The sequence below is a fragment of the Anastrepha ludens genome, chromosome 5, assembly GCF_028408465.1.
Source record: "Anastrepha ludens isolate Willacy chromosome 5, idAnaLude1.1, whole genome shotgun sequence".
In the NCBI taxonomy this organism is placed as follows: domain Eukaryota; kingdom Metazoa; phylum Arthropoda; class Insecta; order Diptera; family Tephritidae; genus Anastrepha; species Anastrepha ludens.
In genome coordinates, this window is record NC_071501.1 from 70,179,395 (window position 1) to 70,251,483 (window position 72,089).

The window sequence follows — 72,089 nt, forward strand, 5'->3', positions numbered from 1 at the left end:
AACTTTATAAAGCCAAATATGTACTATTTTGGTCGACCACCTTTTGCCATTTTTCTTCTAGAGACATTATTTCATCAGTGTAAAACTTTTGTGGTTTCTCGGCGAAAAACTGCGACAAGTAATTTTCACAGGCTTCTCTTGAAGCCAACTTTACTCCATTAAGGGAGTTCTGTATTGACCTAGCGTTGTCCTGATGGAAGACGACGCCCTTTCTGCTGATCAGTTCTGGTCGTTTTTTTTTTTCGATTGCTAGCTTCAATCTCATCAGTTGTTGACAGTAAAGTGTAGAATCAATCGTTCAAGCAGGCTGGATCAGCTCATAGTGGATTATTCCTTTCCAATCCCACCAAACACACAGCATAACCTTTCGAGGCGTCAATCCTGGCTTTGCGACCATTTGTTGAGCTTCACCACCCTTGCACCATGATCTTTTTCGCACATTATTGTCGTATTTGATCCACTTTTCCTCTCCTGTTACCATTCGCTTCAGAAAAGGTTCAATTTCATTTCGTTTCAGCAAAGAATCGCAGATGTTAATTCGGTCCATTAAATTTTTCACAGACAATTCATGTAGTACCCAAACATCGAGCTTCTTTTTGTAACCAGCCTTCTTTAAATGGTTCAAAACCGTTTGATGATGAATGTTTAGTGCCTTGGCGATGTCATGGCAGCTTATGTGACGGTCCTGGTGAATCTTTTCCATAATTTCATCGACTTTTTCAACGATAGGCCGACCGGAGCGAGGTGCATCTTTCACATCGAAACTTCCAGAACGGAAGCGAGCGAACCATTGTAGTGCTACACGAACTGATACAGCATCGTCTCCGTAAACTTCACAAATTTCATTGGTGCCTTGCGTGGCATTCTTCTCTTTTTTATACAAAAATTTCAAAATATAGCGAATTTCTTCATTATTTTCACTCATTTTTGAACAGCTATAACTTTTTTTTAACTTCTCCGAATTTAATTTTTTTTTTAGTTAAATGAAGCTTAAAATGTCACCTTTCTAGCGCCATATGATATGACACAATGTGATTGGTAGCACTGGAGATAGACGACTCCAACGACATCCATTGACAAAATACGAAAAGACTTTTTCGACTGCCCAATATTTAAATTTAATGGGCTATAAAACTGCATACCCAAAATTTTCTTATTTTTTATTAAAAAGTTTGAAAACTGCTTAGACCAATGTTCCGTTAGATCTTTTTGTTCAGAATTACGAATAAATAGTGTACTGGAGATGCCAAGGCAAAGTCATTTATTTTTTTATAACAAATTGATTCACCCTAATGTTCACATATTGGCTTCGCTGACATTGCATTAGTTTGAATATTTTGTTGCAGAAGTTTCCGTGCGAAGTTATTTAAATTGTTGCTTTTGTTGCTTAATGATTTGTAAAACACAATAATTGCATTATGTAATGCGTTGATATATAACCACTTACGTGACATCAAATTTCATCTCATTTTGCAATATATCATTTCCTGGCATTTCAAAATCTTTGACTTACTCCTGTCTGCCGTCATTGTTCATATTTAGTTGCATCTGCCTGCCTTTGTGTTAATTCGAGTATTTGTGGTTTCTTGTTTCAAATTCATCTTTGTCTTGTCTTATTAATTTACTTTCGAATCATTAAACTTCATTTACAAAACTGTCTTGATCTGCAATCACACATACCGAACACATGTGCAAATTCGGGCATGCCAGCCATGGTTTTCATATTCGTCATTTACTGGAATTGTGGTTTTATTTGCTGACCTATGGCATTGTGGCGAAAGCCAACAAAAACGTGCTATGTTGTAATTTGGGAAATTACTAAAATAATCTGATATTTAAACATGTCAGTGGTCAGTGAGTGAATCAATTGTTATAATCTCAGATGCTCGACATGCTGTCATAAAATAATAAGAAGAAAATATTTTGTTTATTCTGCAGGTATGTTTACAACATAACTCAAGTTCCTGAATGAAACATTTAAGCAATTTGCAAATCACAAGCGAAATGTATTAATTTTTATAGAAATTGGGCATAGGTGTGGTAAGTCGCCTATTTCGGGGTCATTTTGTATACTTGTAGAGTTTCGATAGAGATATCAACTTTTGGCGTGATAAATGACTTTTTAGTACGTTTTTAAATTGAGAAATGTTTTTATTTGTTAAAAAAACATTAAGACATATAAAAAGTAATATATGTATATATAATAAGAATATGTATAAGATATAATAATAATAATATATAATAAAGTAATATATAATTAATATAAAAAGTCAAAGAAAAATTAGGTACACACATTTTTTATATACAATTTTTTCGTTTCATTTAAAGTTTTGCATAAATCTTAAATTATAAACAATAATAGAAAAAAAAATTAAATTTCGAAAGGATGAGCATAAAGTATACTTTGATGCCAGTTAACTTATTCTTATTTATGAAAACAACAAAATATTCACTTCCAAAAAGGTAACGTACTTAGAAATACAAAACTTTTAACTCAATAAATCTAACACTTCTCTTGACATCATTGATTTCTTTTTACATGGTAATTTTCGTAGACTAGATATAAATGGATCGAAATTACGAAGAAGCCTGTGCAAAAGATCCGTGTTAGTTACAGTTCTTGAGTGCTTTCTGGTATTATCACGTCTGAATTGTTTCACTAATTTATTACATGATTCAGCTGCCTCATCTGATAATTCTCCAATTGATAATAAACAATGATCGATCATCTCCGACCCATGAATGGGCACTTTATGAACTGATGCAGGTAAATTATACCATGAATATTTACTAACTAGAATTTTAGCAGTGTCTAGTGCGTATATTTTGAATTTATTCGAATTAATTTTAAAACCAGATGAAAGACATTGTAGGAGATAACTACATCTGTCTATAACGTGTTTGTCTATTCCTGTGATTTCGGATGATATGGTTGAATGAAGGAAAAATTTTCGTGCTGTATTTCCATCATTAGAGGTGCCACTTCCTCCACTTCGCGGTTTGTCAACTATCAAGCCTAATTGTTCTCTAAACTCCCTCTGAACAAATTCCTTTCTCTTAGCTAAAAGTGCTTTTTCCTCAGATGAACGTGCTTGCCACCTTTTATATTCGATTCTATAAGAAACATGAATAAAGTACTCAAAAAATCTAATCCAAGAATGCAGGGGTGATAAACCAAATTCAAATCTACTGGAGTTTACTTGTTTCTTTCTACACTTTTCTAAGTCATTCATATCTTTAGGTGGCGCACCACAAATATAACATTTACTCGTAGATGAATCACTAAGAGCACAACACACTTACCATCAACCATAGTTAATTGTAAAGAATGACTGACTTTATAACTATGGTTATCGATTTTAACAACAGTCGGATTCAAGTCACTAATAGCTTTTTTAAAATGCTCTTCTTCTTGAACACAAAGAGCTTTAGTTTCTTTAGCAAATTGAAAACGTATAGACCGACAAAACCTTGTGGAGGAGGGGCGAGGGTTTTTCCAAATTATCTTATCTGGAACAGTGGTAATCCATTTAATTAATTTCAAGGGTACAGAAGATGTAACAATTAAACTTCCATCTTCCGTTTTCGGATCAGAAAAACTTTGCTTGTATTCGCTCTGTCCAGTGCTGCCATCGAAACCTCATTTACCTACTAATTCATACTCAGTGTAACTTGATTCAGATATATTTACCAATACTGGTTTTTGAGATTCGAGAATTCGAGAACAGTGTGGTCCAACAAACATTGTAAATTAATTTCGGCAGATGATTCTGTAACGCCAATTCCTGTTGGGTAACACCGTTTTTTTGCATCAAGAACTTTTTTATAAGATGGTAAAGCGTTAGACAATTTTGAATGAATAAAGCCTCTTAATAACAAATACTGGTGTTTGGTGAGTTTTGCCTCATTAAATAGAGACAAAACTTCGTCCGTATTGAATTCTAAAGAATTTGAACTTTGAGTTACTTAGTATTGCATGAATAGCGGAACTATCAACATTAGCTAGATCGGATAACCTGCGACGTTTTGTCCTCTTGCTGCAATCCTCAAAATCTTTTCTGTGTCTCTGCCTGTGTTCGCTCGGAGTAGGATTCGTAGAGTTTGTCACCTCGACCGACTCTCGCCTTCTCAACACACATAATTCGGTTACAGTTAACCAATTACTGTACTTGGCAATCAGCCTTGTTTTTGATCTTTGCACTTTTTTCCAGTATCAAGAAATTCGTGAACAGATCCAAGAAACACGATTTTCAACGTCTTCTAAGGTTAAATTCTCAGAGTTTGGTAAAGCTTGAATTATGTTCTTCAGTACGTGGCGACATCTATCAACATCATTTTTAATGCTATTGTAACATAACCACGTGTCCAGAATATGCATGCGCGTAAATGAACACTTCAAATGTACACCTAAAACAAAGAAAAAATCTTTATTAGCAATCTTGGTAGAATCACATTTTTCAAAACCCTACACATAGGTAAGATTAGACCCTATATCAAGCGCAATCACAGGTCATCGCAGCTGGAAATTACATATGTTTCCTTAAAGAGGACATACGTAAGAATATTTTAATGTATGTTTCATTTGTGCAGATTCGTGCGAACTTAGTTAAAACTTTACAAACTTCTTATAAAAAAAATAAACGGCAAATTTTAAAGTATGTATTTCGTACGGTCTGAAAACCTATTAAATAATATTGTAATTAAAAAATATAACAAAACGTTTAACAACAGGTCAGTAACACAGTAATGCTTAGAAAAATAACACTTCCCGGAACTGCGTAAGTACGGAGCGGAGACCACGCTAACTATCACTTTTCAAATTCTCTTACTTTGGAGGCACAATTATAAGTGAATTGTTTGTGCAGTTGAAATTTCTTTTGTACTCTAAGTTACTATGACTAATGAACTAACATTTAGCTAAATATTGTTGCATAATTTTAACATGACTATTTTCACCCAATGTCCTATGGCGGAACCACTGTGCATTGGCGTCAATATTATGCAAACATTTTTTAAATGTCTTTCAAAACTAGCCTGGAGACTTATTACGCAAAAAAACTTTGCCCGCAGAATCTAATTACTGCATTAATGCAAATGTGAATTAGCAAATTTACCATATTTGGAGCGCGAATAATTCTTAAAAGAAGAAAATCTCATACATAAGTTTTTGCAATAGGTGCTCTCGAACTTCAAATTCGGCGAAAATACTCATTTATATTTAATCATAATATTCAGCCATAGAATATCTACTACGTGCAAACGATTCAGCAGTGCGTGAAAATTCTTATTATTTGAACCACATTTTAACGGCACTTACTTTTACAGCGGAAAGGAATATAGATTGACCAGATAAATTCGATAAGCCTGGCAAAAATAGAAACTCTAGGAATAAATAATATCAATAAATAAATAAATTCATACAAAAAGCGTTGAAGAATATCTGAGAGAGCTTCTCAGCTCAAAATAATTGCGTTCAATGCGCTAAAGATTCATCTTGTATGGTTGAGTTCGCTTACTTACCGCTATTTACTTCTTGTTTCTTATCAGCACAACTCAAAATCTAGAGCACATAATAATTCTTCGCAACACCCACCCACATACCATGATAAGACCTAACAAAAGCCGAAACATTGCCGAAAGTAGAAGAGAGAGTAAATTAAAGAGTACTTTATGTGATTTCGTGCTGCTCATGAATGGCACAAAAGAAGGATCGCACTTAAAGGCTGTTAGTACAATACATGCGACCAAGCAGCAGCGGAGAGGTGAGTACTACAAATGATTACGGAATAGTCGGGGTGAATTGAGTAAAGTGCTTAAAAATTTATAAATGCAAAGAGCTTATGAACATTTACCAAATAGGGGAGATAGGCCGTTTGAATATTGAGGTAAGCGCTGATTGGAATTAGTTAGAAAATGAGCGAGGCGGAGTGCAAGGGGCTGGATATGCGCGCCTTTACTTTGGCATACTCTCCCGTGAGAATTGAACATGCTTGAGCGGGTATTGACTGTGAAAACGGGAATATTGTAGGCATTGGTGAATGTATGTGAAAGACATGTACACCTATACATACATATTCCTAGAGCAGCGTAGGCAATCGTTTATTAATCTTTAATTGCTGATTGCGAAATGTTGTCATGCCAGAAGTTAAAATGGAGTGAGTTTAAAAGGAAAGTTAAATTTCCAGCCATTTTGTAAAGTTTTTCAAAATGTGAATTTCATTTACACAGAAATAGATTCTTAGTAAAAGAATTAGGGAGAGTTTGTTTGAGATTAAGAGTCCAGTTGGCCTGGAGGTGATTTATCTGAACTTGCTGCCTTAAATTGACTGCGATTACCCAATACAACATATTTTTTGCTTTTCAGTTATTTAGCACATCATAAATTTGTTTGGGAAAATGTTTTTAAGTCCCTTATTTTTTTTTAAGCATAAAACAACAGATTGACGTTTTAAAATTTTTCCATGGCTGACAAATTTGTCTTTGAGTATAAATTCTGCCGTGGACGTATGCGCTTATGTGTGATTTCCATTCGGTAATTTTTCGGTTCGGAACCTGTTGTGGCATAAAACACGAAAACATCAAAATTAGTGAAAATACTTCTTTTTTTTTAAACGACGTGGTCCGTTGGCTGGCAATGGCAAACCTCCGAGTGCACCTCTGTCATGAAAAAGCTCCTCATAAAAAACCATCTGCCGTTCAGTAGATCTCTTTATTTGTGGAAAAACATTCAGAAGCTTACTACCAATTGGAGAAGGAGCTCGGCCAAGCACACCAATTACACATTAAAAAGTCCATGGCATCGTACACGAATCATATTTAACGTGAATAGGGTATTGAGTAGTGGGAATGGAGAGAAATATCACAGGGCTGCGAGAGGTGGATATGGAGATTGCAGAATTGTAAAATTTTTGTCAAATACTCACGTAGAAGATGAAATATGTATGCTCTCATAATACTCCTCATTTTCTGTTTAGCTTATTAACTTCTCAGCTTTACCAGGTTCGATCTTTAACTATGGTGAAAGAGAAAGTTGTGAGGGGAATTTCAGCTACGACGTTAATTGGGGATTCGGCAGACGAGTTCTTCACGATCATTTCACACACTCGTCCAATCAGTTGTTGTTCAGATAGCAACGATGTTTCATCGGTTGATTTTTTTCGTATAGCACCAACACAATCTCAGTGTTTTTGTAAACACATCAAGAATGATAAAGAAATAGATTATGCCTCCCGAAGTTGCCGTGGGGAAATAACAAACAAAAGGAGGGGGAATTCCTATTTGGTGAAGAGGATGAGTAGGCGAGGTCAATAGAAACAACCAAACATATGAAATTATACGCACACACACATATTTTCTTGCCATGGCGTCTTCCGCAAAAAAACGAAAAAGAAACTGCATTTGGAGGTCTTACATTAATTTGTGCTTTTGCAATTTAACACACGACACTTCGTTTCATTAATTTGATTAGTTTAAATCTCACAAATCAAAAGCTATTCACTGAATTTTCATAAAATGTAATTTCTTCTACTTTTGTTTGTTTTGTTCGTTTGTTTTGTATTGCGAAGGGAGCTAGCATCAGACTTGTCAAAATCGCGAAAAATAAAGTAAATGGTTTTTAATGGCGCCACCTAAGGTACTCAATTCCCCTTGTAAGCACATTCGAAGTGACGCCAGCCCATCAGCTGATTATGTCAAGTTCGCTCAGTGCCATTAAGGAGCAGACTTCTAAAAATCTTTTCACCGTGAGCTTACATATATAGGGAGGACTTTAGAGTGAATCGCACAACAACGATCAAAGAGAAAGTCTAAAAAGGTCATTTGAGGGCAACATATTAATAGAACCATGCCTCGTTACCAGTAATAGTCCATTCGATATGAGAGATAAAATAATAGATAATAGATAAATAAAATTTGGTGAGTTTTAAGATATACGCAGCAAAAATATTTTCGGCAAAAATAGCAAAATACGAGAAGCATTCCGCGAAATTGCTCAATTCAAATTGATGAAATAAAATATTTCCGAAATTAGGACTGCCTTGTCGAATTGTCTTTAGATTTCCCTAACTCTAGAGTTATCAAAATGAATTGTCTTCAAATTGGTTGAAAATCGAACCATTGGCAAAAAGAGTGCGCAAGGCGTGCCCACAAATCCACCACTCGATAGCGCCTAGAATTGTGAATGCTATAACATAAAATGATGATCGAAAACGCACCCAACTCAATTGATTCCATCGGAGTCCACTCAACTTTGTACTGTTGGTACCCTTCATATTTTGCGTTCAAGGTCAACCAACATTAGCTAATTTATTCTAAGGGCAGAGCGTATTGTCTTGCGAAGCATAAATTTGGTGCGGCCTCAAATTTTTCATAGCTGCATGTACCAGGTGTATACCTATGAAATGAGAATTTTTACTTTCGATTTCAAACGTTTATTAACAAAAAATGGTTACAGATTTAATCTTCAAAATAATAGCCATCGCTAGCGATACATTTTTCCCATCTCTCAGGCAATTTGTAGATGCCGCGCCAAAAAAATTGGCCGCAAACCAATCATCGAGCCATTTTTTGGCTTCTTCGTGAGAATTGAAGCGCTGCTCGGAAAGTGCGTTGCCCATCGATGCAAACAAATGATAGTCGGAAGGCACCAAGGCTGGTGAGTAAGCCGCATGCACCAGCGGTTCCCAATCGTACGTCTTCACCAATTCCCGGGTCGCTCTTGTTCGATGTAGCAGTGCATTGTCATCAAGAAAAATTACTTTGTGACGCCGATCGGTATATTCTAGGCGTTTTCAGTGTATAGCGCTGTTCAAATCGGCCAATTGTCGTTTGTAGCATGCACCGTCAACTGTTTCACCTGATTTTAATAGCTCGTCCCAAATCATACCACGCTGATCCCAGAAAACACCCGTTGTTTTTGACTTGTGGCCGACCGGACCATACGATCGTTTACGCTTAAGATTGGAGAAATGCACCCATTTTTCATCACCCATAAAGATTCGATGCAAAAAAGACTTCCTTTTGAACCGGGAGAAGCGTTTTTCTTCAATTGATAACAGAAAATCAACGATGTCGGCACGATTGAAGGCACGAAATTCGACATTTTTAAGAGCGACAAAAATACACTGTTTAATGAAACGTAACAAACAATGAACTTAATATTGTTGACAGACGACAGACGAAAAAAACAAGACATTTGGGAAGGTTTAAAAATACACCTAGCGACAACTATGGACTAATAGCTGAAAGTCTCACTTCATAGGTATATACCTGGTAAATGCTGCTGTTCAACTTTTCCATCCATCGGCTCATCATCGATTTCGATTTCAATGTCTTTCAAATCAGCAACATCTTCCGTGGTTGTTGTTGTTGTAGCAGCCTAAACATTTCCCATATACATATGAATAATGCTGCTGGATTAACAGTCCATGCCCGGATATAAATCCGGGTCGTTCCGGCAACGTACATAGGACTGACCGTCGTGGGATCTATCTCTTGTGGTATTTCTTTCTGCTGGGAAGTCGCCCTTTTCTTTATCTGAAGCAGATCCTTTAGGTAGATACTCACCATCGATATCTTCGAAGTCATCATTATTTTCCTACTGATTCCGTTCCTGCACTTTGGCTCTCCTCCACATTTCCTTATCACTTATATGCATAAGCCATCACTAATTCTAGAAGAATATATTTGGCATCTCTGTAGATTCATTTTACATTATTTGTTTACTATTCATTATACGTGCTATTTTCATTATTTTGTCCCGATATGAACTCATTTTATGTGAATTTAAACGCAGTCGTTAGAGTGGTCTCAATAAAGTTGGTTATCCAGATCTGTCAGTGGTGACGCATATCCCTTCGCAGGTCATCCAATTTTCATACATTTTGCACACAGTCTTCAGTGTGACTAGTACTTTAACGACCGGTTTAAAACACTCACTAAACGGGGGGTTATTAAACTCGTTATAACATGTGAATGCCTGTATCCTCAACATTGTGTTTGTCATATATGAGAACAATCTACACGGTTACTTCGTCTGATCAACGACTGCTTGAACGAGTGTATGAATACGTGTGAAATCAGCAGTCAGAATAGTACTGCCGGGTCTCCGATAACGTGGCAGCCGAAGTTACTCACACAATTTTGCCTTGGATGGCCAAATCTTGGAATCTGTTATCCTTCTGAGATGACATTTAACCAATTCTGAGAGACTATTTACTCAACTAAAATCTGCATTGCAAAAATCGTAGAATACAGTAAGTAATGATTTGTTTACAAAGCTAAATATACACCATCCAACGTAGAAAAAATATTTTCGACAACATATATCTCTTTTGAATAGAAGTTGAAAGAAATAGGAAGTTGAAGAGAGGCAAGTATTATTTTAACCTAATTCTACTAATTCATGAACTCAGCAGGCGAAAATTTCGGATACTATTTGAACAGAATTTAGGTGTTAAACACAACTTCGAAACTTTTTTCAGCAGGCGAAAATCAGATCACTATTAGCCTGGTTCGTGTAACTAAGAATAGTTCTGGAAAATTATCTTAGCATTTTCCCTTTCCTGTAGCTTTTTCACCTTCCAATTCAAGACTCAGTCAGACTCTTAGTCAAGACTCAGTGATCATGATTTAATTGAAAATAATTCCACTGTTAGTGCTGTGAAAGAAAAATCCCATGAATTCAGCGTTTATAGCGATTTAATCAACAAAAAAGAATATAAACCAAACGCAATATGAAGCGCTCACACATACGGGTACGTACTTGTGCACACATACTCGTACAATAACTAAATATCAGCAATGTAAACAATTATTAGATTGTTCACTCATCCTTAACTAAATCTGAGCTACCTGCGCGCTGTCAATCAATCAAGTAAGGAGTAATAGTCCGAAGCTCATCCCGCCAGAGAGGTGTTAGAAGTGTGAGTGTGTGCTGGTATGCGTGCAGCGAAGGCGTTGACAGGTGAGCATATGTACATCCCCTACACTCACTCACACACACTCAATTAGTGCTAATCAAATTATTTATGATGTTTAACCCATTTGACCAGTGAGTGGGAGCTGCTGCTACCCATGTGCGTGTTTGATTGCAGTGAAAATATTCTCTAGCCATAAACTACAACCTTGAATTGTGTTCTGTTGCGGTAATGCGAAATGTTGCAGAAATTGCAGCAATTGTCGCTGTCCCATCGAATTTTCATTGGTCCAAGTTAATGGACACTTAGTGCGGATATTCACAAGTTAATGGGCAAGTGGTGCGACTGTCAGATTACAAGGCGCTCGTCTGGAACAAATACGATGCGACGGGTTTAACTGGCATTGGTCCAAGGTGAGTGTGGTGAGTTGTAGTTGCCATAACAAGCATTGGCTATTTCACATATAGCTCCACATTTGCACATGTTTGTGTGTATTTGCGACCTACAAGCGCGTTGTTGGTGGTCCACTGGCGCTTACCTAGGTGTCTGGCTGGTCACAACCGCTCAGATTCAGTTTAAATGCACTGAACTGTGCAATATTGAATTGATTTCAATTTAATTGGAAATCACTGAAGCTCGAGTACCATTGGGGCTTGTTCACCCAAACAAGTGGTCGAACATGCGATCGTGTGCCGGGTATTGAGTGCACTGAAGTGTCAGAGTGCTGTGTTGTGCGCCTGTGTGTATGCAATGCAAAGCAATATGTGTCTCAGTGCAGCTTTGCAGCAATTTTGCCGGTTAATAAAATCCAATCGTTAACTTGTTGTGTGGAAATATTCGCACGCATGCCGTACACACACCTGCATATGCAAGAATGTCCCAGTATATGTGCTTGCTTACCGGCATTTGAATCGAAACAAGAGATATCTCTATTTATTATACGTATTTATGCATGAGTAGGGGCATTTCGTATTAATTGAACTTTTAAATTGGTTTTTAGAATTTTTTTAGCTGTGCAAGTTTAGTTTTCTCTAATGGAGTAAATGACGCAGTCCCACAATATTTTCAAAAAATATTACTCACTTCCATATGCTCAAAACTAGAATAATCATCGGTGAGGTAGGCAGCAGCACGATAAAACGCTCTGTCAACAGGGGAACCCCTCAGGGAGGAGTCTTATCCCCTCTGCTATGGTTACTAGTCGCCAACAACATCCTCACCAAATTTAACCAAAAAGGAATTAAAGTGGTGGCGTACGCGGACGACATAGTGCTTATGGTTTCAGGAATGTTTCCAACCACAATCAGTGAGATTATGGAAGGAGCTCTGGTATTACTCAGCAATTGGGCCACGGACTGTGGTTTAAGTGTAAACCCGAGTAAAACGGAACTGATGCTATTCACCAAGAAAACCAAGGTGCCAAACTTTAATCTCCCAAAACTAAACGGCGTCAGCCTCACGCTAACCAAACAGGCAAAATACCTAGGGGTTATCCTGGATCCCAAACTCAGCTGGAAGTCCAACGTAGAGTACAGGGTAAAGAAAGCGAACATAGCACTTTACACATGTAAGAGAATGTTGGGAAAAAAATGGGGTATCCAACCAAAATTATCCAACTGGTCCTACACAGCCATTGTAAGGCCAATACTAACATATGCGGCACTAGTTTGGTGGCCTGCAACAGAAAGGAAATACAACAAAACTAAGCTGAACAAGATACAAAGAACAGCGTGTATCTTGACTACAGGAGCGCTTAGCACCAGTCCTACTGAAGCGCTCAATGTACTAACACATCTATTGCCATTAGATTTACACATTAAAACAATAGCTACTTGCAGCGCGGTGAGACTCGGAGACATAGGAAGCTGGACAACAAAAACGGATCAGACTACACAGTCCCCGACCTCAACTTCAAGAAAGGCTTTACGGTACGTTTTCCACCGGGAGCCGAGTGGAGCAAAGGAGAGGTGATTGGAAGACACGATATCGAAATTTATACCGATGGTTCTAAGATGAACTGTGGTGTGGGAGCTGGCTTCCATTCGGAGCCACTCAACCTATCTCAATCAATTCGTCTTCCTGATTATGCCAGCGTGTTCCAGGCAGAACTTTTAGCGATCAGAGAAGCATGCAAATCCCTAGAACTCTACAAGGTAGTTGGTGCAAGAGTAGCTATCTTCTCAGACAGTCAAGCAGCTATTAAGGCCTTAGACTCCAACTACATTTCATCCTAACTGGTCCTACAGTGTAGAGAGAAGCTGAAACTGCTCAGCCATTGGCTTGAAATTACCCTGATATGGGTTCCCGGTCATAGGAACATACGAGGCAATGAGATAGCGGATGAGCTAGCAAGAAAGGGCTCAACACTAGACATAGCAGAGGCGGTGGCAGTTTCCACCCCACTGAACACACTAAAAGCATCTATTGCTTCACACTCTCATGCTTTAGCCGAAAGAAGATGGAAGCAAATACCTACATGTATCACAACAAAAAACACATGGCCGTCATATAAAATCCAAAGGACGAATGACCTGTTAGGATGTTCTCAGCCAAACATTTCACGTATCACTGCAACCCTTGCAGGACATTGGAAAGTAAGGAATCATGCAGCTAGACTCAACCTACCCTTCAATCCTATCTGTAGAAGCTGTCAAGCGGAAGGGGTGAAGGAAAGTCTTTTCCACTATTTATGTGAATGTCCGGGACTAGCCAGGGCACGACTCCGATCCTTCGGTAAGCCTTTCCTACAGCAAATTAAGGAGATCTCAGTCATCGAGATAAAGGATTTGCTCCTATACTTGGACCTCACTAAATGGATCTGACTCGGAAACACCAAAAAAAAAAAAAAAAAAACAACAACAACAACTCATCATTTCACGAGATAGTGGTATTAAAACGGTGCTGGTCACTAATTAGGAGCATTTCAGCTAAGAAATGTTCAACCACCTCAACAACAACAACAACAACTCACTTCCAACAAACGCTAAAAATTATAAAAGAGACCAACCAACCAATTATGCCTCACAGACCAACCTTGTCAACGATAGTATTACTTTACTTTATGGTGCTTTTTTATAGCCGATTTTAACCCTCTGAGCGTGGACACCTTAAATTCTACCACTTTTCTGCTTTCGTAAAGCAGGTTGCGTCGGTTAGTAACCCAACCAGAAAATTTAATACATTCAAGAATTGGAAACATGCCTCGGAACAAAAATTAAAATCTTTAATGCCAGCATAAAATTGGTCCTGCTGTATGGTTCTGAGATCTGTCTTGTTTCTGACCACATTAATTCGATGTCTTCAAACGTTCGTCAACAAATGCCTTAGAATTATATGCCGAATCTTTTGGCCGCGAACAATCTCCAATATGGGCCTGATTCTGTTTGCTAAAAGCTGCCTAAATAATTCCGAAATAAAGAAATGAAAATTGATTTGGATTGGGCATGCTCTTCGTAGAGAAAACAATAATGTTGCCCAATGGCTTTTCAATGGAATCCGTAAGGAAGTCGACGCAGAAGTTGTTCACGTCCTACTTGGATGCGCACAATCTCCCACGAGAGTCCTTCAACCACCACTTGGAACCAAAATACATAGCGGCTGATAAAAATCATTATAGAACAGCTGGTGTTAGCAGAGGATGTGGAAGGCCTTCTCTGCGTTGGAAAGATCAGGTGGAGAAGGACTTAGCTTCACTTGGTGTGTCTAACTGACGCCGGTTAGCACGAGAAAGAAACGACTAGTGCGCTTTGTTAAACTCGGCCAAAACCGCGTAAGCGGTTATAGCGCGAATTAAGAAGAAGAAGAAGGTTTGGTAAGTCATCCTGAATCGTTTGACGTCAGAACAATGCTTCGTAATTGTGGAAATATACTTTGAAAAAAAAAAAAAAGTCTGTTCGTGTATTTCATAAAGCACTTCGTCGCTTTTACATGCAGTTTACGCCCTGGTAGCATCGTCGGCTTTTATTTTTTTCGAAACGAGGAAGGAGCTGTCATTGCGAGGAATATTAAGCCATGCTGACTGAATGTTTGTTTTCAAAAATTAATCAGCCTAGCATCGACGACATTTGGTTTCAACGAGACGGTGCAACTTGCCATGCGGTGCGCTTGGCAAACGATTTATTTTAATATTCAAACCACCATTGACGCCATGCAGCCAGATTTATTGGAAAAAGTAGTAAAAAATTGGACTGATTCAATGGACCAGGTAACTCAAAGCCGTGGCGGGCATATGCCGGATAGGGCATTCAAAAAATAAATGCCATGAAATGATCTACCAGATTATAATAAAACAAAAATTCATTCCAAAATTATCACTGTTTTGTATTATCATTTCAAGTTCTCAAATCCTTAAAAAAACAGCCGACACAAGCAAAAGCCCCTCAAACACATACACAGGTACAAATATAGGTCTGCAGTTATATTAATTTTATCCGTGTATCATTCGCTATAAATTAACCAATGCAACTTCGCAGCACTTTGCCGAAGTTTAAGCTCTCACTTTAGCAATAAAATTTATACTATCTATGCGCAGTGAACGCAGATTTTTTACTTTATCGTCATTAATAATTTTGATTTGCAATGCGTCGCCGTGCTGGCAATTGCAGCACTTACTGTCAACTGTCTCGCTTCTTCGTTTATTGCCGGCAAACGCACACTCACGCACCCCGCCTCCATTCCCCTACCTTCACTCACAATCCATCTCGCACTCCCAGTTGGCTAATGATGTTAATCATTTTGTTCACTTCGCGACCATCTGCTATTATTAATGATGCTCATTCGACTCATTACGTAAAGTTTACAATTAATTATTCTTCAAATGATTAACGATTATGGTTTTACTGCCACAGAATTTATTGAATTTCAAAAGTTTTTACAAAGTGCCATTGCGCATTGTGGCCAAGCGAGGAGATACTAGCTGCCAACCAAAAGCTGAATGCGAATTAATGACTCGCAAGTTTTTATGGAGATCCAGCATTGGCTAGATACTTAAATTTAAATAATCATTTAAAAAAATTTAATTCAAAATGGTTTATATGGTAAAAAATGAACGGCCACTCTCAAAAGCTTTGGAGATTTTTCGTAATATCAACTGACCAGAACCGGTTTCTGCTTATCAGGCATTGAGTTTTAGTACTATATGTAAAAGGTTATGCATGTGGCTGATTTTCATTGTGTCATTTTTTGTGATTAATATTGTTATTTTAGTCTGAAGTGTCACCTGGCACTTTGAATCATTTCGATTCGCACTCAATGATCGAAAAAAATTCTACCAATGAAACTTCGTTGCTGTCTGAACAACGACTGATTGGACGAGTAGGTGAATATGTGTATGTGTGAACTGATCGTGCAGAATTCGAGTGCCGAGTCCCTAAGTTACGTGGTAGTCATAATTCACCTCACAATTTTCCTTTTCACCATATTTAAAGAGCAAGCCTGATAAGTCTATCATTCTTGTGGAAAAACTGGTAGGAAAAAAAAATTCCAGCTGAGTTTATTTACAAATTTGTGTGCTGTTCAAAAAAATTACCTTAAATATATAATACTTTATATACTCACTTTTTGTATCGTTTCTGACTACAGCAAATTGTAAACCAGTGCAAGGCAGACAGCAGGCAGAAGCCCACAAAAATTCAGAAAAATTTCTCCAACACAAAGTGAACGTCTCTACTGCATTAAATTGTCACTGTGATCTCCCCTTTTTGGGTGATGGATAATTTTTTACTAGCAAAAGTTAGGAATAAAAGTAGCATAATGAAATTGGAAGATTAAGGCGAAGGTTCTTCTGGTAATTTTTCAAATATTTTGATCTCACCACCAACTAGCGCTTATATTTTCATTTATTCATATTCAAACATTTACTTTCAATAAGCGCCTAATCGCGCTTTAATGCAGTATTTATAAATATCTCGACCTGTGCGCTTCCTAACCGGCAAATACCAATCAAATCGGACTGAAGTTTTTCGAAATATCTCGACCTCTGTGCTATTTCACAATATTATTTTAATTTTTTAAGTATCGAGAGACAATAATTAAGTATATACTGCTACCGTGTCTTTCAAGTTCGAGCTCAACTTTTTTAAGCAGAAAATTTGTAGTAAAAGTACCTCCATTTCAAAAATTTATTGTGAAAATGGTGGTTCACAGCTCAGCCAGTTCAACCAACAGAAATCAGAATAAAAAAGAAAGAAAGAAATGTTAATAAGGAATATTATTTGAGCGTTATGCGTCATTTACGTGAAGCAATTCGTCTAAAAAGACCAGAATTATGGGCCAACAACTCTTGGTTTTTGCATCACGATAATGCACCGTCTCACACTGCACTCGTTCTTCGTGACCATTTCGCCAAAAATTCCACGCATATCGTTCCGCAACCACCGTATTCGCCTGATTTGGCTCCGGGTGACTTCTGGCTATTCCCAAAACTCAAGAGACCACTCCGGGGAACTCGTTTCGAGTCGATTGAGGAGATAAAAGCTGAATCGAAGAAGGTGCTGATGGCTATACCGGAAATGGACTATTTGGCATGTTTCGGGGATTGGAAAAATCGTTCGTATAGGTGTATTTCATCGAGAGGGGATTATTTCGAAGGGGATGAAATTGATTTACAAGAATAAATAAAGATTTTTCATTTTACAACCAAATTCACCTTACTTTTTGCCCACAGGTATTATTATTTTTACTAATTTACGTAGTTGTTTAATTTTAAACTTTTATATTGTTGGCACCTTGCTTAAAAATACCCATGCATGAAAGTGTGCTTCAATACTTGTTGTGTGATCCCGTATTGTCATATTTTTATTAATTACACATAGTTGGTAAATTTTAAACATTTATGTAGTCGGCAACCCTATTTAAAAAATGCATCTAAATTAAAGTATGCTTCAATATTTTTCATTAGATCACCTAGCTGCAATATTTGTATTAATTTATATAGGCATTTGATTCATTTTTAAATTTTATATGCCTGGCAACCTTATTTAGAAATACTTCTGGATCGAGGTATGGTTCAGCACTCTTCGTTTGATATCATACTTTAAAATTTTCTCTGAATACATATAAAACTCGTTTTAAATTTTAGGGTGGATTTCAACAAAATTGAAAAATATTAAAAAAAAACTTAAAATTATAAAATTGTAATATTGTTTTTTACTTTGTCGATAAGTATAGCTTTTTTGTATTCATGAATAGAATTTTTAAAAATTCGGGCGCTGCCAACTCAAGATTTTACTCCACTATAAAAATTACTCACGCAATAGAATGTAACTTTGTGCCATTTTTTTAATCCTTCCACTGACTATTTTTTGAGTTTGGCGACCACCAACATAAGCAGACTTTTACCTTTTATATTTATATTACAGGAAGAAGCTTAAACTTCATTATTAATGAAACCATACAAAGCTCTCTAAGCTCTCAAGTCTCTTAGTTAAATGTAAATTAAAATCTGTTAATATTTTAAACCAATAAATATTTATAACCCAATTCAGTCATATTGCTTTTAATCCAACCATCCGTATGTATGTATGTTCCCTCAGCAGCGTCAATCCCTCTCCTACATTTATCTACTGTCTCATTCACTCTCAGAGGCATCTCGCTGTTGCGTTCTTTGCTGCCACTGTTAAATTGTGTGCAGCGAGATTCAAACTCTACCATTCCATCATAATCTGCTTACTTATGCCAACACTGCTTTATTCTTTATTTTTCATTTTCATTTTAATTTCCATTATCTGTTACTAGCCATTACATTATATCAATCAATCTCATTTTACTTTCGATACTCACTTCGTTCACTCAGTTACCAGACTCTGCTTTTCCTTACAATTATTTGTTTACTCTACAGTAATTTAATTCAACAAATCTGAATTCCATAGTCGCTGATGATAACAGAATGTGGTCAAGGGCAGCAGGGTGTGATATGCAAAAAAGCGTCTTACCGAGAAAACCACTGCACTTGACTGAATTTCTAAAGAATATCGATTACGATTACCAGCGAGGTATTTGCTATTTTTTATTTATATTTCTTTATTTGGTTTTTTTTCACCTAACTTTTATTTTGAGCAAATTATTGCTGCAAGGCACCACAACAAGAACGGTTGGGTTATTGCTACAGAAAAGCACCTGCCCATTTCATTTTGCCAATCAATGCCAGTACCCCTCAGACATTTACAGCATTTACAGCAGATTCATTGCCTAGGCAACGATGCCAACGACAATTTTCTGGTACAGCTAGCAGCACTCTCTGGCTGGCTGCCTGACTACCTCGACCGAGCTTTTCTATTTTCCCGCTTTTGTTTGCGTTATGGATTTGGTAAGCTTAAAGTGGCTTCGACGTTTGGCTTCAGCTGCAATGGCGCCGTCGTTGTGACAACACTGACACCAGAACATCACCCGCACCACCGTACGCCAACAAACTCTACATGGAAATCGGCTTTGTTGTCATCAGCATCTGCATTCATTTCTCCGTTCTTATTATGGTTGGCAGCCGCGCTAGCTTTGACTTACATTACTGCTATTACGGTTTACTGAGAGATTCTGCTCAAAGCTGGCATGAGCACCCGCCGCAGGGATGTGGTTATTTGCATTCTAAAGCGTAAAATATTATTTTTTGCCTTGTTTGAGTTTTAAGCCAAAAATTATTTTTCAGGAAGTTGGTGGAATTATTCTTCCAAGCGTTGTCAGTAAGCGGCTCTCCTTTCATTGTTTTAACTTTACTGTCACCTTTCATTGTTTACGTTATAGGTATAAATCGTCCAGAGTTGTTGTTGTCGTTATTTACCTATTGACACAGCAATTATTGCGGCCGGTTGACAGTTTCAATGTTTCCTAATTGTGAGTAAATTTGTTGGTTTAGCCTTTTCAGTGATTCTGTTGTTTGAGGGGTGCCCTTGGAGATATTTTAGGCCCAATAAAATAACAAGGAGTCTTTTAAGGAAATTCACAGCATTTATTTTTATTTTTTTGTTTGCGGGACGATACGTTTGGACGTTTCTCTTAAGCTTCCGAATATCAACATTTGGTTTTTTTGTCATTTGTTTTTGGAATCAAAAAATTAGTGTAATTCGATCACTGCTAGCTTCACTACTTTTGTTGAGCTTCAATTTAGAGCTTTGGCGAGCTTCTTGCAAATAACAGGTGCTACCAGGTAATGCTTTAAATATTTCAATTTATTTTCTATAATTTTTAATTGCTATTGAGTTAACAAATTACCAGAAATCTTAAAATTATTAGGATATCATAATTTAATTATTTATTTCTGAGGTCAATAGAAACTATTATTCTTTCCGACTACATACTAATTCCCCATGTAAAATTTGCTTTTTGTCATGTATGAATGAAAAATAATATCGTTCAAATGACTGCCACGACTAGCTTTACAGTAGGCCATTCGATCAACCCAATTTTTAAGCACATTTTCGAATGTTTGGGCTCCAATTTCATAAATGGCAACTTCGATTTCGTGTTTTAAAGCATCAATCGTCTCTGGATGGTTCGCATAGCATTTGTCCTTAACGGTTCTCCACAAAAAATAGTCCAACGGGCTTAAATCACAGCTCCGAGGCGGCCAATTGAGATCGGAATTTCGGCTGATTATTCGGTTTTCAAACACGGTAGCCAAAAGTTCGAGTGCAACTTTGGCAGTGTGACAAGTTGCACCGTCCTGTTGAAACCAAATGTCGTCCATGTCATCTCTTCAATTTTTGGAAACAACTCGTTGAGCATGTCACGGTAACGCTCGCCATTTACTGTTACGGCGTCTCCTCGCTCATTTTCGAAAAAAAATGGCCAGATGATGCCGCCAGACCAAAAACCGTACCAAACAGTGACTCGTTGTGGATGCATTTGCTTCTCCACAGTAACATGTGGATGTTCTGAGCCCCAAATCCGACAATTTTGCTTATTGACGCAGCCACCGATGTGAAAATGAGCATCATCAGAAAAGAAGAAGAAAACTCACCACTTTGGAAATAGGTTTTCAATATTTCCCAATTTTGTTCAATCGTATAGCGTCCCATTTCGTAAACCTTCTAGTAAATTATGAACACATTTGACATATCATTTGTGTTGCCTTTCTCAAAAAAATAGGTGGTTCAAAAAGCAAACGCTGTATGGTCCACCCTGTACAAAAGCATATATAAGTAATAATAATCCTTTCTTTTCGATTTTTCCGTTGCATTCGTTCCATAATAATGAATTTTAAGGTTACATAATTCTTACAACTAAGTTAGCAAATATGAGCTTAAAAGCGAATAGTGGAGCCAGAATGTAAAATGGTTGTTGTTATGCAATAAAGAGAAAGAGATTGGTTTAGATATTGCCGTTAAAGCAAAGGTAAGTTACTAAGAGAGCAAATTGAGAAACGTGAACAAGAGATGGGAGAATATAAGTAGCAGATGTAAGGACAGAATGAGTAAGGTAGTGGGTGTTGTTGGTAGTGGGAGCAGGGGTAAGTGACTATATTTAATAAAAGCTCTTTCATCCATTATATTTTAAACAAAAGAGACAGTGGCAAAATCGATCTTCCCCTTTGCAGTTGTTTAATTCGAAGTAAGTGGGATTCATGTGACGGGGCAGGACCAGTGAGAGTCAGTGAAGAGTGAGGAAATTTATTGAAAACTTTTTATACTCGTGCAATTCTGTCTATTCGAAATTGATGGTAAAGTTTCCAAATAAACATAACATATTTCAATGTAAAAGTAATAAATAGTAACTTGAGAGTAAAAGCGACAGCAAAGTTCGAGCAATTTCTTCTTATAAAGGGATAGGACAGTACGCTTTAAATGGAATGAAGTCTATGTGCCTTACAACTCTAGAACGCACTTCAGAGACAACACCCAGATATTTGATTTCTTGAACCGATTGAAATATAGCATCACTGTGCTAGGATAGAGACAAAACAAGCAGCTCACTTTATTTCACAGTAAAACTTGACTAAAAGGAATTTGGTTTGCAATTACTTTTCGCTTGCCTTACTGACAATCTCTCTGGTTTTGGAGAGCAAACAAAGAAGCAAAATTCAAGGGGGAATGCAAAATAGCGCCGAAAAAAATAATGGCACCAAGCACATCTTTCTGTCGAAACAAAAAGCATTTGCGCGAAAATTATCATTGGAAAACCACGTTTTTGTTAGAAAAGATGATTTTTTAAAAGACAAAATAGATAAAACATCTAATTAATATCTATTTTTCAAATATGGGCCACGGAAAGCACTCCAATGAAGAGAAAAGGACAATTATTAAAAAATGCGTGAGGAGCGCAAAACCTTCGCCGAAATACGTCGGTTATGGACTGCTCAAATAAAGTGAATAGTAATGCCAAGAAATTTGCTCAAAAAGTAGAGTCTCGTAGACGAAAATCTATTATGTCGCCATTACTCAATTAGTTAGACAGCGCAAGAAGGAGCCATTCAAGCCAGCAGCGGAGCTTAAAATGTACCTTAATATTGCTGCGTCTGTTGAAACTATTCGCACTCGACTGAGAGAAAATAATTTGAACGCTTGTAATCCGAGAAAAGTTCCGCTTTTGACCATTAAACACTCTCGTTTAGCTGCGAAATTTGCTAAGCAACACTCCAATTGGCCAGTGGAAAAGTGGAGAAACATATTGTGGACAGATGAGAGCAAAATCGTGTTGGGAGGGGAGAGACTGGTGTTCGTAGTTACGTTAGGATACCACCAAATGAAGAATATAGACCGATGTGCACGAAAAAAACCATTAAACACGGGTGTTCCAGCATTATGATATGGTCGTGCTTTTCCTATTATGGAGTAATGCCGATTCATTGGATTAGAACGATCATGGATCAGCACGTCTACCTCGATATCCTGCCAAATGTAATGCTGCCATATGCAGCTGATGAAATGCCATTAAAATAGGTATTCCAGCGTGACAATGACCCCAAGCAAAAAGGCTGAAAATGACTTGGGGACAACACCATCAACGTCATGGAATGGCCCCCACAGTCTCCAGATCTCAACCGAATTGAGAATTTGTGGACTGATGTTAGAAAGGCAGTTCACACTTGCAATCCAATTAGTAATGTGGCCCTTTGGATGGTTGCAAAGGAAAGTTGGGAGAGAATTTCGATTACTAGATACCAGGATTTAGTGGATTCTATACAAAGGCGATGTGCGGCCTTAATTGCCAATAAAGGATACTCAACAAAGTATTAACACGCTAGCTAAATAGTATAGTTATGGATGAAAAGTACTTTTGTTTTACATTTTTAATTTAATTTTTTGTTTTCGCCATTGTGATTGAAATAGTGATATTTTTGTTACCGCCTTATTTTGACTGAAATAACTTATTAAGTGAATATATTTTGAAATATGCAAGAAATATGGGGTGTCTTCTTATTAAAAATATGTTGATAGATTAATTAATTAAGTAAAACTATTTTATGTTAAAAAAATTGAGTTCCTTTCAAACTTTTTAAAGTTTGAATTTCGCAACGCCTTACGGTGCTATTATTTTCACCGCAGCTGTATATAAAGGGTGGTTAAATTGCAAGGGCCAGTGTTGAAAGTGAACCACACCTAAATGTCAAGTTTTTTTCCGCATTTCATTTAACATTTTTCAATTTCAGACTAACTCAATTTGAACCATGGAAAGATATATAATGGAGCAAGGCGTTAAAGTTATTCAGGCTTATTGTGAAAACGGGCGTTCAAATCAAAATGCATATCGCTCACTTCGTGATTCAGTGATGAGGCACACTTTCACCTCAGTGGATTCGTCAATAAGGAGAATTGTCGCACTTGGGCGAATGCTAATCCAATAGTGATTTGACCGTATTTTTTCCAAAATGAGGCCGATCGGGCAGTTACTGTGAATAGTGTTCGCTATCGTGGGATGATGGCGAACTTTTTATGGCCCGAATTGAAAGATATGGATGTGGACGATATGTGGTTTCAACAGGACGGTGCCACTTGTAACAGAGCTAGCGAAAAAATGTCTCTTTTGCGCGAAAAATTGTATGGCCGAATAATCTCACGTCGCGGCGATGTCAATTGGCCGCCAAGATCATGTGATTTGACACCGTTGGACTTCTTTCTTTGGGGCTATTTGAAAGAAAAGGTGTGCGCTGATAAGCCAGCAACAATTCAAGAGCTAAAGGATGAGATAATTCGGCACATTAACGGCATACAGGTAGAACCTCAATTATGCCTCAGCGTCATCGAAAATTTGGACTATCGGATGGAGGTGTGCCGCCGATGCCGCGGCGGCCGCTTGGCCAATATTTTGTCCCATTCGTAACTGAGCCATACCAATACTATCATAATAAAGAGAAATGGCAATAATTTCCTAAAAAAATTATATTTTATTCAAAATCAACACCGACCCTTAAAACTTAACCACCCTTTATAATTGGTGCTTAACCCCTTTACTGTTTAACCGAGTACCTCCCCCAATTTCTAATGCCACCTCGATGTATTTTCACAAACAGCGGAGCTTATAACTTTACGCCGCCTCCGAACGGCAGATGCTTTTTTATCAGAAGAAGGTTTAGGTATCCCCCAAAAACTAAGATACAAGATGACGTTGCTCAACACCAGCAGCGCCTTCAAAATTGAGAAGGACCTCACCGAGCCGTTTGATACCAAACGAGGTTTCAGACAGGGTGACTCGCGGTCGTGTGACTTCTTTAACCTGATGTTGGAGAGGATCGAACGAGCCGCAGAACTAAATCGCTCAGGCACAATATTTTATAAGAGCGTACAGTTGTTGGCGTATGCCGATGATATTGACATCACATGATATTGCTCTAACAACCGGGCTGTTCTTCTTCTCCAAACTGAATAAAGAGGCAAAGCGAATGGGTCTGGTGGTGAACGAGGACAAACTGATGTACCTCCTGCCTTCAAGCAAACAGTCGGCGCACTCGCGTATCTGCACCCACGTCACTGTTGACAGTTATGATTTCGAAGTTGTAAAAGACTTCGTTTATTTAGGAACCAGCATTAACACCGATAACAATGGTTGCCTTGAAATCCAACGTAGAATCTCTCTTGCCAACAATTGCTATTTTGGACTAAGTAGGTAATTCATCTCTCGATGAACAAAACTAACACTCTACAAGACTCTCATCATGCCCGTCCTAACGTATGGCGCATAAGCTTGGACGATGACAACATCCGATGAAGCAACGCTTGGAGTGTTTGAAAGAAAGATTCTGCGTAAGATTTTTGCACGTTGGCAACGGCGAATATCACAGGCGATGGAACGATGAGCTGTATGAACTTTACGACGGCTTAGACATAGCGCAGCGAATAAAGATACAGCAGATGCGTTGGCTGGGTCTTGTCGTCCGAATGGATGCAAACGCTTCGGCTCTGAAAGTATTTGATGCGGTACGAGCTGGTAGTAGCAGAGGAAGACGAAGGCCTCCTGTGCATTGGAAAGATTAGGTGAAGAAGGACTTGACTTTACTTGATATGTCCAACTGACGCCGGTTAGCACGAGAAAGAAACGACTGGCGCGCTTTGTTAAACTCGGCCAAAATCGCGTAAGCGGTTATCGCGCCAATTAAGAAGAAGAAGCGATGTTATTTAAAACTGCCTTTGGGCCTTTTACATGGTTGAAAAGCTTAAAGCTTCCGTAACTTTGTGTAAAAACTTCAATCACATTAGAGGAAAACTGAGGGATTTATAAAAGTTTGACCGAAAGAACTTAGACAAGGCTATTTGGTACTAATGAGGGTTTAGTCTCATATAACCGATTTTTTAACCCACTTTTGCGTTTTTTGCATATTTGAAAAGCTTAAAGCTTCCGTAACTTTGTGTGAAAATTTTAAGCAAATCAAAGGAAAACTGACAAACATTTTCCTATGAACCAACGCATTTATTGAACTACCGCACAATTTTGTTAATATAATTTTGTGATAGCGTTGCCAATGCGCCACCTGAACCAATAATATACAACTTCTGACTTTTATTTAGCATATAGGTAGATTTTATACATATAGGTAGATACAAAAAATTATTCAGTGTTAATTATTACCCCAGCCCAAGTAAGCCTCCTCCGCCTCCGGACTCTCTTTCTCTGCTTCTACCACCTCCGCCCAGCACACCGCCCAGAGTATTTCCAACTCCACCAGCAACACCACCGTTACCATTGCTTTTGTCGCCTCCTAAAACGCCGCCAACGCCACCCAACGCACCGCCAACTACTCCCGTAACTGGTGATAACACACCGCCCAAGCTCTGGCAAGTGGTTGAAGTCAAGGGAGTCAGTGAAGCACCCAGAACTGAGAGCTCGCAAAACCGAAAGTCACTGCCTGCACTTAGCTCTGAATCAACCTTTATGAATGGAATGCCTTTGCCGGTTACGCGTTTGAATAGCGAATCTTCCACTGATTTCTTCTTATCCTCGTTCCCAAATACTTTTGCGAATTTCACCAACATATCGATCAGGTTCTTACGCACCTTCAGGTCCTCTTCACCGCTTAGTTGTGCTTCTGGTATGGGGTTCCCAAACAAATCATTTGCATCGAACATATAACCGAGTTCATCACCATGCGCCACCACTTCCGGATTGCTATTCGCGGACTGCTCGGAAACAATCGGCAGACCGCGCAAGAAATTTATGCCTTTCGAGCGGGTGCCATTGTATTCGAAACTGTACATGAATGAGGGCGCAATTTGTGACCAGACTTGAGTGGTTAATACGGCGGGCAGATTGAAGAGTATATCGGTGGTGGATTCTATGACCTGCAAGAAGGGTATTAAATTAAATGTGAAAACTAAATCAATACAAATTTATACACAACCTTTGATAGCACTTGATCCAGATTCAGCGTTTCAGGAACTTTGAGCAGATCATTGAGTGTGGGCGTTAAAGCCGACGATAGTCCAGGCAGCACGGGTTTTGCGATTTCACCCGTGATACCGTCGATATGCAGGAACCCGGTCAGATCCTTCAATGCGTCGGTTAGTGAATTGAGAAATTGTTGCACAGAGCCAAATATCCGATTCAACGTATCAATGCTGACAGCATTCGCGGTTTCATGTTTTGTAACACCCGTTAACAGAGGTATAGGCGTGAAGTTACCACTACGCAGCTGCTGTTCCGGCTCGCCTACAATCAAGCTGGGTAGCGCACGGCCATCATTCTCTCCCTCAACATGCGGCGTGAAACCAACATTGCCTGATAGACCTTTGACTAGGGCACGGCCAGCTAGGCGTTCCGTTTGGATTTTTGAATCGTTCTGTATAATTTCTTCGGCTGATTTCTGATACGATAACAAAAGGAAAAATCTTCGGATGAAAAAAATAATGATTTTTAAGGTGACTACGAGGAAAGAATGTCAGATGGATGACCGATTTTAACGGAAACAAAAGAGTATTTGGTAAAAATTTATGTTTGGAAAACAAGTGTGGAGCAGTGCAGGAGAAAGCCCCAAATGGAGGCTTATTCCAAATGTTTTGAAAATCAATCAAAAGTGGCCTTCAAGAATTATATAAAAAAGCAAAGCAACAATTTAGCAACATCACCAGTTTAATTGAATAGAAACAGTTATCTTTCTCCTTGGAATTTAAAAGCAACCCGTTTTCTTGTCTGATAATCGCTTTCGTTTATTCGAAAGCAGTTAAAATAATTCCCAAAAACAACTTAAGTGCACATTACTTTTTTTTTAAGAAATATATTTCAGTTTCACTTTCCTTCCCCCATCCAGCTTCTTTCAGAAACGCACTCACACACACGCACATGCCAATATATACCTCTCTCAGGCACTGCACAATCTCCAGCTCGTTCAGTGTGGGGCAACCATTAATGTCCGCCACCTCCTCCACACTCTGCACCGGTTCCTTATCGGTTGCGTATTGCGAAAGCGCTGTACCCGACATCGCCACCACACCCGACACATCACCCGCACTACGTGCTGAACGCGACATTGACAAATACATTGCGCTCGCCGCACCCGAGCCATGTCCAATGGCCTTGATTTGTTTCGGGTCACCACCGAAATGATGAATGTAGTCATTGACCCAGCGCAGCGCTGCCGCCATATCGAAGATCGCTAAATTACCATCGAATTCTTTCGTACCATCGCCCATTATACCCAAAGAACCGAGTCGATATTGTGGCGCTACGACTATCACACCCTGCTGCGCTATAGGTGTGGCATCGTACTGAGCGGCAGAACCATAACGAAAACCACCCGGATGTATCCAGACATATACCGGTAGACCGGTCGTTTCATCCGGCATACGCGGCGTATAAATATTCAATAGCAGACAATTCTCCTCGCCCACCACGCGATATGGATTATATGGATCGGGCTGTAGGCAGGGTGGTCCATGACGTGTGGCATTGATGTCACCTGCCATGCGCTTATAGACGGGACGCGCATAACGCAACAGACCAATTGGCGGCTCTGCGTAGTGCATGCCGAGGAAGGAATAGATGCCGGTGCGTTCATTGCGAAAGCCTTCGACGCGAGCATCGCGATTGAAGGTGCGCGTAAAGACCACCGGATCGTCGGGTGGTGGTGCCTTCGATTGGCGGCCACCCACTATACGTTTGACGCGATTGTGTTTTTCCCGTTCGATCAGCGACGACGCATTACACAAAGTCAACGCACATGCGAAGAGTATAAAAATAAAAAGTGGTTTAACTGCTTCACGGCTAATAAAGTTCGATTGAAATGATTTCATTAGCGACGGCATAACGACGAACTGAAACAGAAAACTGAAATGTTTAGCACGCGAACTCGTTTTTATGTCTGCTCGTCAGTTGTGCAGCCGTCAAGTGTTGGCGTTGAATATCAAGTATTAACTGACGATGAGGCTGGTACATGAAGTAGCGTTTCGCCTCAGTGCTTAGCGTGCGAGCTACCGGCTACAGCTGCTGTCGCGTATTTGTTACTGTTCGCTTGGTGGGCAAGTCGAAGTGATTGCGGACAGCGGAAGGGCAAACTGATTGCCTGTGCTGAATGCCGATTAATTTCAAATTTTATTACATATATTATTTTTGCCGCTTTTTTATTTTGCTCTGCCATTTCGTTGATATACCATATTTAATTAGCTTTTTTGCATTTGGTAATTTTATAAATTTACTTATCTTTGAGCTCATGCAATGATGTGAGCTTGCAAGTATTCAAAAAAAAGGCAGGGAAATATCGCACATATACCTTCTGCTGAAATATGAACGAGACTGATTTAATAAAACACAAACGGTTAATTATTGTTCAATTTTTATTTTATCTCCTTCAAAGTAATCACCATTGGAGGCGATACACATATGCCAACGTTTTTTCCAATCATCATAGCATTTCTGGAAGGCCGATTTCGGTATGGATTTCAGTTCCTTCTTCGAATTCTCTTTTATGAATTCAATTGTCTCAAAATGTTTTCCACGGAGCGGCAACTTGAGCTTGGGAAACAGGAAAAAGTCACATGGAGCCATATCAGACGAATACGGTGCTTGCGGAACGATATTAACATTATTTTTGTTCAAATAATCGCGAACAAGGCGTGATGTGTGAGCTGGTGCATTATCGTGATGCAAGAACCATCACACAATTCCTTCCTTTTAACACGAATGTTCTCGCGCAAACGCTTTAAAACGTCTAAATAATGTTCAGCGTTAACCGATCGGCCTTGCGGAAGAAACTCCGAGGGCACCACACCTTCGTAATCGAAAAAAACAGTCAGCATAACCTTAATTTTTGACCGACTTTGGCGTGGTTTTTTGGGGTGATGTACGACCCTCTTTGAACGAAAACCCGTGCACGCGATAGAGCAGAGTCCCCGTAGGTTGTACGCAACATTTTTAAGGCGTCTGAAGCCGAAATTTTGTTGGAATAACAAAATTTCAAACAAATTCTTTGTTCAACTTGAATTTCCATCGTTAAATTCGAAAAACACACTCGAGCTTGACTTGTTTACAGTAGCACAGAAAACAAACTATTTGACATATCACTACCATCCAACAAAAAATTTATTTTTGCCATATGTCATCCGCGGACCGTTTTATTGATAAAGTCTCGTTCATATTTGAGCAGAAGGTAATGTATTATAATTAGTTTGATGCTGTTGTTGCTAGTGAAGTATATAAGTAGAGGAACTAATTTTAGGGAATTATGCAGCCACTACAGTTGAAAAATAGTTGGGGTTTTTAAATTAAATTTCCTTTCAATACGTGGGAAGAGAGATGCGCAATCGAAATGTTATATTCGAAATCTCCGCAAAGTCTAGCTATACAAAAAGGGTATACAGGTAATACGCAAATAGGAACTAAACATCGTTTTGGTACCATAAGACTTTGATATATTGGGTATAGGAATAAGTTCCCGCGCTCGTAAAAGAGGTGTCGCTGCTGATACTTTTTTATCAAAAATGTATACATTCGTCCCCAAAAAACTGCATTTGTGGGAAGTCAGGTCTCATTATTACCTTTTAAAGAAAATGGCAGCTGAAACGTGTCGTATATTCATCGATATTTACGGCAATCACGCTCCATAAAATGCACCTTGTAAGGAGTGGTTTCGACGCCTTCAAAGTGGCAATTTCGGTGTGAGTGATAAAGATCGCAAAGGGGCATCGAAAAAATTCGAAGATACCCAGCTGCAACAATTATTGGATGAAGACGCATGTCGAACCCTGGATGATACGTCTAAAGAGTTGGATATTGAAAGCAGGCCCAGAAAGCAGGTAACTGGGTACCACATCAATTGAAGGAGAGGGATATTGAGAGACGTTTGGTGACGTGTGAGATGCTTCTTGAACGGCGGAAAAGAAAAGGGTTTCTGCATCGCATCGTCACTGGTGATGAAAAATGGTTCTATTATGATAACCCTAAGCGAAGAAAATGTAGGAGGCTGCCAGGTGAACCAGGTCCAGCGACATCGAAAAAAAATATTCATGCTTCAAATGTTATGTTGTGCATCTGGTGGGATAAGAAGGGTGTCATTGATTATGAACTCCTTAAACCATCTAAAATCATCACTGGTAATCGTTACCGACTTAGCGACTGCAGCTAATGCGTTTGAATCGAGCTCTCAAAGAAAAGCGGCCGGAATGGGACGGTAGACATGTCAAACTGAATTTTCTACATGGCAATGCCAGGATGCATGTTGCTAAATCGTTCTAGAAATTATTAGAAGGACTAAATTGGGAAATCTTACCCCACCCGCCGTATTCCCTAAACATTGCGCCTTTGGATTACCATCTGCTCCGATCAATACACTCAGTCCTTATTGGCGAGCGGCTTACTTCTTACGAGAGAATCACAAACTGGCTCAATGAATGGATCAATATCAAGTACGAGAATTTAATTGTTTCGTTGTTTTCATAACTTTGGCTAAGAAGGGACGCCCATACCCAATAATAAGTCTCTGAACAGTATGTAACAACTCGCAGGATATATGTACATAATTGGCTTGTACATCATTTCTGAAGCGTTCAGCCCAGCTACACTTCCAATTCCTGTTGTACGCCTCGATGTTGGCCAACAATTGGAGAGAGCTACAGTTTTATACTACCTCTCAATGCCAGATGATTTTTATGAGGAACTTCTTTCACCGCAGAAATACATTTAGGGGTTTGCAAATGCCTACTGAGAGGCGACCGCTATTAGAAAATTTTCGTTTCTATTTGATGTGTCACACCTATTGTGGGTTTCGGGCCCGAGCCAACCGAATGACAGTCACGCACATACTAATTCGGCTACGGTGGCCGCCTGTATATCTGATGCGGTGAGTGAAGTACTTCCATAAACGCTGCTCATGATCTTTCAGCACCTCTTAAAGTCTTCTTTAGTGACGCAATTAGCCATTAAATTGAGGTAACGCAACGTATGGAGGCTAGTCAACCGCTCGCAAGAATTTCAACACAGTTTACGAATTAGGAAGAGTAACAAGCGGTACTTCCATTGGTAATAAAAGCTTATATTCTGTGGCTCTGCATACAATTTTTTATATGATCTTTCTACAAGTACGAAAAGTGCGAAGTGTTTAGAGAAACTGTGATCACTTGACATTAGAGTACTTCACTCTTCATACAAAAAAAAATCGGTATTATTTTCCTTTTAAAATGTTCCTTCTCTTCCCTTGCAATAATATCACAAAGGATGAACTTGTTTGTTTGTTCTAGTGGGCCCACTTTCCGGGTAATCATTATAACCTAACTTAATCTAGCCCATTGAAATTATAAGATATATTTAATGGGTGGCACCTAGATGTCAGTAATGAATAATTCCTAGACGGTACCTTTTTTATGCCATCTTTGATATTTCTCAAATAGACAGATGTACAATTTTACACGATAGAACAACACGTTAAAATCATTGAAAATTATTATGAAAATCATCGATCTTTAAAAACGGCATATCCCAAAATTCGTTATTTTTTTTATGGAAATAATCATCCAAGTAAATCGAAAATTCAAAGGTTGGTGAAATAATTTCCAAAAACTTTTTCTGTGTTGGATAGAAAATGGACTGGCAGACCAGACTATAGTTTTTTGAGAAGTAAAGTCTGAGTAAATAAACCAACAACGATTCCGGAACTGAAACACAATGCTTGGATCGAGATTGCTGAACTCAGTACGATAATGTGTGACCCAGACCTTGAAAATTTGAATTCTCGTATAACAGCCTGCCAGCCCATTTAAATGACATAATTTTTCACATATATATTAATTGTTAAGATCTGTATCAGAGTGCAACCTGCAAGAATCTAAATTCATGTTTTTATTAAAACAAAATCTAGACATGTTTTTTGAAAGAGCCTTTATTTTAAGAACTCCGCAAAAATATTTTGATTACTATTCCCCTCAAAAGCAAATTTACTAAATCCCAACCCTGCACAACTTATTCCTAAATCATGTCAAGCATCTAAAAATATGTTATATAGACTTTCGAGATTTTTATAAAAATAGTGTACCAGAAATTTAATGCTCATACTTCGAGATCCTGGTTCTACACTGTCCCTCCTCTATGTAGTTGAGTGCAAAGCTCACTGTTTTGCACTCAACTACATATTCCTTGCATGTATCCATAATCCAAATTTAAATTGTGACAAGAGATATCAACGGGTATCTAATAACGGATGTAGTGCTTGGCTTCCTGTTTTTTTCTTTTCCTATTAAAAATAATGCAGTTAAGTCCATAAAAATATGAACCTCGAAGAATTGCAGACTTTGCCGCGTTAACTGTTAAAATAGATGAAAAAAATTTTCTATACAATTTTAGTTGAGTATGGACTCTAAATTTGTAAATTTTCTTTACCAATAGAACATTTTTGGTATTTATGTAACCTTGTCTATATTATCAATACAGAAATTATATCACATTGTCCCCATTTATATGTCGGGATTTGGCAACCCTGGTGTTGCAATCTGGCAACTGACAGCTATACCGCAAAGTTTGACATTTTTTGGCTTTTACGTACTCAGAACGTTTTGAAATACCAGCGCTATTTGAGTTGTTTACAGTAACTTAAAGGATTCATCTCGGTCCAAAAATGGAATTAAATCGTGAACATTTTCGTGCGATTATTTTTTACAACTTTCGATGTGGATTAACTCAGCAACATTGCATGGATAAACTTAATTCATTTTTTGGCGATGAAGCTCCATCAAGGACCAGTGTTTATCGATGGTATGGGGAATTCAATCGTGGTTGTAGTTCACTCCAAGACGAATTTCGTGAAGGTCGTCCAAAATCAGTTGTTGTTCCGAAAACCATTGATGATGTGCGCGAACTGATATTGCAAGATCGTCATGTGACCTATCGTGAGATTGAGACAATCTTAGGCATTAGTGGGACCAGCGTACATTCAATATTGCATAAACATTTGACTGTCAAAAAAATTTGTTCGCGTTGGATCCCACACAATTTGTCAATCGCTCACAAAAAGACTCGTGTCGATTGGTCGAAGGAAATGCTCAAAAAATACGATCGCGGGGCTTCGAAACACGTCTATGATATCGTGACAGGTGACGAATCATGGATTTACGCGTATGAGCCCGAAAGTAAACAGCAGTCGACTGTATGTGTGTTTCAAGATGAGCCAAATTCAACAAAAGTTGTTCGCGCACGAAGCACTTCCAAGCAAATGGTCGCCTGTTTTTTCGGAAAAACTGAACATGTCGCAACCGTACCACTATAACAACGCAGAACAGTAAATTCTGAGTGGTACACAACCATTTGTTTGCCAGTTGTCTTCCAAGAAATTAGGAAAACCAATCGCCAAAGACGAATCACTCTTCACCAGGACAATACGAACTCTCACACATCGGCTCAAACAACTGCATTTTTGAGCACCCAAAACATCGAATTAATGGGTCATCCGCCGTATAGTCCTGACTTGGCACCGAATGACTTCTTTTTATTCCCGTAGAAGAATGCCTGTTTTGGAGGTACCTCATTCAGAGTGGCAAAAGTGCTTCGACAATTGGTTCAAACGCATGCAAAAGTGTATAGATCTTCATGGAGAATATTTTGAAAAACAATAAAGTGATTTTCGATGATTAAAATTTGTTTTTGTTTTCGAGTCCCGACATATAAAAGCCATCCCTCGTAAGTACTCCACCGTAATTATTATAAAGGCACGACATATGAAGAAGTTTGCATTATTTTCTTATTTATTTTCTAATTTTAATTATTATAATTTTTTTTTTTAACTTAGCTCATTCTGTAATGAAAATCAATTTTGAAAAAAATGTGTGTACGCAGTTTTACAGTCCGTTTTTTTTAGTAGTAGTAAAATCTTATTTATTTTATAATAATTATAATACCGTGAATATGATATAATATTTCAGAATACGTAGAACACAAATTAAAAATAAATAAAAACAACAATGACAATAATTTATAAGATTGTGTGCCATACAAAGAGAAAAAATGTTGTAGCCAATATAAGAAAATTCATTTACAATAAAGTGCCTGTATTTAACACTATAAGAGATATATTTGAATAACGCAAAATGATTGTCCCTGTACGAGGGTTATCACTTTCGCTAAATCTAAAACTTGTTCACCAAAAAAAAGTGCACGAATGTTTTTGTAAATCGGGCAAGCGTCAATAAAGTGATATATGCTTTTGGCCTCGCCAAGGTTGCAAACTGGGCAAGTCACGGAGGAAGTATTTTTAAAAGCTGTTGCGTTGAGGTTGAGGAGACTACCGGTTGCTCGAAAAATTATTATGGCATAAGCAGAGACATCATCATTAAAATAAGGCACATTTAAAGGTATATGTTGCGGGTAAAGTTCATCAGAGTTTGTAAGGAGCTCTTGGAGTGAACAAAATAAATGCTTGTTCAATCAGTTTATTTAGTAGTGTGGGCATGAACTCCATTATATGAGCCGAAGAAAATACTGATAGTGATGACATGTTTTTAGTATAAATTTTAACAATTTCATCCCCCTGAAGATCTTACGCGTTTCTTCCATTTCATTTTAAGTATTTTCTCTCATTTGTCATCAACATTTATTTTTAAGTATCTTCTTGTGAGTTGAGTAGTGCTGGCCTTACTTTAAGTGCGCGCTTCTATAATTTTGTTGATCCATCCAAATAATTCACAAGTTGAATATGGAAAACGCAGAAATAACTTTAATTAAAATATATATTTTTTTAATACATTATAAAAAAAACACTACCTAATTAATATAACCGTGCTTAAGGTTCGATAGATTTAAAATTGTAATTTTCTCGAAGCTTTTCCCCCTTTTATCAAAAAAAGTAGCATAATAACATATTGAGATTTCATTTCAGTGTAGTTTAGGCAACCAGTGTATCAATAAAGTGGGAAAATGTACAAAGGGGCCCAAATTTAAGTACATTTCAAATGTTTACTTAAGGGGGGAGCTTGGTCTATGAGGTCTAAAAATTGCATCTCTTTGCGATTTTTTTTTTTAAGGAAAAAATTAATGTAGCACTGCAAAGTTTTTTCTATCTTTTAATGAACATTTAAAAAGTATAAAAAATTTTTGTACTGGTTAAAATAAGTTGAAAAAAATGTTTAACATAGAAATTAGCAGAGCGCTGCAACGCTGGAGTTTCCAACTGGCGTACAAGATACAGCTCGTAATTATTATCTAAAGCAAAAAATTCAAATGCATTTCTAATTATCATGGTTTTTTTATTCTAGATGAACTAAGAAAACTGAGAGAAATTTCAAAATTTCAACTTTTTGGAGGTTTTAAAGAAAAAAATGCCTTTCTATAAAAAAAAGTTCACTTCAACTTGGTATAAAAATCTTGACACATTTTTTTTAATCTATTTTGTTAGTTCAAATAGAAGAGAATTTAGTACTGAAGGGAACAAGCTATGATTCATTTCAAAAGGTTCATTACTTTTTTTCATTCATGTATGCCAATTCAAAGAAATCATAAAAATGAAAAGTCGAGGAAAGAAGATAAAGTTTGTACTATAGCTGTCCGGTCACAGCGTAACTACCTAACGCTCGCCTACCTTTGGCTTTGTATCTACTGAAATATTTAGAATTAGGCTCTGTAACTTTGTGTGAATATTCTGAAATATATTAGGAATCGCTTAAAACTAAAAAAAAAATTTATTTTTTTGACCTTATAAACCAGGCTCCGCCCTTAACTAACCAAAGCAGGGGTATATATGTTTAAGTATGCATTAATGCTTGTGAAATGGTTAATATCTTTGTTGGTTGTGAATGAGTTCATTTACGTTTTTGAACTAAATCTATGCTTTTTCAGGCAGCTCTTACAATTTTCAATTACAATATTAAGGCTTCGAGATTGATATTAATTTCGCACAGAAAAAGTGATAACTTCACCTACCAAGTTGGTAAGTCCAAAATGTGCTCATGTCACCTATGAACATTTCTTTAAATTAGGCTTAGCTGAACATTTAACAAAACACAAACACTTTATATTTTAAAAGACGACCCATCTTTTTTATTTCTACAATAAAGTTAGCCTACTCGCTGAATTTCATACCTGCTGGACCCTCTCAAAGCAAGCCCAGCAAACGTACGGAATTTTATGGCCGCAGCTGTATATATCATACTTATTACCTGTGGTTATATGTACTTTTCCATGCATGTATTGTATAATGAAGGGGGCACGTCATACCAATCAAAGTGACAACAAAGCAAAAATGTCTCTTAATTGAAGAAAAATAAATACAACTGATGATAAATGAAATGAAAATAATCACTCTCGCAATTCTACACTGCTTGAGTCATCTGTCACGTACAGAGATGATAACTGCGGGTTTTTCTGGTTTCCCCATAGCTATAATAACAAAAGATATCTATTTAATTACGATTTTTTAAAATATTTTTATGAAAAAAGTTAGTTTTTATTTTTTTTTAATAGTAAGTTGGTGTAATATTTCATGCTATAAATATGTATTGTAAGCAGATAAATACAGCGACTGTTTTCAGAAGTGCGGAAAAAAGGAATTCACAGAAATTTTTCTTGCTTTGACTCATTGGAATGCATAAAATTTGGTTTTTCATATAAACGGGTAGTAAAATTTTTGTAAATATTCTAGTAAGAAATATTTATTTTTAAATGCATTTCTTTATTGCGATCTGTTTTTCAAACATTAATCTATCAATCTTATTTCTTCAATTATTGGGTACTTTGAGATGGCGACGAATTTGTGTATTTGTGATACATTTAATAACGGACGTTTGAGATCATTCTGAGCGTTTTCGACTGGAATCTTTGAAGTATTTCACTGTTGGAGTTAGCTGCAGTACCACAAAGTTGAATGCCACATGTCCATACCGGTTTCAAGATAGCTGATTAAAGTGAGAGCTTACTTTCGACAGAAACATGAGAATTTCGCTGTAGTAACCAATTTAGAGTTCTGAGTTTTATTCCTAGAGCCTTCCATTTGTTCAAAACATGGGTTTTCCTTGTGAGTTTGCTATCAAGATTCATGCTAAGATATTTCGTCACGTTAGTTTAGGGGTTAATTGAATAATTGAGCTCAACATGTAGGCAATTTTGTCGATTTAGTATGAAGTGCCTTGCGAAGATTTTTTCTTGGTGAGTGAATGATGGCTAAAATGCGATTCCTAGTCACAAAAGTAAATCGATTTATCCTCGATTATCATGTAATAAGCACCAACTTCCTCCTTCGCGGCATTCAGGATGAATTTGTCGAAAACGATACATCAAACGCTTCAAACCGCCCAGATAGAAAATTGCATTGACGGTTTGGCCCATTGGCATGAACTCCTTGTAGCCAATTCCTTTGGAATAGTAAAACCAAATGGGCATCGACTTGATTTTTGACTTCTCCAAACGTGATTTTTTTGGAGTTGGCTCGTCTTGGGCCTTCCATTCGGCACTTTGACGTTTAGATTCAGATTCATGTTGGAAGCAACACGTTTCATCACCAGTTACAATGTTGTTAAGGAAGCTCTCATGCTTTCTCGCCTCTTTAATGAGGTCTTTCGAATGCTGAACTCTGAGCAATTTTTGGTCCTCAGTTGACTTGTGCGGAATGAAACGAGCACAGACCTTTCGTAAGTCCAAATGATCAGTTAAAATGCAACAAATCGATATTTTGGAGATATTCAACTCCGATTACATGAATTTCACCGATGATTTCGGTTAATTTTTGCTCAATTTACGAACAATTCGGATGGGGTTTTCGGTGATTACTGATTTTGGGCGGCCCGTGCGTTCATTGTCATTTATGTCCTCACAACAGTTTGTTTGTGCTGGTGATGTAAGAAAAAAATCAGCATACTCTACATCTGTGTTCGCTCGTTGCCGTTTGAATCACGACTGATTGAACGAGTGTGTGAATGCGTGTGAAATGAGCGGGCAGAGTTCTGTTGCCGAATCCCCGGTGGCGTGGTAACCGAAATTACTCTCATAATTAGGTTTTTCACTTCAAACTTTAAACTTTGTAATCTATCATTCTTGAGTATGTAATAACGTAGTAATTAGCATGCAAATCTACGAGGCAAAACGCGTCGATCACTATTATTATTGCGCGGAGCAGTCACGTCTCAAAACGTGAGTTCACTGAGTTTTACAACCTCGTTTATTGAATGCGAAAATTTTCTAGGTCACCGATAAAGTTACAAATTCAAGAGCCACAATTCAATAAATGTTTATTTATTTATTATTATGAAGCCAAGAGAGTAAAAGTCGAACTGATTATAGAACAAAACTATTTGAAACTTAATACTATTTAAAAACAATCATATAATAGGCTTCGAAGGGCTTCACAAGGCCCAAAGGGTTCAAATCAGGAACATCAGATTTGATAGAACTTAGTTGCTTACTGAAAAAATACACAAGCCTAACCAGTTGTGAGAACAGACAGTAGTGATTATCGGGTACATTTTCGTGCTAATTACGAATAAAATAGTCACTAAAATAGTTCGTCACGTCAAATTTCCAAATATGGCTATTCAACCTAACCTGTTAATTTTTTTTCCTTTTTTGGGATACCAACAGCTTCGCTTGTCAGATATATGTTTTCCGCAAGCCTCTCTTTTTAGTAGCTTCATTTTTTTCTGAATATGCATCCAATTTAACCATACATACGATTTTCCAAAAAGAAAATGAAAATTCCAAAGGGATGCTTAATACTGAAAACATTTTAAATTCTATTAAAATACAGACCAGACATATGGCTTATGCGTTATACCACGCACAATATAAAAAGTTTGAATTTTAGAATTTTAAAGAATCTTTTGCTGTACTTTTTGGCTTGTCTTTCCTTTGGCAAGAATTTACACTTAAAACAAATATATTCCAAAAATATTTCCATACCAGCAAGTCATCATTTACTTACAATAACAACCTCTGCTTTAGAATGCTGTCAAATAAACCAAAAACCAATAAATTTACCCAAGAAAAAGCCAACTGAGTGCTCCTCGAGCTTTCTAATAGATAACAAAAGCTGCATTTGAATTTCGATAAGTTTTGGCAAATATAAATTCTTGATTACTTTGGCGCCGTACCTGACCGAGACTGACCCAGTCATGGGTCATAAACAACACAAGTGTTGGTAAGAAGGGCAAAACTGGCAAAAGTGGAAAAAGCAAAGCATAGAAAAAATTACCAACTATGCAACTAGATAAATGTACGTATGTATGTATGTATAAAAGTGTCTGCATTTCTTAGCAGATAGATTTCAACAGAAACCGCAGCAAAACACTAACAACTCTCATAAAATCACTACAGCTGCATAGCCCGTAATGGAAAAAAGCGTTTGATAAATTGAAACAGAAAATCAATACATTCGATTATTTACATTGGAAGCAAATAAATTGTATGAAAAATTCGTATATAAATACAAATTGAAGTAATTAAAAGCGAGATATAAACATAGACATATGAAAATATACGAGAGAAAATAGGAGGTTAGGAAGATAAGAAATATGAGAGTAAGGAGCAAGTAGTGTGCACTGAGAGTAAAGATTCACAGCAAAAATTTATAAGAAAGTCAAAATATTAAAGTTGGAAGCATTCCACACGCAGCAGCAGCTCAAGTGGAATCCGATGCACTCGAACACGCACACACATACAAACTAGTGATACAAATCCCGGGCTCCCAGTGTTTCACTCAGCCGTACTGAGTAGGCATGTATACCTATAAAGGGTGGTCAAATTTCAAGGGCCGACATTGAATGTAAACCACACCTGAACGCCAAATTCTTTTCTGCACTTCATTTAACATTTTTCAATTTCAGACTAATTCAATTTCAACCATGGAAAGATACACAATCGAGCAATGCGTTAAAGTTATTCAGGCTTATTATGAAAACGGGCGTTCAAATCAAAATGCATATCGCGCACTTCGTGAAGAAAAATCATCCTTAGTGATGAGGCACATTTTCGCCTCAGTGGATTCGTCAATAAGCAGAATTGCCGCATTTGGGCGAATGATATTCCAAGAGTGATTGCCGAGAAACCAATGCACCCACAAAGAGTGATTATTTGGTGCGGTTTACGGGCCGGCGGCATCATTGGGACGCATTTTTTCCAAAATGAGGCCGGTCAGGCAGTTACTGTGAATAGTGTTCGCTATCGTGAGATGATGACGAACTTTTTATGGCCCGAATTAGAAGATATGGATGTGGCCGATATGTGGTTTCAACATTACGGTGCCACTTGTAACACAGCTAACAAAACAATGGCTCTTTTGCGCGAAAAATTTGATGGCCGAATAGCCTCACGTCGCGGCGATGTCAATTGGCCGCCAAGATCATGTGATTTGACACCGTTGGACTTCTTTCTTTGGGCCTATTTGAAAGAAAAGGTGTACGTCGATAAGCCAGCAACCATTCAAGAGCTAAAGGATGAGATAATTCAGCTCATTAACACAAAAAAAGGAGGGATACGTACCGTAATTTTCTAAAATCGCATAAAACCAAAACAACAAGTTAAAATTAACTTAAAACCGCATAAAAAAGTTTGCACAAATTAGGCTGCTTAATAAATTACTTCGAATGTACGACAGAAATTCAACCACAAGCTTCAACTAAACTTGAATTCAAAAACTTAGTTTTACATTTTTTAATCATTATCGCTATCTGATAATGGCTAGCACCGTTTGCGAAGTGGTACCAAATCAGCTTCGTCATCAAAAGTGACTGTACCTAGATCAACAAAACATTGTTAATTTTTGCAAAAGTGATTTAGAAGCATTTCTATTGTAAATATTCCAAAACAGCTGCTTCTTCGTACCAATTCTCAATATCAGACTGAAGTTTATGCATTTCATTCGAATCTTTTATGAAACAAAAAATGTTTAAGTCATCTTCATAGAGCAAAATATGAACGAAAGAAAGGCATTTACCTACATCGCTAATAAACAGAAAAAAAAGTAAAAAGCCACAATACTTCCCTGAGGAACTCCGGAAATAGCCAAGAAAGGTGTGCCATCAATGGTGAAAACATATCGCCTATTAGAGAGATAAGATTTAACCCATTGAAAGAAAACCGAGTGAAATACAAAACAAGCTAATTTACTAATTAAGATGGAATGAGATTAAACTTTCAGTCAGAAACTCTTCTTCAACAATGTACTCGAGCAATTCTTAATTTGTCTGCTTTTCCTGTGTACCATACTCTTTTGGAGCTTGATCTCCAAAATTCCGAACTGCAAGTATATAATCCAGAGACGTCTTATCTTCCCCCGCTCAATCGCTTTGTCAAAAGCTGTACTGGTTTAATGTAGCTGGTTTAACCACAAAGCATTCAGACTTTGCATACTCCTACAAATAAAAGTCCAAAGGTGTGTATCACACAATCTTGGTGGGCAATCCACTGGTCCGAGACGAGAGATAAATTGTTAAGCTGTTCACCGAAACGACGACGCAGTAAATCCATTGATTCACGAGCTGTATGGCACGTAGCGTCATCCGCCGTCTGGTTGGAACCAAATGATGTGGAGATCACGGGCTTAATTTCCGGCACCAAAAAGTTGTTTATCATGGCGTAAAAGCGTTCGCCATTTATTGTTACATTGGCGCCAGCCTCGTCTTTGAAGAAATATGGGCCGATCATTCCTCCAGCTCATAGGCCGCACCAAACGTATGTTTTCAATTGATATAATGACTATTCTGGAATGGCTTCGAGCAACCCGAATATGGCACTTTTGCTTATTGACGTCGCCATTATGCTAAAAATAGACCTTATTGCTAAACATCATAAGTTGAACTGAGCGCGCCATGAACACTTTTCACAGAGCGTCGATTTTCGAAATACTACTGTGGGCAAAAAGTAAGGTGAATTTGGTTGTAAAATGAAAAATCTTTATTTATTCTTGTAAATCAATTTCATCCTCTTCAAAATAATCCCCTCTCGATGAAATACACTTATGCCAACGATTTTTCCAATCCCCGAAACATGCCAAATAGTCCATTTCCGATATAGCCATCAGCACCTTCTTCGATTCAGCTGTTATCTCCTCAATCGACTCGAAACGAGTTCCCCGGAGTGGTCTCTTGAGTTTTGGGAGTAGCCAGAAGTCACACGGAGCCAAATCAGGTGAATACGGTGGTTGCGGAACGATATGCGCGGAATTTTTGGCGAAATGGTCACGAAGAACGAGTGCAGTGTGAGACGGTGCATTATTGTGATGCAAAAACCAAGAGTTGTTGGCCCATAATTCTGGTCTTTTTATACGAATTGCTTCACGTGAACGACGCATAACGCTCAAATAATATTCCTTATTAACAGTTTGGCCAGGTGGAAGGAATTCATAGTGCAACACACCACGAAAATCGAAAAAAACTGTCATCATGTCCTTTATTTTTGAACGACTTTGACGTGCTCTTTTCGGTCTGGCCTCGCCTTTAGCACGATATTCGCTTGATTGGTCGGTTGTTTCAGGGTCGTAAGCATAAATCCATGTCTCATCTGCCGTAATGATGCATTTGAGCTTGTCCTGATAGTCTGAAAGCATTGTTTCGCACACATCAACGCGACGACTTTTTTCCAAGAAATTGAGAGTTTTCGGTACCAAACGAGATTTGACTTTTCGTAGGCCCAAATGGTCTTTCAAAATGGTTTTCACAGATCCTTCTGATATTCCGATCATATCAGTAAGGTCTTTAACAGTCAACCGACGATTTTTGAGCACTAACTCCTTCACTTTATTGACGTGTTGGTCATCTGTTGACGTCGATGGTCGTCCGGAGCGCTCCAAGTCATCAACACGTTCTCGACCCTCTTTGAAGTCTTTGTACCACTTATAAACATTTTTCTGCGACATGGTCGAATCACCAAATGCCTTCTGCAACATGCTAAACGTTTCCGCAGCCGAAATTTCATTCCGCAAACCAAATTTGATGGCACTTCTCTTCTCAATCAAATCAGACATTGTATAAATCGAAATCAATTTTACGATATGTAAATGTTGAGGCGTAAATATTTCCATGATGAAATGACAATGACTACCGAAAACAAATTATATATTAAGCGTGATCTGCAAAAAAAGAACCTATTGGAAAAAGTACCTCCAATCTGACCACCCTTTATAATATTTTTCTATATCAGTTCTTAATGTTTGTTCACTCTACTCAACACCTAAGAAATTACGAAAGAGTTTAGTTAAGTCGGGGTACCTTCAACTGTTATACCTATAATTTTACAATTCCAATCTTATTTGTGATATATGCATACCTGAATCATATGGTTTTAAAAATACTATTTAAGCGGTGTATTACTTTAAGATTTTCCTGCATTAATAAATGCCATAAAATATCCATATTTAAAATCAGTTTATCTTAAATAATAAATTATCTTAATTCCTGCTGTGTTTAATTGCTTTTATTTTTCTCTCATATTAAAAAGTTCTGTCCTAATTTGAATCCCGAAATGAGTCTCAGACTCGTTCAACTCGCTGCTTCAAAAATATGACGAAACCTCGGGATCAACATTTTCCGCTAAATTTGGCATCCCTAATATACCCATATTCCCACATTAAAAATACATCCATTACTATTTCATTCGCAAGTGCCCTCAAGTGCATTCATGGCAATAGCAAGCAGCTCTTTGCTCAATTGGTCCTTTTGCCTACTCCTGCTGCATTTTCACAAAATGAAATGCAAATTTCAAATTAAAATATTGCGTTACATTGCCACAAATGCATTCAAATGGAAATAAATCGAAGCATATGTAGGCGAACGTAAGCTGGCCGCAAGTCACTGAACTGTACAAGTTGTAAAGGAGAAAAAGGAAAACAAAATCTCGAAGTGCATAAAAATGGAAAAGTAAAACTGACAGGACAATTGTACTTGTAATCATGTCCGCCAGTAGGGGAAGCGGCAGCAGCAGTGCCATCTAAATAGATACGAAAAGATGTAGCACAACGAAAGCTGAGAATTAGAACCAGCACTTGTGGCTGTCAAGCTAACCATATATCATAGCTAAACTTGGTAGACAAGCCTAAGCAGCTGCAAAAGTCCATGTCCGTACCCAAGCACATATAGATATGTACGTATATACAATATAGGCGCTTGAATACTATGCAGCTTAATATGTGAGAGTATTCAAAGTCATATGGGCAATTTACTGGTATGTGTATGTGCCTATTATTTATGGTTGCCTTGCCATCGAAATGCTATAAAAGTTGTGTAGCTGAAATTGAAACTGTCAACAATGACAAATACAGGCGGCTATTACAAATGCTGATTTCCTGCGATGTCAAGAAACTTGAGAAAGCGCCTTGAAACCAGTTGAGAGTAGAAATATTAGCAAATAAAAAGGGAGTGAGATACACAAATAGAGCACCATCAGGGTGACAAACAAATTATTTGTAATTGTGTCAAGGACTCTTTATTATACATAATTTTTACAAGTTCAAAATCATGCTAAACCTTCATATTTTCAAAGTAAATCATTGAATTATTTGATTGGATTTTATAAACGATTGAAAATAAATTTTGCAGCTAATTTAAAGTTAATTGAACTTCACGTGTGTGAGTTTGCTGCTAATTCTACAATTAAGCTCAATGAGTTCGATTGCTGGATTTCAAGTTAATTTAATCATAAAAATTGACAAGTTTCTATATTTCAAGAAAGAATAAGAAAACATTCTTCCTTCACTAAGTTATAGAAAAATATTTTAACTGAAGTTCTCTTCTAGGGTGAATGGAGAAGAGGTAAGGTAAGTAGGTAGGATGCCTTAGCCATCCACATCGATGGGTTCAAATAGACAGGGGCGGAGAGAAAGACGTGTTTTCTGTGCTCTATCCAAACGTAGATTTACCATTTTAGGTTGACAATTTTCTAATGAATTGGAAGATCTGAGTACTGTAGAAATCAGGGATCTTCTAAAATTTTTGAAAAGTACACATTGGTTTTAGGAGAGATAAGGACAAGTTCCCTACGCGGCATCAGAATGGACTATAAACCTGAGTGTGTCCGCTTAAACCACACCTAACTTACTATCTCCGAAGTATACTGTGGGCAAAAAGTAAGGTGAATTTTTTTGTCAAACTTCGCGGGATTAAAATTTCGCTCTAGTTATTTTGTTCATGAGTTGGCAGCACTGTTAATAACATCTGGGTCAACTTTCATGTGAATGTCATTATCAGTAATATATTTACGCTTGTGTTTACCAAACGACCAAGAGTGCATTTTTCGATTTTTACAATGTATGATTTGATTGAGCAGAGAAGTTTCGTCAAATTTTGTTTGCGGAATGAAATTTCGGCTACCGAAACGTTTAGCATGTTGCAGAAGGCATTTGGTGATTCGACCATTTCGCAGAAAAATGCTTTTAAGTGGTACAAAGACTTCAAAGAGGGTCGAGAACGTGTTGATGACTTGGAGCGCTCCGGACGACCATCGACGTCAACAGATGACCAGCACGTCAATAAAGTGAAGGAGTTAGTGCTCAAAAATCGTCGGTTGACTGTTAAAGACCTTACTGATATGATCGGAATATCAGAATTAGAGAGAGGAGAGGGGATTATTTTGAAGGGGATGAAATTAATTTACAAGAATAAATAAAGATTTTTCATTTTACAACCAAATTCCCCTTACTTTTTGCCCACAGTATCTTCCCTATTTCGTTTCCTGTTGGTATTGCTAGCAAAATCAATGCCGAAGTATGAGGGTTTGAGATGAAATGGTCTCTTGAGTGCAGCCTGCGAAAAAAGTGTAGCTACTCAATATTTTGACCAGTTTATACTTTTTTTATTCGTGTTTTTTTCATATTTAATTTTGTTTTTTCTCAAAAGTGAAGCTCTAACCTTTGGCAACGTTTCCCGAAAACTTGAGTGCTTAGGTTTTCATACAAGTTTGATGCCATGATTGTGATCTTATTTTCCCAAAAGAAAATCGTGCGAATAGAAATTAAATCCTACATTTTTGTAGCTTTCTCGGGTATCCCACAGGAAAATATTCTCGGTCCTATTTTATTTTCCATTTTCATTTATGATACAAGTATTTATTAATGAACATTTTAACCTAACTCTATGCTGAGAATCTAAAACTGTTTAGTAAGGCAACTTGCCAATCGGGTGCTTCCACTTATTTTTTAATTTAAAAATTCGTTTTCTTTTTTCAATTTCAAATAGCAAGCAGAAAAAAACGTTCAAGCTGCACGGCTTGGGACGAGCAAATAATACCTGTATTTGTCACCTGCGATCCATCTTTTACTGACAAAACTATCCAATAAACAAATCAGCTATTCACTAATCCACGTAACAACCATCTGTCGCATTACAATTTGAATCCGAAAGAACTGCGCCGGTAATCCCGATTAACGCCGCCATTTTTCTAGGCTATAAGATTGCGGACAGAGAGGGAACGAGGCCGAAGAAGAATTGCTTGCGTTGCGGGCAAGCAGGCGGGTGTTTATAGTGGAAGACGAATGAGATGTAATAACAATTGAAATGGGCTCGTCTTCAAACGCGTTTGTTTCTAAATGAAATCCTCTTTTTAAGTTAAAACTTAAGAAAAGAAAGCAATATTCAAGAATGTCAATTAATACCAAACGTATAACATTTTGCCAAAAATTGAGCCATTTATTGAAAAACAATGAAAACATTTCAATAAAACTCCGGGCACTGCAGGATTGTTTGTGACTTTAAGGTGGATATCCAAATGAAAAAGGTTTACATATTTGACTACTGTTTTTGGAGTAATTGGCGGAGGCAGAAGAGATATAGCACCTTAAAGCAAAATTTAAGAAAAGTAACTCTTCCCCTATGCGACCCCTGGGTATCCATTTGAAAATGAGGCAGAAACACATTCGCAGTATTTTTTTTTAATCCAAGATAGTTTCATTTAATTACATAAATTATCATTAATACATTTTTCAGTCATGATACGGACACAAACGTGGCTAAATTCATGAGGTCTAAAATTAACCACCGAGAAAACAGAGCAAATACTTCTAACCAAGAAACCAAGAAACGTTATAAGTTAGCATGCAAACTTGCTTAAATGCGCTAACCACAAGAAAAGTTCTAAAGAACCTAGGCATAAGACTGGACCCAAGACTAACTTTCTGGACCCAAATAAAACACGCAGCAGAGAAAGCCGCTAGGATGGCATGCCTACTCAGTGGACTGATTGCAAGCATAGGGGGGCCAATCGGAAGAAAACGGGAAATAACGATGGCTAGCAGCTGTTCAAGTGGCTACCATTAGGCATTTGAACCTCCTCATCCGCAAAAAAAGAACGGAAAAAAGTCATTTTTCAAAAGCAACTTTATTTCACAGTTGGTCGCCGTAGCCGAATGGGTTGGTGCGTGATTACCATTCGGAATTCACAGAGGAATAGTTGGTTCGAATCTGGGTGAAAGCAAAATTAATAAAAAAAAACATTTTTCTAATAGCGGTCGCCCTTCGGCAGGCAATGGCAAACCTACGAGTGTATTTCTGCCATGAAAAAGCTCCTCATAAAAATATCTGCCGTTCGGAGCCGGCTCGAAACTATAGATCCCGCCGTGGAACAACATCAAGACGCACTCCACAAATAGGACGAGGAGCTCGGCCAAACACCTAATAGAAGTGTAAGCGCCAATTTTTATTTTTTTTTATTTTAAATAATTACATGAAAGACAAACAATTCATACAACAAGCGAATCGTCTTTGAAAACAGCGCATCACAGTTTCTAGCTGACCGCACGCGCAACGTCTTTATCTTCGCCTTCGCTTCCACTCTGTCAACCTAAGCATCTGCATTTACATAGTTATTTTTTGCGTAAGTGCGTAGAAGTAAATGCTTTTAATTAGACATATAAACGTGGATAATTTCATTTCATATAAATTCAATTGAGCCTTAGAAGCAAACATTTTACTAACAGGACTCTGCAGAACAAAAAAGATTAGGTCAAAGTAAATTCGCACAATACGATAGATTGACGTTCAGTTGCCTTTCTCACATAAAAGGCTGAAGACTTGCAGAACGATTGCTCTCTAACAATGCGATGCAAATCAGTTATCTTACTCTTGAACAAGCAACAACAAATTACAATCACACAGCACACAAACAAACACGAGCGCACTCAGAAAGCGACGCAAATTGTAGCTGAAAAGGATAAGAAAACGGAAAGCGAACAAAATGGAAATCAAAGCTGATCGATAGTGCAAATATTATGTTGAACGCTTCAATTTCACATACATTGCATAGCTAAAAAGTGGAATAAATAGGCGAACAAATACTCGCAGTCAAACGGGCAATGCACAAGAGATTCGTACACTTACAGACAATCTTCACACATACCTACATACACACATGCTATACATGCATCGCTCACTCCACAAAAGCGTTCACACTTACGAGTACAAGCACATTGCAGCCTTTTGGGGGCATTCGTATGAAAATATTCAAGCTGAGCCTCGCCGCCAGCAAGGATATGTGTGCCGGATTAAGGATTTCTTTGTTGCTACTGCACTTTGTATGTCACTTGCTGAGTGTGTGTGGGTGTGTGCGTTTGAATGTTAGTATTTGTGCAGCAATTTGAATAAATAAATAAAAGTGCTCACAAACGAATTGGAAACGGCTGGGGATTGTCGGTTGTCAGGGCAAAAACACATTATTGAATTGCTCGAATGGCTGACTAACGGACTGACTCACTCAATGATGGACTCACTCTCGCTCAGTATAGAGCGGCTTGTTTGCTGCTCGTCCATTCAGATGGCCATACAATGGCATTTCGCTGATTTTTAGTTTTGTGCTTTGTGACTTTTTGATTCGTTTTGTTGGTTGCTATTGTTGTTGTTGTTATTTGTTTTTCTAACTGCTGTGTGTGCAGTTTAAGTGGGTCTCTGAAGCCAAGGGCACTTTCTATCTGCAGTTATTTGAATAGCTCTCATTTTATTCTAAACAAATTTTGACGCAGTGCTCCACTTTAATTTTTTTTTATATTTTCTATTTTTTTTGTGGTCCCTTTTTATTTGGTTCCATTTAACAAATAACTTCAGGCATTTAACTGAATTGGTTTTGCTTGCTAGACAAATTTTAACTTAATGAATACATTTTTGGTTTTGGATTTTTGATGCTCAAAAAATTCTGAAATGTTCAGCTGTAGCTTGGGTTTGGGGGACAGCCGTTAAGGCGAACTCTACCTTTCCAATAATGATCCGGCTGCAACGATCGACCTACTTTCCCATCACTGGTTGATCACATCTTGGCCAAAAGAGATATAAATATCACGCGTCACGTGACGCCGATGAATTTGTTAACGAAAAAACTTTCCTCTGAGTGCCTTTATGTTAAGGGAACAGGGATTTTGCAAAGACTATATGAACAGTTCCAAATTGCACTGTGAGATAAATGCGACAGTCTATTTTGCGAAACTTTAATATCTCGAGATCTATGCAACTAAAAAATTCAACGCGTGTCTTCCAGTTGGAATCCCTAGCCATCTGCGATGGTTGCGAAATGTGTAGTGCAACACTCAGTAAGTTCAACAGACAGCACTACGACTCGTGAAGCAGCATGCTTTATAATACATACTTTGCACATCGCCATTGCTTTTAATTGGTTTGAGAGAGCTCACCTGGAAGCATGTGAGCTTGGCCTAGGATGTCTCTCAGAGACAAAAGAGTTTCTTGCAACCCTAAATTTTATCGAGGGCGTACCTAACTACTCATTTGCTAAGCTAAGCTAATTACAGACCCCATACCACTATGCGTCAAAAGACATTCAACCTTCATTGAATCGGCACCGAGTATCCATTTTAATATCTTGGCTAACCGCTGTTTTCACAAAGCACTGGGGGATGGATGAGGCGAGACAGGATCTGGGTAAACATTATTGTAAGATTACTAAGAACCAGTTCTCTTGATTAAGTTTAAGATATTTTTGATTTATTTCATGCTTTTAAACTGAGGTTTCCGCTTATACGATTTGGGGCAGAGAGTAGTTTTAGAAGACTTCATAACGAAGTGCATTAATTTTTAACGATTTCTAAAATTCACAGCTGCATTTATTTCTTACGATAAGTCCAGCTCACTGCAAGAAATAGATTTCGTTTCAAGGGTTTCGCCAGCACTTTTCAATAACCACTCATTACCAAAAGGAACATGTTTCGGAAAGATATCGACAGCTTTGTCCGATATTTCACACGAAACACCAATAATAGAAACAGTTTTTTCTAATGACGGTGGCCCCTTGATAGGCAACGGCAAACCTCCGAGTGTATTTCTGCCATGAAAAATCTCCGCGTAAAAAGACCATCTGCCGTTCGCAGGAAGTATAAAACTTGTCGTTCCCTACATTTGTGGAAAACATCAGGGCACGCACCACCAAATCCAGGGTGTAAGCGCCAATTATATGTGGGCAAAAAGTAAGGTGAATTTATTTGTCAAACTTCGCGGGATTAAAATTTCGCTCTAGTTATTTTTTTTATGAGTTGGCAGCACTGTTAATAACATCTGGGCCAACTTTCATGTGAATGTCATTATCAGTAATATATTTACGCTTGTGTTTACCAAACGACCAAGAGTGCATTTTTCGATTTTTACAATGTCTGATTTGATTAAGCAGAGAAGTGCCATCAAATTTTGTTTGCGGAATGAAATTTCGGCTACGGCTTCGGAAACGTTTAGCATGTTGCAGAAGGCATTTGGTGATTCGACCATGTCGCAGAAAAATGTTTATAAGTGGTACAGAGACTTCAAAGAGGGTCGAGAACGTGTTGATGACTTGGAGCGCTCCGGACGACCATCGACGTCAACAGATGGCCAACACGTCAATAAAGTGAAGGAGTTAGTGCTCAAAAATCGTCGGTTGACTGTTAAAGACCTCACTGCTATGATCGGAATATCAGAAGGATCTGTGAAAACCATTTTGAAAGCCCATTTGGGCCTACGAAAAGTCAAATCTCGTTTGGTACCGAAAACTGTCAATTTCTTGGAAAAAAGTCGTCGCGTTGATGTGTGTGAAACAATGCTTTCAGACTATCAGGACAAGCTCAAATGCATCATTACGGGAGATGAGACTTGGATTTATGCTTACGACCCTGAAACAACCGACCAATCAAGCGAATATCGTGCTAAAGGCGAGGCCAGACCGAAAAGAGCACGTCAAAGTCGTTCAAAAATAAAGGTCATGATGACAGTTTTTTTCGATTTTCGTGGTGTGGTGCACTATGAATTCCTTCCACCTGGCCAAACTGTTAATAAGGAATATTATTTGAGCGTTATGCGTCGTTTACGTGAAGCAATTCGTCTAAAAAGACCAGAATTATGGGCCAACAACTCTTGGTTTTTGCATCACAATAATGCACCGTCTCACACTGCACTCGTTCTTCGTGACCATTTCGCCAAAAATTCCACGCATATCGTTCCGCAACCACCGTATTCGCCTGATTTGGCTCCGTGTGACTTCTGGCTATTCCCAAAACTCAAGAGACCACTCCGGGGATCGCGTTTCGAGTCGATTGAGGAGATAAAAGCTGAATCGAAGAAGGTGCTGATGGCTATACCGGAAATGGACTATTTGGCATGTTTCGGGGATTGGAAAAATCGTTGGCATAAGTGTATTTCATCGAGAGGGGATTATTTCGAAGGGGATGAAATTGATTTACAAGAATAAATAAAGATTTTTCATTTTACAACCAAATTCACCTTACTTTTTGCCCACATATAATAGGGAACGGCATTTTTATAAATTCCGCTGGCTACATAATCATAACTTAGATACTCTGTTATGCCTGATCTAGAATTGGTTCCATGCACTTAATAATAAAACTCAAGCTAGAAGTTATCTAACAAAATTTAGTAATTCCTAAATCAAATGTACTATGTACAAGTAATTACTTTCTTTTAGGCCACTTCTAAAAATTGCTTTATAAGATTGTATTACCGATGTACAGGAGCGTCTTATCTCTTAGAAGAGCTTAGGGCAAGCTTTTGCATCTAAGTTCTTATGAAAATATACTCGTAGATTTCTCTTTGTCTAGCTGAGGGGAAACCGCAGTTACATAGAAAAAAATTTTTGAAACTTTATGTCAGTAGTGGCGATTTATCCCAGGTTCTACTACCAGTAGTTATACACCAACAAGCAATCATATGGCATTTATTCTCTTTTGTTCATTACTTAAATGAAAATACCTACACATTGTCCAAATCTAAACAATTTCTTTGGACATTAAAGGAAGTGTAATGAGAGCACAATCCGGGACACGCAAATGAAAACAGCTAACTGCAATAATTCCTTTTAATTTCTCTTCATATTTCAACATTTCAACAAGCTGTCACGAGTATTCATAAATCTATTAATTCTCTAATTCATGTGGGCACGATTCCAAAACCAACACACCCCACCAATGAGCAATTAAGACAACCCCCAATTAAGGAGTATACATTTTAACTCAACACATACAGACAAATATTTTATTTCAATGCAAAGAAAATAACTCACATACACACACTCGAATAACATACACGGAAATAAACCAAACCGAATTGGGAGAGGCCAAGTGAAAGTGGAACGGGAAGCAGTAAACAGTGAATGGCAAATGGGAACATGCTGACAAACTGAAGAGTTGCGAAATGAGGGCAGCCACAACAGAGCTAAGTGCAGGAGTTGCTGAAATGGAGATGGTTGTACAGTTGCACCTTCCTATAAATATCTGCGTGTGTGTGTGTGATGTACACGCTTGTTGGCAGTTTTGAAATCAAAATACATTTTAAAATTCAACACGGCACGTAAAACTTGAGATTCATTAAATGGATGCTGCATTTATGTGCGCGTTTAATGAGCAAACGTGCGTGCGAACAAAATGTCTAAGGACGCAAGCGCTAACACATACACATAATAGGTCTATTTATAAGTTCGTGCGGTTTTACAACAGATGGCGTAACTTGATTATTATTCCATCGATCCACATTTCCAAACATTCATTGGAGAGCTACTGTCGTAAGGCACAAACGTCAGTATAAGTTTTTTATTTGAAGCGTAAACAACAATATTTTTACCACACTTGAAAATGTCGAATTTCGTGCCAAATAATGTGTTTTTGCGGGGAATTCTTCTTCATTATTTTAATATGAAGAAAAAAGCAGCCGAAAGTCATCGTATCTTGGTGGAAGTTTATGGTGAGCATGCTCTATCTGAGCGAACGTGCCAGAAGTGGTTTGCACGCTTTAAAAGTGGTGATTTTGGCTTGGAAGACGAAGAACGCGAGGGTGCGCCGCCAAAGTTCATGGATACCGAATTGGAGGAATTGCTCGATCAAGATCCGGCTCAAACGCAAGAAGAGGTTGCAAAAACTTTGGGAGTTGATCAATCAACCATTTCCAAACGTTTAAAAGCCATGGGAATGATCCGAAAGGTAGGCCATTGGGTGCCGTATGAATTGAAGCCAAGAGACGTTGAACGCCGTTTTATGGCATGCGAACAACTGCTTCAACGGCACAAAAGAAAGGGTTTTTTGCATCGAATTGTGACTGGCGATGAAAAGTGGGTCCATTACGACAATCCAAAACGTCGGGCAACGTATGGATACCCTGGCCATGCTTCAACATCGACGTCGGCGCAGAATATTCATGGCCTGAAGGTTATGCTGTGTATCTGGTGGGACCAGCTGGGTGTTGTGTATTATGAGCTACTGAAACCGAATGAAACGATTACGGGGGATGTCTACCGACGACAATTGATGCGTTTGAGCCGAGCACTGCGAGAAAAACGGCCGCAATACGCCGATAGACACGACAAAGTTATTTTGCAACATGACAATGCTCGGCCACATGTTGCACAAGTGGTCAAAACATACTTAGAAACGCTCAAATGGGATGTCCTACCCCTCCCGCCGTATAGTCCAGACCTTGCGCCATCCGATTACTATCTCTTCCGATCGATGCAACATGGCCTGGCTGACCAGCACTTCCGTAATTACGATGAAGTCAAAAAATGGATCGATTCGTGGATTGCGGCAAAACCGACCGAATTTTTCACAAAGGGAATCCGTGAATTGCCAGAAAGATGGGAAAAAGTAGTAGTAAGCGATGGACAATATTTTGAATATTAAATTTGTAACCATTTTACGTCAATAAAGTTTCAAATTTCGAAAAAAAACCGCACGAACTTATTCATAGTCCTATTACATACACGCTCCTTTGTGAGTATGAGTATATATGTATGTTGATATTTTTGTTTGCGGATTTACGAACGGATTACGATTGCACGCACGCAACGGCCTGAAAGTGTAAGTGACGAGGATGTGAATGAGGACAGAGAGTCCAATACGTAGAAAGTGTTAAGACTGAAAAAGAAGAAAAGATACGACATTTGAAGTCAAACAACGGTGAAGGAGTAAAGGAGTTTTCAAATCCGAGAATGCAGAGAACGTTAATGTCATCAATGTTCTCTGGAGAATGTTTACGAAAATATGTGGGAAGCAAAAGTAAAAGCGCTTCGTGTGCCTAAAAATATGGCTCTCTACATATATCTAAGTACACTTGTGGTCATATAATTAAGACACTTGAACTTATTACAATATTCGCTATGCTTTTCACACTACATTTTTTCCTTTATTTTTATAAAAGTACTGTGCATTCTGCAGCAAAACTAAACTGTGTGCGAAATGCGCAAAAATCTAACAAATTCCAAAAACAAAATACATCAAAATATCCAGCATTTTATTCAGAATTTAAAAAAAAAATTTAAAAGTACATCCAAAAATTCAACATTTTATTCAGAACTTATAGAAGAATTTGTGTCATGTAACTTAATAGCTAAACTTTAAGAAATTTCAAAAACCAAAAAATACACCCTAATGTCCGACTGTGTATTCAAAACTTTTAGAAAAATTTTTGGCATGCGTTTTATTCTAACTACACCAAAATTTAACAAAATTCGAAAAAAAGAGAAAAAACATCCAAATGTCCGACTTTTTGTTCAGAATTTTTGGAAAAATGTTCGGATGCAGTTGCAACTATAACCCACTGAATCTTGTACTAAATTAACAAAAATTAAAAAACAATAATTAATCAAAATATCACACTTTTTCTTCAGAGTTTTTAGAAAAAATTTCGATGTGTACTTTATAACCAATTTTTTTTTTTTTTTTTTTTTTTAAATGTTTGATATGCAACTTTATAAGTTAAAGCTCATGTCTATTCAGACAAGCCTGCTTCAATAAACGCATTAGAAGACAACATTAAAGCATTTATATGTGAGATACCGGCCGAAACATTGGAAAAAGTATGCCAAAATTGGACTAAGCGGATGGACCATTTGAAGCGCAGTCGTGGTCAACATTTGCATGAAATAATCTTCAAGCATTAAATTATTTGAACTGTACTGTCGATTTAAGTAAAAATTTCTTGCATTTTTCTGAATTTTACGTGTGGGATTTTGAAAAACTTTCCTATAGCTCTTAAAAAATCACCCTTCAGTTTGCCTGCATGAAATAGGCTGTGAGCCACTGTTTGTGGGTTAGCATAAACACATATACACACTCACTTAAGCACAGACATACACATATTTTAAAGGTGCAATGACAGGCTTGTGAAAGTAGGTTAAATTTTCAATGCAATGCAATTAGACGTTTGCGTCGTTCATCAACCCGAGCAGCATTGCCAAGCTCCTAACGATGAAGCGGAAATGGTAAATGTCTCACTGAAATTCATCAAAATGCAAAGCTCACAAACTTACATACGTGCACACTCGCAGGACCTTTAATTGCTTGTACGGGATTTCGCTAATTTTCCTAATGATAATTTTGTGATTGCAAGCAATATCTGCCTAAGTCGATTTAAGCAAGAATTGCATTATATGTAGAATATTTAAATATTTTTTATTACAATTTTATGTTACTATTTTGATAATGTCCACCGTAGACTTGCAGAATCTTGGTTTTTAGCCCAGTAGATGGAGTACCTTGAAGTGTTTAAAAAACAGATTCTGCCGAAGGTTTTTGGACTTTGTGCGATGATGACAGCGACTTATAGCAGGTGAGGGATCAAAGAACTGTATGAGCTTTATGACGGTATAGAGGAAGTGCAGCGAATAAATATCAAGCACCTCCGCTGGCTGGGTTATGCTGAAAGTACTCGAAGCGGTACCAGCAGGTGATAGCAGAGGAAGGAGAATATAGTTGAGTAGAAGTAGAAGAGGATGGTTCAAGATTTGTTCGTCCAAGGTTGCTTCTAGCTCTGATATCTTGTCACAGAAACACTCTTGAAGATTTTCTCGTGAATAATCTGTTATGATAATAAGTTAGTTTGATTCCTCTCTATTGTTTTTATGTTGTTCCTGATTGACTTTCATTGAGGCAGTTGTTTCTTGGATCATAGATGTGGGGTCACCAATGTAATCTATTTACTTCCACTCTATATATGTACATCAAATTTAAATTATTTCCTATTACTATTAAAATTTTGAAACCAAAATTAATAATTTTCAAAAGAATTCCTTTTGGGTGTTGTTCTTTCTGAGCCAAATTTCATCGAGCGGTATAAGCAGGCAAGAGATAAAAATATATGCACGCTGATTTCTACATCTGCAGATTTGTTTTTGTACTGTACACTATTATTCTATATATCTCTGGGAGTGCTACACAACGGCAACATCAGCGACCCATTCACCCCCAACACAGGCATTAAGCAAGATTGCCCCCTGTCGCCCTTTCTCTTAGCCCTCATCTTATACGACGTTATGAGCAATATGACAAATTCGCAAATCCCCAAGCGCATTAAACTACGAATATTCAACTCATATGTGAAGGCAGTGTTGTGGTACGGCAGTGAAACATGGCTGGTATCAAACACCATCCATTGATGATGGATAGGACATGTGTTTAGAAAACCTCCAGATAGCATCACGAGAATAGCACTGGACAAAACCCAAGAGAGCAAAGGTCGCAGTCGCTCAAATATTACTTGGAGAAGGTCGATGTTGCGCGAGCTAGCAGATGCCGGCATCACATGCGACAGCGCAAAATCAACAGCCCATAACCGTGTAGGATGGAAGAATCTTGCCTAGGCCCTATGCTCCCGAGCAGAGTGAACAAGGATATAAAAAAATTTAATCTGAAATATAGTTTGTAGTTATCAAGAAAAAAATTATAACAAAAGTACCATAGCTTCTTCTTCTTCTTGTGCTTCTATGTTGGCGCACACATCCTTTGCTGGAAGCTTGCTCAAGCTCCTCCAATTAGTTCTTATTCCAGAAATGTTGGCAGCCACAGTTTTATGCCGCTCCTGAACAGCAGGTGGTTTCTTATGAGAAGCCTTTTCATTGTAGAAATATATTCGAAGATTTGCACTTGCTTACTAAGGAGCAACCGCTGTCATTTGGTGTTTCATGCCCACAGGTGGTTTCGAAGCGCTGCCCTACGGAATGGCAGGCAGTAAATCTATTCGGCTATGGCGACCACTATTTCATTTTCCTACAGGGAAGTTACATGTATCTATGTATCCAATTTGCTTTCTCATGCTACCAATTGGCAACACGCGCCTGTACGTATGCAGTGATTTAGTGCTGATTTGAGGGACGATGCATCATGGAAAAAAGAATAAGGCATATACCGGCAGGGGAAACATGAAATGCTGAAACAAATTTCTGCTTCTGAACTTTATGTACATAAGGGCGGGTCGATTTAAAAATCGCTCATTGCTCTGTGAAAATCGTATTCTAGGGATCAAAATAAGAAACTTTGCCGAAGGAACCATACCTCTAAAACGAATTCTGATTTCCCCCAATTTGGGTCGAACGAAATCCCACTTTGACCCATTTAGAGTGCTCCAATCGAGTCCAAATGTATGACCGACCCCCACTAACTTAGGACGGCCGATCCACCCATGCCAGTGACACACCCCCTGGAACTCCCCTGGGGGGTTCCCCATACAATCATTTCAAAATATCACCATTTTTGGCCTTTACATGAGAAAAGAAACTAAAAAGTTCGACCCAAATTGGGAGACATCAGAATTCGTTTTAGAGGTATGGTTCCTTCGGCAAAGTTTCGTATTTTGATCCCAAAAATATGATTTTCACAGAGCAATGGGCGATTTTTTTGCCTCCCCACAAATCGACCCGGTCTAATGTACATACATACATGCTAATTAGATCTATGAAAAATTAAAACCGAAAATTGTGCTACTTCAAGAATCGAACCTAAATGGTACGCCAACAGTGATTATTCTCACGGCGCCAGCAGCTCGAACTAGATCGCAGTATCTTTTCTTGAAAATATAATTTATTGACTTTAACGTTGTTTAGAATGGAACCTGAAAGTGATACAAAACTTACTAGATTATGTTACGTAAAATTTAGAACCAGTGCCAAGGTGCAACTAACACTTCATATGAGGGCTGATAGATCAGATAGATGAGAGTCTGATAAAGGTAGCTGTAAAACACAAACTAATTGACGCAGCACGTTCAAATTTTGACAGGAGTCAGCTGACAGGTGCCTGTTGACAGGAGCAGTATTTCTTTTTCAGTAAAGAGGTCAGAAATAAAAAAAGTCACGGACTTATTGACACGCCCTCGTAGAATATCATCATCGAATAAAGTTTTAAATTTAACAGAAACTCAACTGTTTTATACTAAACGATTTTCCTGCAGGTACTGCCATAGTCACTTATACTCACACATCTCCCCACGTAAAAACATCCTCATTCACTAGCCCACTCACTTTCTCGCCAGCCAAACCGCAATGACTTCACACAAAATATGCAACTTACAGGATCAGTTGTGAAAATCCTTTGCGAACCAGCACTCTCTGAAAATCTCTTTACGTGCGCCTCGCTGTATGTGCATACGTTTGCATGTGAATTTGCAGGCGCATCTGTAATGCCTGGCAAGCAGCTTGTAAACAATGGCGCTGACATTTCAGATGCACGACATTATAATTAAGTAGCACTTCGTGCTGCTGCTGCTGCTACTGGTGGTGGTCAACAACGAAAACAGCAGGAAAGGGTGGCTTTGCAACAACATGGAATTAGTACCTTTCGCCTTTTGCTGGGCGCTATTACCTTTGCTACCTCATATCTCATTTAGTGAATTAAATCTGTGACGTGCAAGATGAAATCGCAGTTGAATTAGCCATTTGCTTTTGAAATAAATGGAAGGTAAAATTATAGCTGTAGTCCAATCCAATAATTTATGGATGTGTGTTAGAGCTTGAATTGTATCCGGTAGGGTTGGTTATATTAGAAATTCCTTAGAGGACTTAATACATTTTTGCAATTGTTTATTTTGGAAAATATCAAAATCATTGTCAATGGTTGCTCGTTTCATAGGTAATGCGAGAATAAATTTAAGTATGGCTTACTATCCAGCCCAAGCAACTAGTTATAATTTTCAAGTTTTAAAGGGCATCGCTTACTCGGGATTTAAAATTATAAAATGCAACTTTTAAGCCAGTAGGCAACTGGCCACCTTCCCAATACTAGACAGAAATAAGGAGTAAAGATGGCATTATCGAGGTAACTCTAATTTCCATTAATAAGAAATACTATAACTCCAGGCTGGCCTCGCCAAGCAGCAAAAACAGACATGAAACCGCGACAAGGAAGAAGCAGGTACAACAAAGTAAATAGAGTGACTCTCTGATACATATTTTTCCTGAACCAAGTCCACGAATAGAAGTGTATAGCAGGCGTGGAGCTTTCGCGAGTCAGCGGAAGTGGAAACAAGACTACGGACGATGCTAAGCAGCACACTGAGGCAGAGGTGCAGACTTAACACGAGACGCCGATGATGATTGGGCATAACATTGATCTGGTAAGAAAGTTTTCGACATGACCAGACTATGGGGCCGAATATTGTCTACGATATTTACAAGTGACAGACACCTATCGAATCGCAGATATTTAACTGCAGCCGAGGCAATTGACAGAGAGAAAGGAAAAGAGGTGATTGTTCACGTAGAAAAAGTAAAAGAGTGGAAAACAACATCAATCAAACAAGCATAGAGTATTAGAACTAGAGGCTGCTACCGAGCGGTACATATCTTGCAAACAAGGCACTTTATTCCTTAGGACAGATAGATCCACTCCAATAGCTTTAGATGGATGATTTCTGGTTAAACTACACATAAGGGCTGGCGGCAGATTGATTCCAATAATATTTAGGCCAACATTATATAATAAGCAGGCTCTTAACTCAGAACTAGGATATTTTTAGAGGCCACCCGGGTTAAACTGGGAGCTGAAGTTAGAGAAACCAATACCAGAAGGAACACAGAAAACACGCACTGAGTAATATACTGAATCTTTATTTTATGAAAAGTTCTTGTAAGCTACTTCTACCTAAGTTTTAAACGATCATCTCCAAATTAAATTTAAACGATCATCTCCAAATATAGTCCACATTATGACAAAGAAGGGATCGAGAACATTTTTGTGATACCATACGAAGAGACTTAAGCCTAACACCGGCATTGGTCTCAACAACCTTTCCTAGACTTCCACTACTCTTTTCCGCAGAAGAAGAGATTCACCAAGAATGGGAACTGGAACTCTAGGCAATTATGAGCTTGAGAGTATTTGCCGATATGTTGTATCTTGGACTCGCCTAAGATGCCAAGCTTTTATAAAAAAAAACATGTCGAAGCAATCACGTCCCAAGCGGCCACCGACTCACTTGGCACTTTTCTTATAACTTACGAATATTTTGTCAGAAATATAGTTAATATTTAGAAGCCAAGAAAGAATGAGAAAATTTTGCGATAGCTTTAGTTGAGGTGAACCGAAACAAGTAAAACTTAGAAGGAACCAATTCTTATGAAATTGGCAGATGGGACAAAATTTTCCACTCAGTGTCTTGTAAATAGTTTTTAAACGGAGTGACAAAAGGAGGCCGTACATTACAATGAAAATAAATCACTTTTATGCTCAGATACACTTTCCGGCCGTTCTTTTGTCAATGTTCTCTTCAGGAGAATCAGTTGATGCGGATATAAGTGTCAGCGATAATTTCATCAAATTTTAACAACTAAGGGTATATCACTTTCATCTGATCCCATTGACAGTACACCATTGACTTGCCATCAATATTGTGATTCGTAGTGGATGTGCCGGATTGTTTAGCATTTAGGGTTATCACTTTGATTTAGTTTTTCATCGCCAGTTACAATTCGATGCAGTAATGATTTTTTGCAGCGTTTAAAAAGTATTTCTTATGGGTGATCTCACTTTTTGATATCGCGAAGCTCCAACTCATATGGTGCCCAGACTACTTGCTGTTCCATGACTGGAAATACTTTTAGGGGCTTAAAAATCTCTAGTGAAATTCACTCCCTTTGATTCTGAAAGGTTTTCCTAGTGCTTGGCAAGGATTGTTCTATGGAAGTGCCTTAAAATATTTACTTCCGAATTTTTTGTTAATGTCAAATGCCGCTAAAATACGCTAATAATACCTTCAGTATTTCTTTTTATTTATTTGTTCTTCACACAAGCGTTTAGCAAATTGTTAAAGTTTTTTTTTTTTGTTTTTTTTTTTTTGTTTTTTTTTTATGTAATTTGTACTATTTAGTATTTTTATTGAAAATTATTTGTTGATTTCTCAGATTTTTCACATTTTTTCATCAATTCTTTAATTTCATTTTATTCTCACTTGAAATTACTGTTTATGTACTCGTAATTTGGTGTATTCCTAAACTTTCATTGTATTGTTGTTTCTTTGTTCTCTCTGCCTGCACTTCTGTGCCAAGCAATGAGGTGAGATTTGTCATGCGACTTTAGTGTTGACTGCTCTGCATGAGGTGTATTGTGCATGTTTTGTACCATAGTTTGTTAGTATGTGTGAGTGAAGCTGAGAGCTGAGTGTAGTTGAGTTGTGGAAGTATTTCATGTATTAGATGATATTAGATGATATTTTGTTGTAAAAGCTGGTTTTTCAAACAATTGTCTACTATTTGGAAACAGTGCGTTTTTGAATTTACTTGAAATTTACACAATTTGTGTCATGCAGAAACCCCCAAAACAAACAAAAAACAAAACACAAAAACTTGGAATGATGTGCCCAATTAGGGCAGTGTTTCATAAAACTAAAGGAAAGCATTAAGGCCTATCATGTAAATATTTCCTAATTGTTAAAAAAAATACTCTGTGAATTTAAGTCAGCCTTAGCTTGGTTCGCGTCTAACCGACTTTAGAAACTGCTTACGTAGATACAAATATCATTTCTGAGTGGCTTTGCAAACTGTTGAACCAGGACAAGCCATTAGAGAATCTGAAGATTCCAAATCAGCAGACTTTTGTATAGCAAATTTTTAGAATTATTAACAAAACTAGTACACCAAATTTTTGAATTATAAACAAAAAATAATAATAAATAATAATAATTTTAAATATTTATAAATTTCTTATAAGACGTTTAGTGTAAACAAATGAAAATTTATTTTGAAATGTTATCAAACACAAACATCTGCTCCGATTCCTCTACCCTTATGCCAGTGCTATTTTTGAACTTATCAATTTTGGAGGAACCGTTTTTACTTTGTATCCCTGTTTACCACTGAAAGCTGCCACAATTCAATGAAATCAACTCAAATGGCTTACAGGTATTTTCTCGAATTTTTTTCATAAGCTACTTCTTTTTGTCATAGTTAAATATATCCATCAAGTAGGCAACTATTTGAAATGAAAAATTTATTTCTTAACGAAACTACTGCAACTTTAAGTATTTTCAACACTTTCAATTCATATTATTTGCTTAACCCAATAAAATTTTCAGTTGACAGATTGGCATCAAAATTTCATTTTTACTGCACTTCAAGCAATTAAATGAATGGACTATACGGCATTCATTTATATACATATGTATGTGGGCGTGTAAATAAGAAAATAAAAATAAAATTAAATAAATTTCATTATCATCCGCTCAACTTCCTCAACACCTTTTTGCTTTTAATTTCACTTTTCATATTTATGGCACTTCATTTCCTACCGCTTCGACACTTCACCAAGCAGCAACCACAAAATTTCACTCACATAGCACGTTATACATATATATATATATATGTATGAATCTAGTTACTGTAGCCAGCCGAGAACGGTCTCACATATATATATATACCTATATATTTTTTTTAATATTATTTTACTCACACTCGTGTGATACTCTTATGAATCTCAGCAAGTCTTCTAACTGGGCAGCCATCTCACTTTCATTTTGTCTGTATGTAGATGTAGGCAAGTATGTATGCAATAATTACACACAAGATTGGATTTTAATTCAATTTTCTTAGAATTTTCCTACTTCAGCTGTTAGAGCCTTGCAGACGTAGATTTGGAATTGATAAACTGGGCGGCAGGCAGTGATGAGATGAAATGAAATCTTTGCGTTTCTCTCTGCATGAAAAACTCAATTTATTCACTTTCTACTAAGACTTAAATGGATGTGTGTAGTAGTTCTTGAAAATACATATACATGCACTTTTTACGTGTGCACTTGTCTGTCTAATCTGGTGTGCAACACTTCTAGGTACTCAATTTCTGGCATTAACTCAAGTGGATTGGTGTGCTGTTATGCTCGATTTTGGCGTAGGAAGTGCGTGAGTATACATTTGAGGCTAAGAGTGAATGATACATTTTTTAGAGGGGGCACAATTTATTTATAATAATTTATTTTAATATTTTTAAGTATGAAAGAAACATAAGATTAGGCAAGGAATGAATCTATATGACCTTATGTGTGGTTAAGAATGTGTGATAAACTTTTGCAAAGGGGAATACGTTTTAAACTTTTTTTTTTAATTTTTTTTTTTTTAAATAAGGAAGAAACGTACGATTATCAAAGGACTGTGCATATACATATATGTGGTTAGGTGTGTGTGATCAATTTTTAAAAATATTTTTTTATTTTTTTATATAACGACTATACATTTTCATTTATTAGTTGGCTTCTTCCTTTACTTTTAATTATACTCATACGAGAGATCGCTTGCTCGCACAATTATGTCGATCCAAGGATAGTCAGCACTCCATATGTCAACTTTTCCCCCTCACTGTAGCTATCTGGAAGGCTATTCCATGCATCGAATATAAGTACCTCAACTCGTCACATACTTTTTAAAGCTGTCCACTTTTGCCGCGTGACGTATATACATTTCTGGACCTCCAACTCTTCCAAATTGCTTTTCAACTCTGTACCTTTTCCACCCCACAAAACTTTACTTTTTAAATCGATCAATTGCCTTTCCAGAGACCCAGTATCAATTCCATATAGCTCAATGTGGGCCGCGTTACTATTGGTGTTGAGAGGATTCACTATGAATGCTAGCGTGGTTTTGTTGGTTTTGAATTGTTCAAATTGGTCAGCAAATTCATCTTAATTTTTATCTATAGCTGTGCTGAGGTAATTCGTTTATCGCGATATTGTTTTAGAAAATTGAATAATTTAACGCTCTGAATATCTTCTTTCTTCAAAACAAACCAATTCTTCTACCAAAACATAAGCCCTTTCCTTGCAGTTTTAGTTCAGCTCACTTAATTTCGCTGTGATATCCACCATAAAGTCAATTTTTCTCAACCATTTGTTGTTCTCTAATTCAGGGTGATTAATGCCTTTTTCATTTGGGAATGTATTTATTTCATTCAAGCACAAACCTTTCAGCACCTTACCTTTGGAAAGACATCGCGCTTTATTGTGAAGAAGGAGGTCGAAATACTAAGTCGTTCGTTTAAAAACTATTTACGGTCAGTGAGTACAAGTGGCTGAAAGATTGAATCGGTGCCTAATCCACATTAATCGGTTCAGAACGTTTTTTAAATGTTTTTTTATAAAGTAAATAATATTATAATACCAGGTATATACCTATGAAGTGATACTTTCAGCTATTAGTCCATAGATGTGGCTAGGAGTATTTTTATACCTTCTCAAATTTCTTGTTTTTTTTGTCTGTCATCTGTCAACAATATTCAGTTCATTGTTTGTTACATTTCATACAACAATGCATTTTTGTCGCTCTTAAAAATGTCGAATTTCGTGCCTTCAAACTACGATTTGCGGACATCGTGAACCCACTTGTGAAATGCTGCTCTCCCGTTTCAAAAGGAAGTCTTTTTTGCATCGAATCGTTGCGGGTGATGAAAAATGGGTATATTTCTCCAATCCCAACCGTAAACGATCGTATGGTCCACCCGGCCACAAGCCAAAAACCACGGCCAAACCAAATCGCTTCGGCCGCAAGGCAATGCTGTGTGTTTTCTGGGATCAGCGTGGTATGATTTGGTACGAGCTATTAAAATCAGATGAAACTGTTGACGGTGCACACTACCAACGACAATTAGCCGATTTGAACAGCGCTATACACCGAAAACGCCCAGAATATACCGATCGGCGTCACAAAGTAATTTTGCTTGATGACAATGTACAGCCATATCGAACAAGAGCGACCCGGGAATTGGTGAAGACGTACGATTGGGAACCGCTGGTGCATGCGGCTTACTCACCAGCCTTGGCGCCTTCCGATTACCATTTGTTTGCATCGATGGGCCACGCACTTTCCGAGCAGCGCTTCAATTCTCACGAAGAAGCCAAAAAATGGCTCGATGATTGGTTTGCGGCCAAAGACGGCCAATTTCTTTGGCTCGACATCCACAAATTGCCTGAGAGATGGGAAAAATGTGTCGCTAGCGATGGCTATTATTTTCAAGATTAAATTTGAAACCATTTTTTGTTAATAAACGTTTGAAATTGAAAAAAAGTCTCATTTTATATGTTTACACCTGGTATATTCCCGTATGGAACTAAAGGGCCGCAGCTACATATCCAAAGAGTCGAATATTGCATTCCACTGGTCTAGAGCATTCATTTGAATGTGGTAATGAGTCTGTAAGAATTTTTTTCAGAAATTAATTTGTTTTTTAATTTATAAAAGCCAAGCCAAAAAATATTTATAAAATTTGATTTTCTTATTTTAATTTACCAATTATTAAATTTTTTTCCATAAACAATAAATAATTAGCATCAGGGTAACGAAGCTTTATTCAACATTTTCCATTTTGCCATTAGAATGTAATATCTTCTCATGAAAAAAAAAATTACCATACAGTTTTTTTTTATATCTTCATTTTCCATTAACAAAAATGTTAACAAAATCGTTAGAGCTGCTTAAGAAAAACCAAAAGCTACAATATTTTAATTAAAAAGTGGTAATATTTTTCGTAACATTTTAATTATTATTATTTTGTTTTTTGACAAAATTGCTCCTACTTATTTTTCTAATATATTAAATTATATTTTTGTTTATTTCGTTTCGTTATTTATATTTTAAAATCGTTTATACATTTTAAAGTTATAGTTTTTATTTTAAGGAGTTAGTGAAATAAATATTATTATTATTAATAATAATTAGTTGGCAAGCCTATTCATGGGACTGAAGCTGCCTAAACTACTTCTCCTTTCATAGGCATATTCTAGCACTTTATTTGTTTTCAAATTTGTTTTTTTTTCATGTATAATTAGTATTCAGGTTAGACTCTTTTAGCATCCCTCCTGTCATACTTGGATATAAATATATAAAAATTAATAAATATCACTAAATTATAACACAGCTTTTAAAACAATTTTATTTAAACAAAATGTTATATTGAAAAATAGGTGGCACAATACAAAACCTGTTATGGCAGCGACTTAATCTATATAAGGGTGCTCTTCTCTAAGAAAAGCAATGCCTTATATCTGGCAAGTCTCCTCTAGCGAGGTATTAGTAGTATATATTAAGGAAGATCAGTGGTCGGGACGACTGATCGAGGCGCCATCTTCTGGCTTTGCTCAAAAAGTTTAGAAAAAGTAAATCCCAAAAATAGTTTGGTTTTCGTCTGCAACCATCATGAACACCTGTCGTAAGTATTATATTTTACTGTGTCCGCGATCAGCGAAAAAATGAACTGTGGTTGCTTACACCATTTCAGATGCAGCAGCGGATGGAGTATTTCCAATCGTTTATAAATCTGTCTCGCGAGGAAATGGAAGAATTTATGATATAATTATTGCTGAAAATGAATCTTTGGCTTACTACTACGAACTAGAGTCGAAACAGAAGTCTTCATAGCGACACAAAAATGGTGAACCTAACAAGTTCACGGTGCCGCAATCGACTAAAAAAGTGATAGCTGCTGCAGATTTTGAGATGCAGAAGTTGTCTTAAGTATTAAACGATTATAGAGAAGAAGAAGAAGAAGTCAATAATATCGACGAATACTCCGCTATACTTTTGAAATTGAAAATTGTTGGAGGACTTATGTTTTATATCTAACTATATTAGTTTGGGGGAAGAGAAAACCATTATTTTAGTTTTTATTTTGCGCAAATGTTTTAAAACAGTTGTATGATCGATTATAGCTCCTAATATGCCAATTAACATCGACCTATTTGTGGTGGGTGTCTTGATGCTGTTCTACAAATGGAGGAACTAACAATTTCAAGCCGACTCCGAACAACAGATAGTTTTTTATGAGCAACTTTTTCATGGCAGAAGCACACTCAGAGGTTTGTCTGCCAAGGGGCCGCTTTAAAAACAACTTGTTTTCTATTGGTTGTTTCTACCAAATGATAGTCACACTCCGACACATACAGATAGGGCGGCCTCCAATTTTCCAATCTGGTTACATCTACATATAAGATCGAGATAACATGAGCTGTAGGTATTTCCTCATTACTCCACTTAAGAACGTTTCTCTTTCCATCACTTAACATACTGACAATATCTGACGAAGCGAAACACTACAACTCAGGTCGTAATTCAGCACAAGTTGAGGAGTTCGTTGCTTGCGTCTCCAAAGCCTGTAAGAAGCAGGCTACCCGAGTGTAGTCTGTTCCTGAATGTTCATAAGCCATTGCTCATTCAATTTTTTAAGGGGTTACATGGGTTTCGTTGGTTAAAAAAATCGATTTATTTTTTTTTTAGCTTATTAATTTCTACAACTTCTCAGGAATGTGTGCGCTCCAAGCCACTTTTATTGTTACTCAAAACTTTAAACGCGTTTTTCTCGGAACCGTGTTTTCAAAGTCGGTTGTCAAATGTTCTCGAAAACAACTCAACCGATTTTGATGAAATTTTACACAGGTGTTCGAAATACAATTTACTCGTGCTTGAACGAAGGATTTTGTTTTTTTTTTCAATTACACCTATTTCAAAAAAACAAAATGTCAAGCAAATTTGACCGAAATTTTCATTTATTTTGCAAAAATGTCTGCCAAAATTCCAATTTTTACTTTTTTTTCTTTCCTTCGTTCGAGCACGAGTTTATGGTCTTAACTAAAGCACTTATTTTTGCTTTTTCATTTTTGATGAGCCTGTCAGGAGTTATGCTGACAACGCGGACGCACTTTTTTTCGAGGGGTCACCGAAAATGACGTCACAATGGAGGCGTTTTAATTTTTTTTTTTTTTAAATTTCAGAAATTATTCTTTAAATATGTATCTATAAGACAGAAAAAAGTCTGAATTAAATAAATAATTTTTTCCACGAGAATTTCCGTTGAAGTCACATCATTGCTTTCATACCGTCTTATCGTTTGATGACTTTCGCATGATTTTCCGGAATAACAAAACAAGAGTATTATCGTTATGGTTTCGTGCAAAAATCTAATGGAAGGAAGAACTGTCAGTTTTTTTTTTTTTTTTTGTTGAATTTTCTTTTTCTGTTTCCGAGTTTTTCTATCTCTAAATATATTATTGGGGCTATTGCGAATTCTATAAACAAAAACAATAGTCAAATCGCTGTAGCCCATATCAAATAAAACTTACCAGCAAATGGCCTTAAATATTATTTAATGGATGTTTTATAAACAAATCAAAAAAAATGTATCAAATTATATGAACTTTAGTAAAAAAAATGCAATAGAGCTGACTGGTCTATTTCAACTTTTGACCTCCTGCACAACACACAAGCGCTTACGGGCATTCTCACAAGAAAGTTCGACTCAAATGGAAAATATGTTTAATATATTAACATCATAAGGCTATGACATGCCAAAACCAAGTGAACTGAAACGAAAAGCAAACGAACCGAACTCAGCTGCACTGGATGGAAAGATGATTGGGAGGACAAGAGAAAGTAACTAAAACTGGTTACACATAAGCGTTTATGGTGTGCACATATGTATGTACGTACATGTATGTATATAGCTGGGTTTAGTATCATCAGCCAGTGACCCTTGAAATATGCTACAAAATGTAGCTCAGTCTCCTTTTTCAACTCTTACAACTACATGCGTACAAATGTATGTGTGTTGAATGAGTTTAGCACTAAACTAAGCACGACGGAAGACTAGCACACGACTTTCTCCCCACCTCTCAGCCACTTAGCTGGAACCAAAGCCAGCTGCTGGACTTTTGAACATTTGAGGCCAAAATTTTGTTTGGCATTTCAGCACTTCGGCAGAATAACTACTTTGCGTGTCAAAAATCTATGCTCACATATTTTCATGTTTCATTAGACACGCACAGCATACAACTAACCGAAGCTTCTCGAAAGGTGGAGTGTAAATTTTCGTTAATGTGATAATATTAATTGCGTGTGTGGAAATGTAGACGCCAGCTGACTTACGTACATAAATACGATTATGCTCCCACACACATATACACATATACCTACACCTGTGTTCACAATAATAGCAGCGCGACATATTACAACAATTTTACATTTCACTCATTTCAATTTTTTTTCAGTTTTTTTATAAAAACATAGTTTGTACTGCAACACAAATCAACAATGCATCAAATTTCATCAAGATTTCAAATGTTTACGTTAGAGTTTCTTGAAAAATTCTGGGTATGTATGCTACATAATTAAATTTTGATGCACAAAGTGCAAGTTTCAAGTGGCTCAAAAATTTCGTTGATTTTTGACAATTTTTGTTTTTTTGCTAGAGGTCTAGCGCATTTTGTCCATATACTCCGGACATTCGTTATATGGGTGAAAATGCGTAACACCGTCAACAAATCAAATGATCAAAACTCAACTCAAATTTCAGCCATTTGATGCATATAAAACTGTGAATTAAATTTTTTTTAATTCTAATTAAAAAATTTAAAATTTTGATGAAAACTTGCTAAATATTGGTAGTCGAAAAAGTTTTTTCGTATTTTGTCAATAGATGTCGATGGAGTCATCTATCTCCAGTGCTACCAATTACATTGTGTCATACCGTATGATGTTAAAAAGGTGACATTTTAAGCTTCATTTAACCAAAAAAAAATTAAATTCGGAGAAGTTGAAAAAAAGTTATAGCTGCTCACAAATGAGCTAAAATAATGAAGATTTTCGCTATATTTTGAAATTTTTGTATAAACAAGGGAAGAATGCCACGCAAGCCACCAATGAAATTTGTGAAGTTTACGGAGACGATGCTGTATCAGTTCGTGTAGCACAACAATGGTTCGCTTGCTTCCGTTCTGGAAATTTCGATGTGAAAGATGCACCTCGGTCCGGTCGACCTATCGTTGAAAAAGTCGATACAATTATGGAAAAGATTGACCAGGACCGTCACATAAGCTGCCACGACATCGCCAAGGCACTAAACATTCGTCATCCAACGGTTATGAACCATTTAAAAAAGGCTGGTTACAAAAAGAAGCTCGATGTTTGGGTACCACATGAATTGTCTGTGAAATGAAATTTAATGGACCCAATTAACATCTGCGATTCTTTGCTGAAACGAAATGAAATCGAACCATTGCTGAAGCGAATAGTAACAGGAGACGAAAAGTGGATCAAATACGACAATAATGTGCGGAAAAGATCATGGTGCAAGGGTGGTGAAGCTCAACAAATGGTCGCAAAGCCAAGATTGACGCCTCGAAAGGTTATGCTGTGTGTTTGGTGGGATAGGAAAGGAGTCATCCACTATGAGCTGCTCCAGCCTGCTCGAACGATTGATTCTACACTTTGCTGTCAACAACTGATGAGATTGAAGCAAGCAATCGAAAAAAAACGGCCAGAACTGATCAGCAGAAAGGGCGTCGTCTCCCATCCGGACAACGCTAGGCCACACACATCTTTGATGACTCGGCAAAAACTGGGAGAGCTTGGCTGGGAAGTTTTGATGCATCCATCATATAGCCCTGATCTTGCACCATCGGACTACCATTTGTTTCGGTCAATGCAGAACTCCCTTAATGGAGTAAAGTTGTACACTGATGGAATAATGTCTCTGGAAGAAAAATGGCAAAAGGTGGTCGACCAAAATGGTAGGTAAATATTTGGTTTAATAAAGTTCATTATAAATATAAAAAAAATTTTATTTATAAATTTTGCACACAGTTTGAAACTTTTATTCATACGATATTTGTTGTAGAATTATTATTTATTTTGCTAAATTTTTATGAGGAAGCTACGAAAATT

At 37.5% G+C, this 72,089-nt stretch overlaps 1 protein-coding gene across 1 annotated transcript; it reads right to left on the reverse strand.

Moving 5' to 3' along the window:
• Positions 1–25,826: 25,826 nt before the first annotated feature.
• LOC128864079 (carboxylesterase 1E) lies at positions 25,827–28,738 on the reverse strand. The gene is made up of 3 exons (XM_054103570.1): positions 27,632–28,738; positions 26,680–27,141; positions 25,827–26,620 (listed from the first exon to the last, which is right to left on the reverse strand). The coding sequence occupies exons 1-3, from the start codon at positions 28,577–28,579 to the stop codon at positions 25,907–25,909; spliced, it is 2,124 nt and encodes a 707-aa protein (XP_053959545.1). The 5' UTR covers positions 28,580–28,738; the 3' UTR covers positions 25,827–25,906.
• Positions 28,739–72,089: the final 43,351 nt, after the last annotated feature.

Excerpts from the sequence above, each read along its gene's own strand:
- LOC128864079 (XM_054103570.1), bottom strand. The coding sequence starts at position 28,579 with ATGCCGTCGCTAATGAAATCATTTCAATCGAACTTTATTAGCCGTGAA. Across the intron at positions 27,142-27,631 it reads TTGTGCAGTGCCTGAGAGAG|AAATCAGCCGAAGAAATTAT; the intron begins GTATATATTGGC and ends TTATCGTATCAG. Across the intron at positions 26,621-26,679 it reads TGGATCAAGTGCTATCAAAG|GTCATAGAATCCACCACCGA; the intron begins GTTGTGTATAAA and ends CCCTTCTTGCAG.